Source organism: Neovison vison, chromosome 1, assembly GCF_020171115.1.
Source record: "Neovison vison isolate M4711 chromosome 1, ASM_NN_V1, whole genome shotgun sequence".
Classification (NCBI taxonomy): domain Eukaryota; kingdom Metazoa; phylum Chordata; class Mammalia; order Carnivora; family Mustelidae; genus Neogale; species Neogale vison.
Window position 1 is genome coordinate 122,432,972 of NC_058091.1, and position 67,383 is coordinate 122,500,354.

Sequence of the window (67,383 nt, forward strand, 5' to 3'; positions counted from 1 at the left end):
CCAGTGAGGACTAATCTGGGGACTGCAGGATCACAACCTGAGCAGAAGGCAGTCGCCCAACCAACTGAGCCGCCCAGGTGCCCCTGTTGCGTACCTTTTAAAATATTTATCTATCTCCTCTCAACTGCAGATTCTTTGAAGGTAGGGGCCACCCCCATTTTTGCTAGTCTGAAAATCAAATATTCTGCATTGTTATGCCTATAAACACGCGAATCATTTCTTTTTTCATTTCGGGACTCTCTTTGGGCCCCACTCAATCCCTTTCAAGCTATCACATACCATCTGATTGGGGCTGAAGTGCCACAGAGAGTGAAGAGGCGGCACAAACAGCTTTTCCAGGGTGCATTCACAACTGGTAACAATGCCTGATCTCTAGTACCTCCACATTTTAAGAGAAAACAACCACAGGATGACAGTAAAAGATCACATATGTCTGCAAGCCAGCATTTTGTGGTTTGTATGATTTGGGGAAAGAAAGAGATGAGTGTGGCCAGAAGAGCCATGGTGGGGGCGCAGAGGGAGGAACTGATGTAGCTTGATTCTTTGTAGCATATACTCTTTGCCAGGAACTTTATATTAATATCTCTTTTAATCTTCACAAGGTTCATGCGAAGAGGAACCTCCCATTTTAGAGATCTATAACTGAGAGTCAGGGGTTTAAATAACCATTCTACAAAACCACCAGGAGCAAATCTGGATTGATACCCAGGGCTACTGCCTCCAAACCTGCCTTTTTTCCATTATCCCACCTCAGTACTCCTAAAAAGGGGAAGATTTTGAATGGATCATGAGACTGGGGCTAATACACAAGCTGATCTCCACAAAAACCATAGAGAAGTCCCCTCTTCACACATCCCCAAGCCCTCCTCAAAGAATTGGAATCATGTCCTCTGACCCACCCAGTACCCCTTCCTCTCCCTCTCCTTTCGGAATGGCTGGAGGAATAGGGAAGAAAGGAAGAAGGAATTGCATTTGCCTTTCTTGGGCCCTCCCCCTCCTGGGATCTCAGCCTTTCTACCATCTACCTTTCCCCACACCAGCCCATTCACTCCACAATCAAGCGCTTATTGTGTGCCAAGAATAATTGTGCTTGCCTCTAGCGATAGGAAAATGAATAAGACAGCACCTGTTCTTAAGGAGTTTAGGGTCTGAAACAGGAACAAAGACACTAGACTAGATTGTAATAACCTATATAATCCCCATCACTGGAGGGAGGACGGAGGAAATGCAGGGAAAGGGACCTGAAGAGAGCTGACAAAGTGGGTGTAATAGATCTGGAACTCTTTACTGAAGGGCAAATAATGCCCTTCTGACTAAATTCCTTTCCTCCTCCTCCGGGAGGAAGCAGGCTCCCCGCTGAGCAGAGAGCCCGATTCAGGACTCCATCCCAGGATCCTGAGATCATGACCTGAGCTGAAGGCAGAGGCCTTAACCTATGGAGCCACCCAGGCGCCCCGGGAAAGTGAATTTTTAAAAAACATGATATTTAATTGGTGAGGAGGAGTCCCAACATTAAAACCCTCAAAACCCCACAGTGACAGGGGCGGTTAAATCCAGCAAAGGCGAGCCGGACCAAAGCACCCCTCCCCACCTGCGGAGCACGGAATCCCACCTCTGACTGGATTTTGTTCAATGGGATACAAGGAAAGGGGAAAGTCTTGCCTCTCAGGCAGATACCACCCAATGGAAGCCTTCTGGGTGGTGCCGCTGTAGCCTTGGCAGTGGCTGGGCAGGTCTCAAGTGCCCCCCACCACCACCCCGAGCTCTGAGCTCAACCTCTGAGACCCAGGCCTCAAAGACCAGGAAGAAGTGAGAGCCTGAGGGCCAAGTGCCCTCCCTGCCCCCCAACCCCTTCGGCCTGCAACTGTGCTCATTGTGGAAGCCAGGCCAGTGAGCCTCCTCACCACCAGCCTCCCTAATGCCCAGGCCTGCAGCCAGAGGCTTCACCTCCTGGGAAACTGAGGCCAAGTGGTTCACGCCCGACAGTGCCTCACCTGAGCATTGAGCTGTGAGGAGGCTCATTTGTGTAGGCACCTCCCCTTCACCCCAACCACACCCTCCCCCAAACTGTGGCCTTTATGAGTCTCTTTGTGACCACTTCCTGGAGCACCCCCAGTGAGGGCTGGGGAGATGGAGGTTGCCAAGTCTGAGAGAAGAGAACGCCTGGCATAGGTGGTAGGGTTTCCTCTGAAACTAGTTGCCTCTCATAAAAAGATTACCCCAAATCCTCTCCCCGACTTAACCCCTCACTTGGTCTTACAGCAATGAAATTTGTATCAGATTGATTTTTGCAACCCACACTTACTGGTTACTTCTTGCTGGGCATGAGGGACACAAAGAGAAATAAGGTCTGGTTTTAAACCAGTTTTCATCAGTCTGATGAAAACTGAGCTGATTAGTGTACTATTAGACATAGATGCTATCACAGCAGAATGCATAGGGTCTGGAGGCTTTCCAAAGGAGTGACTTCCACCTGTGGAGGTGCAGAAAGGCTTGAGAGGAGGCGGCTAACCTTCACCGTTGGCGATGAGCAGGGTCTTAAGTGGACAAACAAGGGGGAGGGGGTAGAGCACTGTAGGCAACTGCACTACCAGAGCGGGGTTCTGGCAACCACAGGTAGATGGAAAACCTGACTGCTGGTGGGAGGATAAAGGATGTATCAGAGCAGGGTTGTTAAAATGCTCACTCTTGGGGCACCTGGGTGGCTCAGTGGGTTAAAGCCTCTGCCTTCAGCTTAGGTCATGGTCTCAGGGTCCTGGGATCCAGCCCTGCATAGGGCTCCCTGCTCAGCAGAGAGCCTGCTTCCCCCCGCGCCCCCCGCCCCCTGCCTGCTTCTCTGCCTACTTGTGCTCTCTCTCTGTCAAATAAATAAATAAAATCTTAAAAAAAAAAAAAAGTGCTCGCTCTTGCCATTGCTGTCTGGGCACTTAATAAACTCTTGACTCTCAGCCATACAGCTTTAGGGTCTTATTTTCATAGGTTACAGATGAGAGATGCAAGCTTGGAAGTTAGGTTATTTCCTAAATTCACACTGTGGGTATGTTAGTGAGTAAGGAATGTCAACCCAGGACTTTCTGACTACAAATCCTAGGCAATTCCCAGTTCCCCACAGGAGCCAGGCCAAGAAACTGTTTTCGAAGGCAGTGGGGGAGGGTCTCATTGAAGGATCTGAGGCAAGGCAGTAAAATGAGTAGACTTGTATTGACAAAGCTGCTGCTAGAGGAGAGATGGTAGAAACTGTAAGAGAAGTCCAGAGATGAATGGGTTTCTTCAGGCAATCCTTGCAAAATGCCCGGAGGGTAGAGCTTGAGGAAGTGATTCCGTGTACCTGATGTCACTGCTGAAGCCAGTCAGGGAGGCTGGAGGAGAGGAATCCGAGCAGGAGAGTGACAAGAGAAAGAGAAATCCAAGGGTCACACGCTCAGATTAGGACTGCAGGAGTCGGTGGATTCAGCGATTAGGAAGTGACTGGTGACCTTAGCCATATCACACAGAGGTGGAGGCAAAAGCAAGATTTGATGAGATATGTTGTCACTAAGTGAAAAAGAAGTTTAGACTAGACTCTTATTTTTATTTTTTTAAGATTTTATTTATTCGAAAAAAAAAGATTTTATTTATTTGACAGAGAAAGATCACAAGTAGGCAGAAAGGCAGGCAGAGAGAGGGGAGGAGCAGGCTCCCTGTTGAGCAGAGAGCCTGATGGGGACTCCATCCCAGGACCCTGAGATCATGACCTGAGTCAAAGGCAGAGGCTTAACCCACCCAGGCACCCCTAGAATCTTATTTTTTTTGTTTAGAAAAGCGGGTTACTATGTTCATGAGCAGTAACCTAGAAGAACATTCACCAAGCTGACAACAGTGGTGGTCTTGGGAGGAAAGGTGTTGGAGGGCCTATTACTTCTTTGTGATATTCTGAGATAGTTGGTATTACTTCTTTATCAGAAAAAAAATCAATCAATTAAAATATTTTATGAACTAAAAGCAAGTGGATGCTGGGGGAGCAGAGAAGGACAATTTATTCTGGAAGCTTCTTGGAAAAAGAGAGGGTCAAAAGGCAGATATTTCTGAAAAAGGAGCCAGTGATAGCAGCAGCAGCAACGTTTGATTAAAAATATTTTAAAATACCTTACTAGGTGCTTTTTGAGGGGGCTGGGGGATATTATCAGAAAATGTCTAAGGCATTCTTTCCTCGTTTCTGCACACGAGGAAAACAAGTTTTGGTGAGTTAAAACCTTGTCCAAGGCAGTTCATCTCCTAAAAATTATCAATGGGGTGCTTGTTAAAAATAGATTCTTGGGCTTCCTCCAAATTGTCCTGAGTCAGGTTCTAAAGAGGAAAAGCCTGGAAAACGAATAACCCAGGTGATTCTTGGGCTCTGTCAAGCTTGGGGAGCACTGCGCTGAACCATTCCAGCTCTCTCAAGAGCTGACACTAGGGAGAGGCTTTCCCTGCTGGATAGAAGGGAATAACCAAGGGGTCAAAGAGAGGTCAAGGAGTTAACTTTGAACAAGAAAAGGAATGGCCCGTTGGGGAAGTACAGCCATAGAGGAGTGTGGAGGGGTATATATCATGGATTAGCCCTGACCTCTGAGTCAGAGAGCTCATCTCTGAAATAAAGGGCTGCTGCAGCATAGTAGAGGGTTTGAGGCCAGGGTAAGGTTTAATTTGGCTTGTATGGGGAGCAGAAAGTAGGAATGACTCTTTCCTTGACAGAGGACAGTCTCAGAAAGACTGTGGGACAGGGAACAGCAGCAGGACTCCCGAGATGCCCAAACATTCCTGTTCCAGGATGGTCCAGTGAAGGCAGGGAGTAGTGGATGATGGGGTAGAGACCTCAGCCTTTGAGGGGCCTTGTTTAGCCTGCTAAGGAACTTGGAAGTCATCCTGAGGGCAAAAGGGAATCCTTGAAGGAGCAGCAGAGTGGTATGTAAGATTGTGTTTCCAGATAGATCACTGATTGTATCAGGAGGACATTTTAAATGGTTAAGACTGGAGAGAGTGGGGGGAAAAAAGGACTGGAAAGAGGGAGACCAACTAGAAAGACAATCCCAACCAGGCACGCTATGGGTTGGTTAGATGGAAATAGGGAAGAATGTCCAGATTCAAGAAATAGGAAGTGAAACATGGGCAAGGCTTGGTAATTATTTGAAATTGGGAGGTGCTGAGGGAGGCAAGCAGCAATCTAGAGTAAGTACCCATGGAAAGTACACCTGCTGATTGTTTGGGAACACCCAGTTCTGCTACAGAAGATAGGAAAACAAATGGGATGGATGGAATTTATCAGAAGTGTTGCATGAGGATAAGTAAATATGTAAGACACATTAGAATATATTTGTGTGGGGGCGCCTGGGTGGCTCAGTGGGTTAAGCCTCTGCCTTCAGCTCGGGTCATGATCCCAGGATCCTGGGATCAAGCCCCACATCGGACTCTCTGCTCAGCAGGGAGCCTGCTTCCCCCCCCCCTCTCTCTCTGCCTGTCTCTCCGTCTAGTTATGATTTCTCTCTGTCAAATAAATAAACAAAATCTTAAAAAAAAATAAAAAAGAACCTCAGGAATAGCTTCTTGGTACTGTACCAGCAGGCTACCTGGCATCAGGGGATCACAACCCAGCTCTGACTTGAGTAAATGGGTAGGATTGGATGGTTATGCCAATACCAGGAATATAAAATGAGGGTCAGGTTGTTCTATGATAGGAGCTAAGGATATACTCAGTTTAGATGTGTTGCGTTTAAGGCAATGAGGACTTGAGGTCAGTATGGCCAACAGGTGGTTGGATATACTGATGTAAAGTACGGGACTTTAGATACTGTTAGTCATTACTATTTAAAGCAATGAGCTTGGATGAGATCCCATGGAGAAATGAGAGTTTTCCAGGGCATAACTCCTTGGGGCACCTGCGTGGCTCAGTCGGTTAAGCATCTGTCTGCAGCTCAGGTCATGATCCCAGAGTCCTGGGATTGAGCCCCGCACTGGGCTCCCCACTCATAGGGAAGCCTGTATCTCCCTCTTCCTCTGCCTGCTGCTCTCCCCTGCTTGTGCTCTCTCTCTGTCAGGTAAATAAATAAAATCTTTTTTTTTTTTTTTAAGGATTTTCCTTCCCACTGTTCACTCCCCATTCCCTTTATCCTCTCTTCTGGTGGCCTAAAAATAGTCATACAGCCTCACCTTTTCACAGGAACTTTGTGGGCTATCTCTCATGTTGACCCTTCCCACCATTTCTTTTCAGTGATGTACTCTCTGCAATAGAACTTCATTGCTCTTTCCCAGCTCAGCCCTGGGCAAGGGCCTTAGGAATTCTCAAGCTACTTAAATGACAGACTTTCTTATGGTGCTGCAAGGAGAGCATGTGAACGGAATCCCAGGCTTCTAGGTCCCAGGTCAGGGTCTCAGGGCTTGGGAGAAGTTGATTCTCAGACTGAAGGTCAGAGCCCAGCACTTTGTCATCATCCCAAGGAGGGCAATGAAGCAGAACAGCTAGAACAAAGGTGACTGTGGGCCAGGGCGGGTAGGGAGGGCGGCGGGGGTGGGGGGCGGTTTGGGGAGGGGGTGGTTGTTGTGGAAGATTCAGTACAGTCCTAAAGATGCAGAGCCATGAATTCGTTATCATTTAAGTATTGAGTGATTCAGTTTGGGCACTGAATAAATATACCGGGCACCCGTCAGTGAGATTTGATATTATCTCCTCCTTCTGTCTAAGGGATCATATCCCTGACTCCAAACCCTTTGATGTACCAGAAAGACTGGATATTAGGCATTTAGTATTGGCAAATGTAGGCATAATTGTAAAAGCCCCACCTTACCCCAGCCGAGGAATAGGGCTAGAGAACTTCCCATTGCCTCTGGGCTTGCAACCCTTCTATTCAGATGGGGAAAAAAAAAAGAAAAATCTACCTTTTTCAAATCCAAAGTCTGGAAAATAACTGATCTTCTTAGGGTCACCTCCCTACCCCCAGCAGTAGTTTACAGGAACACTGGAGACCGGTCAGGGTCTGAAGAGAAGTATATTTCTTTCTATTTATTTATTTATTTATTTGACAGAGAGAGAGAGAGAGACCACAAGTAGGCAGAAAAGCAGGCAAAGAGGGAGGGCGAAGCAGCCTCCTTGCAGAGCAGAGAGCCTGATGTGAGGTTTGATCCCAGGACCCTGAGATCGTGACCTGATCTGAAGGCAGACGCTTAAACCACTGAGCCACCCAGGCACCCCGGGTAGTATACTTCTGACTTACATCTTTTCTTCCTTTTTTCATCTAGCGAACATCTGAGGGTCTACTAAGTGCTGTTCATTTTACATCACCAATAAAAAACATTACAGTAGCAGCTGCTAGTTCTTGAATTCTTCTTGGTGGGTTTTACATGAACATACCAGCATGCATTCTCTCGTTGGATCTTTACTTGTAAGGTAAGGACTGTTATTATCTCCAATTCCCGGGTGAGGAAAGTAGGGCTTCGAGAGGCTCATTTACATGGCCGTGAGGGCTGCAGAGCCAGGGGTAGCATTTAGATCTGGGATGTCAGCAGGATGCCGTGCTGGGCCCAGGGCATGGGTTTCTGCCTTCAGCAGGTCTCATTGTGGTGCAGTGCAGAGCTGAGAGACTTAGTGCCATCAGTGTTGTCAGTGACGTCACTGTGGCATGAGCAGTGCCTTCAGGGAACACCAGCACTGGAGGAAGCCACCTGCTGCAGGAGACAGACAGAGGTGGGGGTGGGGGGTGGCGGGTTGTGGGTTGTGGGGGTGTAATGCAGGAGGGAGAAACCCTGTCTTCCAGAATGAGTGAAGGTTAATTAGTTGGAGAAGGGAATTCCAGGCATTCTGGGAAGTGGTGGGAGTGGAGGCAGAGAAAGCCACCGTTTTCTCTCCTGTAACTTTGGAGTTCAGAAGCTTCGGCATTTCAGAGTCACCCATCCTCCAGACAGTGGTTGTTTGTGAGGTGCTAGGGAACCAGGGCAGCCGAGAACACTGGCCAGGACTTCCTTCTCAGCATGCTGGAGTCTTTGCACTTCAGCAAAAGCAAGTCCAGGAAAAAGCAGAACTGCCAAGTGAGGAGAAGAGAAAAGAGCAACCAGCCCTTCCTGACCCAAAGCTGCGTCCACTTTCTCCAGAAATGCCTGGAAGCTGGGGCGGGGCCCTGGCCTCGATGGGAGTGATAGGTGTGGACCGATCTGTGTGGGGGGAGGGGGAGGGGGAGAGGGGGCAAGCCGGCCTCCCAGCCAACCATGACTCCATTACTTCCATCGCATTACCTGTGCCCTTTGTGAGTATAGTTCCATTGCTGAGCTGCCTGACCATTCTGCTTGTCTTCTCTCATCTGTATTTGGTGAACCCTTTCTCCACTTGTTCTGCATGTTCTGACGCAGTGCTTAGCACCCACGAGCACTCAGGGTAGGGCATGACCTGGTGTGGATGCATGACAGTTGGGCAAAACCAGGGGCAGCAAGTTCCCTGGTCCAAAACTGGTCTCCTTTGCCACAGTGTGTGTGACTGTGTGACTCCTGTGCCACTAGTGTTTGTGACTCTCCATAAAGCCCAGGGAAAGGAGCCCATCCCAACACGTGGGGCCCTTGGCTTCCGTCCTCCAGGAGTACGCCAAGCTAACCTAGCAGAGGGACAGGCCACCTCTGAGCCCTGAATCCTGGGGACCTCAAGCCACCTGATCCCCAGGGTATGGGACTGCTTGCAGCCAGTAGGCCACTGAGATGCCCTTTGACAAGAGTAGAGGCCCGGCTGTCTTGGGGAGCACCAGGCCAATGCCGGGGGTCTCTGCAGGACCTCAGATGCGCAGTCAGGGTGGCCCAGGGAAAGGTGGAAGACAGGGGAGTCCAACTGGTCTGTCAGGGGCCCACATGCCCTCACTTTCAGAGCCTGCTTGTCCGAGCACCCCTCCAGCACACGCACATTCTGGATCTTCTGTGGGCTCCTGCCTTCCGCGGTGTTTACTGTGGGTGCTGCAGTGCACCTTTCTCTGGACGAAGGGCAGGACAGCAGGGATGCTCAGAATTTGAGAGCTGGGTGTGACCCTACGTCTCCTAGCATCCCTCTCTCTAGAGTGCTGAGCAAGGATTCAAAGAGAGCAACTGAAAGAATATGAAAAGAGGAGGGAGGAGCTTAGGATGTCGTTTTCTGTCTAGCTTTTGGCCTGGGTGTCTCCCTCCCTGTATACAGCATCCACGTACACACATACTGCCCCCTACCAGCTCTGTTTTCCATGAAAAGTTTTACCTCATGAAGTGTGTTTCTTGTAACCTCCCAAGCCCTCAAAACCAAGTCCAAACTGGCATCCCAAAATCCTTGAACATAACTTGATCAGACTGGGTGGGAACACCTGACAGGTCTCCCAGGAAGGCTGCTTAGAGGAGGGAGGGGGGGTGCAGAAAGGCCTGTGCCAGCATCGCACTGGGTTCCTTCTCCCCCAGCCCTCCAACCCCAGTTTCTCTTCACAAGTGTGCAAACAGAAATCTATATTCCCACGGCGAAGACGTGACACAGGTAGATCGGAGGGTGTATGGGATTGCAACAGCAATTTTATGTTGGGGCTAGAAGGAAATGTAGAGTTATTTTAGTCCAATTCCTCCATATTAGGTGAGGAAAATGAGGCTCAGATGGGGGAGAGGCCACTGGTTGGGGAGTAAGAGAAGGGCTGAGCATCCTGCTCTACAGACATTCCGGTTACGCTTGGCTACTGCTCCCGGGCCTCCCACCCCTCCCGCTTTCCCCGCAGAATGCAGCCCGAGACCGGGCTCTTCTATTCAAGGTTAGAGTGTCTGGACTGGGCCAAAGAAACTTCAGTTTGTGGACCTTGGTCGGGAAGAGATGGGAGGACTGTGAGAAGGAGAGTTGGTTTACAGGGAGCAGAAGAACGTGTGTACATTGAGATTGAGATCATCTTCCAGAGGAGGCAAAGCCTGAACCCTTCCCTCCTCAGCCCTCCTCACTTTCTTCTGCCTCCAGAGCGATAGAACCCAGAAATCAAAATAAGTGGCTTGTTATGCTTGTGTGGAGCATATCCACTGGTCTCCATCTGAACCCTTCCTGCTGGTTTTCCTGACCAAACCGCACCCCGATGCCCTCGCAAGGGGATGGGGGTCTGACACCTCTTTCTGCAGCCATGCTGGCCAGCCATACCTGGGGAGTGCCGGCCCTTACTGCCCTCCCACGGTCTCCCGGTAAGGCCCTGCAACCAGAACCTCCCATTTGTCTCTGTGAAGGGCCTTGACATTGCACTACAGTTAAAGGTGTATGCAGAGAGTTTCTGCGCCCAGTTTTTTTTTTATTTTTTAAAAAGATTTTATTTATTTATTTATTTGACAGAGAGAGATCACAGTAGACAGAGAGGCAGGCAGAGAGAGAGGAAGGGAAGCAGGCCCCCAGCTGAGCAGAGAGCCCGATGCGGGACTCGATCCCAGGACCCTGAGATCACGACCCGAGCCGAAGGCAGCGGCCTAACCCACCGAGCCACCCAGGCGCCCCGTTCTAAATTGTCTTTGGGACTTGAAGTTTTTTGGTGATTCTATATGACGCAGGGAAGTCAAGCCAGGTCTGGTGACTCAACCTCACTTCCAGTCTCCTGGAGGCCAGCAACCTTGGGCTGCCACCCTGCAGACAGCCCCCTACCCTTCGGGCTCAACAGTAGGGTGGGGTTGGGGAGGGGAGCAAATCTCAGCCTGGGTCAGCCCTGAGAATCCCAGAAGGGACTGGCTGGGGCTCCAGACAAACTTCACTTGTGAAGCTTCTGGGTCAGACTCCATGTAAGCATGGGGCTTGCCTGGCTCAGGGGTCCCACTGCAAGCCAACCAGGGATCCTACCACCCGCCTTCTTCTGGTTCTCCCTCTGGAATGGGCCTCTTCCCCAGACCAGAAACAGCACATAGAGCAACTGCAAATTGTAATCTAAAAAATAAGAGGGCGGTGTTGGCAGGGAAAACGGAGGGTATGTGAGGAGTCACTAGCTGGGAAGATGGGCAACAGGGGCCCTGGGGACTGGCATGGGGAGAGAGGTTTCTGGGGACGTAGAGTGTGGTGAGCTGGGAAGCACTGGTGTGGGGGATTTCAGCCAAGTCCTAGGACTGCCCCTCCCCCCCTCCTCCAGGAGGCTGTCTTCTTGGCAGACAGCAGATAGATGCATGACAAAGGTGCCGTGATGGCTCTGTCCTGGGGGTGGGGGAGATGACTGGGGAGGGGCCCCCTCCTGTTCTAAAGCATGTCTCTCCACCCCCACCAGGCCTCTTAATCTATCTGCCTTTTGGGCAGTTAGTGGCTTAGAGGGTGAGTACAGTTTCAGCTTCACTGCCCTGTAGATTTTTCAGCGGACATATGTCAAGTATTGAAATGCATGCGTACACTTAGTTGTCCAAATAGTTCATACAGATGGGTGCTTGAGCAGTACTGTGTTATACAGGCACAGGAGAAAAAAAAAACAGGCTCAAAAAACTCACTGATACTAAGGTAAAGACAGCAGGCCACAGTCAGGAGGGCCCCCGCAGGATCCCCAGGCCCTCAGAATGCAGACACTGAGCCACTGACACCAGCAAACAACTGCAGACAGGGCTGAGCTGAAGAGCTGCCTTAAGGTTGGCGGAGGTCAGTGTCCCTAGCTCAGGATTCTGACCTTCCAAGCTGTGGGGAACTCTGATCTAGCCCCTCAGTTTGCCCTAGGGCCTCCATCTAGGACAATTTTTTTTTTTTTAGATTTTTATTTTTATTTATTTATTTGACAGAGACACAGAGAGAGAGGGAACACAAGCAGGGGAAGCAGGAGAGGGAGAGGCAGGTTTCCCGCTGGGCAGGGAGGCTGATGCGGGCCCAATCCCAGGACCCTGGGACCATGACCTTAGCCTAAGGCAGATGCTTAAGGACTGAGGCACTCAGGCACCCCAAGACAAGTTTTTGGAGCAAACATCATTCTTCATAGACAGGAACTCTGAGGGCTATTCTCTTGCAAACAGAATCAAGCCCTAGGCCAACAGTGTGGGCCCTCAGGACAGTCAGGGAGGCCCAGTAAAATAGACCCTGGTGGGGGAGAGCTTAGGAAAGGCCTCCTGCACCCCCTCTCCAAATGGTTCTCCACCTCTTCTGCATCTTTCTAGCTGCCCCACTAAACAAAGTGCACCCCTTGGCCTAGGGGTCTGGGGGAGGGGTGGCTGACGAGGCTGGACGCCTGAGTCTTCCAGAGGAAGGGGAGCAGGCTACCTAGTTCCCAGTGGGGGGCCCTGTCTGAGGCTCAGGCTTTGAGGGGATTGGGGGGGATGGTGTTGCTGGAGTTCTTTTCGCTGCTCAGAGAGGGATTCTGTGGGTGGGATTGGGGCTGGGGGTTGGGGGGCAGGAAGCTGTCCCCAGGGGAGCCATCCAGGCCCATTCAAGGGTTGAGCACTTGTTTAGGGTTAGAGCTGCCCCCTCTGGGGACTGGGATTGTCCAGCCAAGGCCATTGTCCTGCCCCCTTCCCCCAGTCCCTTCCAAGCTTCTTTGAACCTGAAGTCAGATATTTTTTCCTGCCCAGCTCTCTCCTTTGGCTTTCCCCACCCAGGGCCTAGGAGGGCTGGAGAGGCCTGGGCTGGGGAGGTGGAGGAGGAATGGCCAACGACGGGGCTACAGACTCGGGTCCCTGATGGGGGACAAGGAGCCTGAGGTGGGGGGTCTCCCAGTGGGGGGCCTGTGGGGTAGATGTGTCTGATCCCTCCGTCTGGACAAAGTTAGAGAACGTGGGCCCAGTCAGTCCAGAGTCTGACCCTTAGAAGGGGAAGTGGCGGTCAATTCCTGAGTCTGGTAGGTTAGAAGGGGCTCTGGAGCAGAAGACTCCAGGCGTGGAAGAGAGCCCTTGGAGATGGGGTAGTCAGCCCACTCGGCAGAGGAGTACAGGGTATCTGTGGCTTTGGGGTAACTAAACATGGCCAGTAATTGGGATGGGAATGCCAAAGCCCCGGTGGGGGCGGTGGGGATTGGGAATGAGGGAGGACAGCAGCGGGTGGCTGTTAAGTAATGAGGTAGCTCCAACAGTCCTCTCCACATGCACACTCAGAAATGTTTCAGGGGCTGAGAAAATGCCTAGGCCCAGTCAGGAGATGGGGCCCCGGTCTTTGGAGAGGGGTCAAGCACCAGGGCTCCTGAATATCGGGGAGGAAGTGTCCCAGCGAGCCCAGACAGTTCTAAGGTGTGCAGAGTCCTAGAGAAGACAGGCAGCCTCGCGAGTTGGAAGTGAAGGTCCGAATGGGGGCCTGCGTCAAGAGTCCAGAGCCTGGAGAGTCACTTAGCTGGAGCTCCCTGGCTTCCCGCTCCCGCGACGGACCCCAGCCACCATGAAGCAAACACCCTCCGCCTCAGTTTCTCCCACCCCCACCTCTCTCTCCTCCACCCATCCAGGGGGCGGGGCCAGAGGTCAAGGCTAGTGGGTGGGATTGGGGAGGGAGAAAGGTGTTGAGCAGTTTCTTGGAAAGCCCTTATTTTTCCAGGCCCCCGGCTTGGGGCGCCTCCGTTCCCCATGGCGGGACACCTGGCTTCCGACTTGGCCTTCTCGCCCCCGCCGGGCGGTGGAGGCGATGGGCCGGGAGGGCCGGAGCCCGGCTGGGTTGACCCTCGGACCTGGCTGAGCTTCCCAGGCCCTCCCGGCGGGTCGGGAATCGGGCCGGGAGTCGGGCCGGGCGCTGAGGTGTGGGGGATTCCCTCGTGCCCCCCGCCCTATGAGTTCTGCGGAGGGATGGCGTACTGTGGACCTCAGGTTGGAGTGGGGCTGGTGCCCCAAGGCGGCCTGGAGACCTCCCAGCCGGAGGGCGAGCGGGGAGCCGGGGTGGAGAGCAACTCCGAGGGAGCCTCCCCGGAGCCCTGCGCTGCACCCCCTGGGGCTGTGAAGCCGGACAAGGAGAAGCAGGAGCAAAACCCCGAGGAGGCGAGTGAGCTAAAACGGGGCTGGGAGGAGGTGGCCGGGCTGGCGGGAGGGAGAGGTGGTCGCCTACAGCTGCCTAGGCCTGGAACCCAAGAGGGGAGCAGGCTGGGGCCGCGCTAAAGGCAGAGAGGGGTGTGTGGCCTGAGAGCAAGGGCAAGGTGGGAACCAAAGCTGGAATTCAGAGTGAAGGCAGGTGAGGGCTGGGGCAGACCAGGGAGGAATCGGAAGCTGCCCCAGGCTGGCCTTGCTTCCTGCCTGGCCCTTGTCAAGTAGCCCCTTTCTAGGCCTGTTCTGGCCAGGGTGGCTCACTTAATACCAGCCCAGCGCCATACCCAGCTTGGGGTTTGAGCCCCTTCTCCCACCCTTAACCCTTCTTGAAAATTTGATCTTACAGGCTCAGGATCTGGGCCTTAGGGTTAAGTGTGGCCTGAGGGTAAAAACAGTGCTTATCCCAGGGTTATTGTTCCTGAAAGTCTAGGGTGGGACTGATTTCTGATAGACGCTCCTGTTTGGGCTGTGTGTGTGGACGTGTGGGGTTGGGTTTACCTCCCGTCAAGTTTAGGGCTTGTCTTCCCTTGACCTCTGCCTCGGGGCTAGTGAGTCACCATTATGCAAAGTGCACACCCTGGCACCAATTTCAGCCTTAATTCTGTTAGTTGTGGGCAAGCCAAAAAGCTAAGTGGAAGAAGTCCTTCCCAGGCCATTCCCCAAACGTAGGGTCTGCCGAGGCAGTGAAAGATTTCTGTGTCCAGCACTCGTGAAAGACGACTATAAGGCTGTGACTTCCAGTCATCCAAAGACAAGTGTAAGCAATTAGAGATCAAGTACTAAGCTCTTAGACCTCACAGAAGGAGGTGTGAGCGCTTCAGCTGACCCAGTGGCCCTAGACTTTGTAGGAGGCGACTGAGCCTTGAATGATAATGGCTGCCAATTGTGGTCCATTTCCTAAGTGCCTGGCTGTGTGCTCAGTGCCTACATCATTATCTCATTAACCGGCACAAAATCTCCCAGGGAGGTATTATTAGCCTATTTCACGGGTCCTACCTACCAAATGATGGAGTTAGGATCTGCGCTAGGGTTGCCTTATTTCAGATTCCATAAGTAGGATTTAGACAAGCCAGGACAGGGAGCGGAGGACATTTAGAGCTCTGAAGCATGTACTGAGCATTGGCCTATTTGGATTTGATGTGATCGACCACCCTTGGAACCCTTCCCTCAAAGCTTCCAGGACTGCACATAGGTTTAGCTGCTCTTCTGGTCCCTTTGGCCACCCACCAGGGAGTGCCCCAGGGCTCAGTCCATCACCCTCTGCTCTATCAGTACCTTTCCTTCCTCTTATCTACCCTCGAGCTCAAATGCCTTGTACACGAGACTACCACTGTACACGGGACTACCACATTTTCTGTCTCTTGCCGGGATGGCTCCATGAACTGCTCCACCTGAACCTGACCATCACCCGTCGCTCAAGGCCCCAACCGTTAGTCGTCAGTGCTTTCACATTTTACATCCCATCTTTTGGAAACCCAGCTACCTTTCCCTTGGAAACATACCATGAAGCAATCCCTACCGGCCTGGTCCCAGCTGCCCAGTGAATGGGGGATGGGGTGGGGTGGGCGGACGGTAGTTGCCTCCTTAGTCTGTTGTCAACACGTCATTTTAAAATCAGGTCATTTTACTCCACACCTCCATCCGGTGGCTCCCCACAGCAGGATCCACAAGACTTGCCCTGCGCCCCCTTTGACTTAGTGAGTTCCTCACCCTCCTCCCTTCCCACCCTCGGTCTTCATCCTTCTCCACCCACTGCAGGCCTTTCCACTTGGCTCTTTCCCTTCGCTCAAGCTTCAGTTTTCTTTTCTTCTTTTTTAAAAGAGTTTATTTATTTATTTGACACAGAGGAATCCCAAGTAGGTAGAGAGAGAGGAAGAAGCAGGCTCCCCGCTTAGCAGAGAGCCCGATGCAGGGCTCAATTCCAGGACCCTGGGATCATGACCTGAGCCGAAGGCAGAGGCTTTAACTAAACCACTGAGCCACCCAGGTGCCCCAAGCTTCAGTTTTCTTGATCTTACTTAAAATTGTCTGCATCCCCATCATCTCCTACACTGCTGTACTCTGTAATCCTCTACCCTGCTTCACTTTTTTCCATAGTGCTTATAACCTAGTAATGAACTGGATAATTACTTGTCTCTCCACGTGAGAATGGAAGCCCTCTGAGGCCTGGCTTTCTGTCCAGTTTTCGGAGCTGCTGGTTGATAGAAAGGGCAATACATCTGTTGAATTAATCAAGGAGCATGCCTATGTTTTGCATAAAGATAGAGTAAAAATACAGAATAATCCAATTTGAAAAATGGGCACTAACTATATACCATTCACTTAATTCATACCTTTTTGGGTATCTAGTTTGTAGTGTGTTCGTGTGTATGCATGCCATGTCGTACCCTGGAAGCAAACTGGGGGAGAGTATAGGGAAATGAGAATTAGAGACATGGTGCCCTTTTACTTTCCTGGTTTGGAAACTGCCTCAGATTGGGGTGATGGTTGAGTCAGAAATCTATTAAGAGTATTAAGTGAGCTCTTAGGCAGCAGCTCCCTACATAAGCTGACAGGTGTTCTCATGGAGGAAGGCCTGCCTTTCTGTCTGTGCACACGTGGTGCTGTGTCTGTGGGATGTGTTGCTTTCTGGGGTGAATGACATTTGTAGATAGGTTATTGCTAGATATTTAGTAGGCATTCTGGTGCAGATACTCCCATGGACCATTCCTTGAGGCCCAGATGGGAAGGGGGGTTGACCACTGATGTGTTTGCGTTTTTACATGTCCTCTGCCTTTTTGACTGCAGTCGCAAGACATCAAAGCTCTGCAGAAGGACCTGGAACAGTTTGCCAAGCTCCTGAAGCAGAAGAGGATCACCCTGGGATATACTCAGGCCGATGTGGGGCTCACCCTGGGGGTTCTCTTTGGTGGGTCTCCCTCTGCATGTCCTGCCCCCCGCCAGAACACAGGGACCACATCTCCCCTGGAAGAACATGCTTAAACTTGGAGTATTCTCCCCACCAGGGGGGCAAGAGGAAGGGTGTTTCTGGGGCAGGCTTTACACCTTCCGCCTCATGAAAGAGGGTAGGGAGTGGGGGAGGAGGAAAACATACTTGGACCTTGAGTTCCCTCTGGGAAGAAGTGGGGCCCTGTTTGGAGTCTTGGGGTCGCGAAGGTACTGCCTTCTGCCTCACCTTGCTTGCTTCTCTCTCACTGGCCTCCCCAGGGAAGGTGTTCAGCCAGACCACCATTTGCCGCTTTGAGGCTCTGCAGCTCAGTTTCAAGAACATGTGCAAGCTGCGGCCCCTGCTGCAGAAATGGGTGGAGGAAGCTGACAACAACGAAAACCTACAGGAGGTGAGGGTGGGGAGGGAGGCTCAGGGATCCGCCGAGTCTTGGGCCGGTTGTCCATGCTTCCTTTCCTGGTTTGCCGCTCTCCTTCATGGGGCGTGTGATCCTCAATGGGGTGGAGTAGAATTCCTCCAAATTCTCCAGAACCGCCTGTCTAGATCCACCCCCTCAGGATTCTTCACACCATCTGGTGCTGGCGATCCATCCAGGCAGTGCCCCATAGCAGTCTGCGCTTTTTTTTTTTTTTTCCCAAGATTTGTATTTCATTCTTTAACAGAGAAAGAGATCACAAGTAGGCAGAGAGGCAGGCAGAGGGAGGAGGGGAAACAGGCTCCCTGCTGAGCATAAAGCCCGATGTGGGACTCGATCCCAGGACCCTGAGATCATGACCTAGGACCCTGAGATCATGACCTGAGCCGAAGGCAGAGGCTTAACCCGCTGAGCCACCCAGGCGCTCCAGCAGTCTGCTCTGAGTCGGTACCCTCATGGTGCTCAGCACGCTCCAAGCTTGCCAATCCATGTCCTCCCTTGGCCACTTCTTCCCCTCCCTCCCTCACCAGATATGCAAAGCAGAGACCCTCGTGCAGGCCCGAAAGAGAAAGCGAACAAGTATCGAGAACCGCGTGAGAGGCAACCTGGAGAACATGTTCCTGCAGTGCCCGAAGCCCACCCTGCAGCAGATCAGCCACATTGCCCAGCAGCTCGGCCTTGAGAAGGACGTGAGTGCCTGGTCCCTGGGTGTCCTCCTCCTTCCCGGTCGTCACTTCCATTTCCCTGGCTCTGCCTCTTGCCCCCCAGCCACTGCTCTAGATCTGGCTTTGGGCCAAATGACTAAGCAGAACCAGCCCCACTTCCCAGAGCTTAGGATCCGGTGTCACTCTACCTTGTCTTCCATCCCAGGTGGTCCGAGTGTGGTTCTGCAATCGTCGGCAGAAGGGCAAACGGTCAAGCAGTGACTATTCGCAACGAGAGGATTTTGAGGCTGCTGGGTCCCCTTTCTCAGGGGCACCAGTATCCTTTCCTCTGGCACCAGGGCCCCATTTTGGTACCCCAGGCTATGGGGGCCCTCACTTCACTACGCTGTACTCCTCAGTCCCTTTCCCTGAGGGTGAAGGCTTTCCCTCTGTGTCTGTCACCACTCTGGGCTCTCCCATGCATTCAAACTGAGGTGCTGGACCTTCCCAGGATTGGGGGCCCAAGGAAGGGGGAGAGTGCGGGGAAAGAGAACCTGGGGTTTGTACCAGGGCTTTGGGATTAAGTTCTTCATTCACTAAGAAAGGATTTGGGAACACAAAGGGTGTGGGGGCAGGGAGTTTGGGGGGACTGGTTGGAGGGAAGATAAAGTTCAAGGATGCTCTTGTTTTTAATCCCCACATCACTTTCTTAAATAAAGAAGCCTGGGACACAGTAGGTAGATACTCTTGTCTTCGGTTTGTCCTCCTTTGGTTACTGAAGAAGGGATGGGGATACCCAATAGTTAATAGCTTAGACCCCAGTGACCCTGACACCGAGGTGCCATTTAAACTGCTAAATCGTACGATGTCAGAGGGAGAGCTGGTATTGGAACCCACTGATGTGTAGAGGGCCCTTACAGGTGTGAGCTAGTTCCTCAGAGCCTGTGACTTAACAGTCCTGGGGAAATTTAAGTGGAAGCCTTGTTTTATTCATTTATTTGAAAAGATTTTATTTAATTATTTGACAGTGAGCATAAGTAGAGAGGAAGGCAGGGGAGGTGGGGAAGCAAGCTCCCGGCTGAGCAGAAAGCCTGATGCAGGGCTTGATCCCAGGACCCTGAAATCATGACCTGAGCCACCCAGGCACCCCTTACTTACTTTTTAAAGATTTTATTTAAGGGGGAATATGAGCAGGGGGAGGGGCAAAGAGAAGCAGACACCAAGGTGAGCTCCAGCCCAAGACCCTAAGATCACAGCCTGAACTGAAATCAAGTGTCACTCAGTTGAGTGAGCCACCCAGGCACTCCTGGATTGTCTTATTTTTGTAACCCACTCACTGTTAGGAGCCGATTTTGCTTTCCCTACTTTAGTCTGGAAGTGTCCTTTAGTAGCTTTATACTAAGGAATCACCTTGAGATCCTTTTCTTCTGCATATTGTCCCAACTAGAAACTGTGTTGTGCTTTGTTGATACCAAAGTCCTTTTGGTTTCACCTTAAGGGATTTGGCCTACCCTGTCCATGAGTGATGCACCAGACCCCCAAGTTTTTGTCCTGGTTCTGCTGTTACTTGGGCCCTTGCTTAGAGCTGTGTCCTTGATGTTGTGGTAGGGGGACTTGGGTTGGTAAGTCTAAGTAGGGATAGAAGACAATGGACTTAAAAATTGTAATAGGTCAAGATGAGGCTTTCCTAGTGAGAGGTACAAAACCCACTTGGACCCTATGTTGCTTTGGTGTAGCTTGGTGTAGGCTCAGAGAAGAGAACCTGTGAGCTGTACTTGGGTTCCGCTGTTCCACAACTAGACGAGGTGAGCATCCCCTCTAGCTGGTATATCAGGTTTTCTCTTTTCAAAGGTTCTGCCATCCTCCTGAACTTGACCAAATTCGATCTGTTTTTCCTTTAAACTAGAAACCTTAATTAACTTTTCTCCAGTCCCCCATCTCCAGCCCATTCTAAACCAAGTAAGCAGGTCCAGACTTCCCTGTGCTGTGCTCCTCTCTTCCCCTAAGAGTCAAGTTTTCCAGACCATACCCTTCAGAACTCTCAAGGAGTATCAGACCTGGAAAAAGAATAAATATCTAGGAGTGAATGAAGTTGCTTATTCTTTATTTGGAAATAGAAGCAAAGCTCTGAAAAGCCAAGTCATGATCGTGGTCAGTGCCAGTGGTTGACTCAAAATGTAAAAGTTTTGAGGCCGTGCCTTAGGTTTCCCCAGAAGGCCTTAGTGATGCCATCCAAGAACATGTTCGTTCCAAGACCCGAGGCTTGTATCTACCCAGGGATTCTATAATTGAGGCCATCCAAGAACATGTTCGTTCCAAGACCCGAGGCTTGTATCTACCCAGGGATTCTATAATTAATGGGTGCTCCGACCACAGACATTCTAGTACCCATGACATGGACCTGTAGCTTGTAACAGAATATTCAGCTTGCTGGCAGCTTCCTGGAGGCAGCAGTTTCTTTGGCAGGAAACAATCTCTTCTGTCACCTTGGCCGTCAGGGCCTGCTTCAGGCCTTGAGTCAATATCCATAGCAATGGACACTTCCCTGTAGTCATCCCCCACTGGAGAGGCAAAGGAAGAAGGGGGCATTTCTTAGGATCCATCGGTGCCCCACCGTGTCCACCTATGGCATGGAGGTGGCAGCTTTCTGTCCTCTGGTGCCTTGGTGGTGGGCCTTAGGTCTGGATGCCTATACGACACCCTGGGCACCGGAAGTCAGCCTCCCTGGCAGCCTGGATGCTGTAGCCAACACAGGCCACATGGAACCACAGGTCACAACCGTCACACTGAACCCAGGCAACTGTTTCTTCTTCTGGTAGGTAGCAACAAGGGGCTGCACAGGGCTCCCCACTCCCATCTGCTGGGGGAGCCCTGGGAGAGCTCACTGGGTGCTTCCGAGGTCGTCCACGCCTATTTCTGAAGAAAGGGACACAAAAACCAAGTCACTGGAAACCTGCAGAAGAAGCCTAGAACTTTCCCTAGATAATCCTAGAGTGAGCCTAGATAGATTTAATAGTCTAATGGACCAGAATAGTAGAGCTGACCCCGGTCTTGCCAGTTCAGTGTCCCAGCTCCGTCCACTTACCATTCCCATCCCTGTTTCCATCCCTTTTCCTATCCCCAGAGCAGATGGTCACCTCTCAGCCTGGGGCTCTATAAAGGGATCAAAGAGGAGTTAAAAATTGAGAAAGATCTCTCCACTTACCCACCAGGTGTCTGTGGGGTTGTCTCTACACGGAGTTTCTTCCTGGGCTCCATAAAGACTGGTGGGGGGCTCTCAGGAGTCTTTCCCTCATCATCCAGCTCTGCCAACACTCGGTGAGCGGATTTCCTCCGATTTCTTGGGGGTGGGGCAGAAGGAGTGGGAATAGGCAGGCTCTGTGGCTCACCCCCGCTCCGGGAGAAGGTCAGGGGCAGAGGTCTGAGCTTGCTGAGACTACCGATGGAATTGAGGATCAGTGTGGCTTTGGGGGCAGGGGAAAGAGTGCTGAGGGGGCGCTGTGGGGCCCCCTGTGGGGGGAGCATAGGCCAGAAGCCAGCCTTGGTTCCCTCTTCACTAGACCGCGGGATGGTAATGGCTGCGAAGTCTTGAGGTTTGACTCGGACTTGCTGAAACATGAAGTAGAACTCCGAAGGGCTGGTTCCTGGGGGCCCTTCAGGACCAAAAGTCACAAGGTCCCCATCACTCAACTCCAGCCTGTGACCTCTTGGGAGTCGGACATCATTGACCAGAGTCCCTGTTGATGGCAGGGCACCAGACAGATCCAGAGGATGACAAAAACAAACGACAAGAGTTACGAGTGGAGAAATCTGGCCACCTCTGATTTTCTAGGGAACATGAGAACAGGACACCTGTCATCAAATTCTCACATTTGAAATCCCCCTCAGCAGGTGATATCAGATATTAAACTCTTTGTGAATTGGGAACAAGTTTATTTTTTATGCCATTCCAACAGGGCACATGGAAAGAATGGACTCCTTCCCTCACTGCTGAGGTCCCTTTCTCCGACACCCAATGCAAAAAGTTAGTGAGTACCCTAGACTGACTGGGTTGAGATCTTGGCTCCACCCTTACCAGTTCTGTTACCTGGGCAAGTTAACCTCCCTGTGCCTCATTTTCCTAGTCTGTAAAAAGGGAATGATACTAGTGCTCTCTTACATTCGATGCACTTAAAAACAGTGCCTGGCTCATATAGTAAGCACTGAACGAATGTTGGCTAATATAGTTATCTAATCTCCACAACACTCCAGACAGACTTTACAAAGCCTTACATTTTACCTATGAGGAAACTGAGACCCAGAAAGGTGAAGGGCCCAGGCATTTCTCAGGCTGGCTGCAAATGCCTGCAAGTCGGGGAGTAAGACATGCCCAGATCATTAAGCTACAATCCAAGGTGCACCTCAAGTCAGTTAAGTGTCTCCATTGGGTTTAGATCAGGATCTCAAGAATTCCAGGATCTGTCCTGTATCCAGGTTTTCTGCTCAGCAGGGGAGTCTGCTTCTCCCACTCCCTTTGCCCCTCCCCTGCTCCTCTTTCGCTCGCTCTTACTCAAAAATCTTTTTAAAAAAACCATAATCCAACACATAACTGCCTTCAGATAAGAACAAGGTGCCTCAGCAAATTTGGAAACTGAGTATCTGAGCTTGGCCCTCAGTGGCTCCAGAACATCCCCACTGTGATGCTTCCCTAATGACCCAGTCCCCGGATCTACCAACTCCTGTTCAGATGGTTCCGACTAGGCAGGGATCATCAGGGACCAGCCCCACAGAGAGCTTCTGACACGCACACCTTGAGTGGGAAGATGCAGGTCTGGACTAAAAAACGGTCCAACCCAATGGAGTTTGGGAGGCAGGCAAGGTCCCTGCGGAGCCCCTTAATTCATTCCAGCCTAAGAACTGCAACTGCCCAGGCACAAGAGCGTCCTGCTTACTGCTCACCTTGGCTGCTATGGTCCTCCAGGCTGACCCTCCAGTCATCACCCCTGCGCTCAGCGTGCAGCTCTGCGTGGACTCCAGAGATGAGGCTGGGCTCCTGCTGCGGCTGCAGGGCCACATCACACAGGTCAGCCTGCCGGCCCAAGCGGTAGGTGCAGCCAGCCCCGCTAGGGTGGAAGGTGTAGAGATCACCACCTCTGCCTCCCCCTATGCGCAGCAGCTGGAAGCAGGGCAGCATGGGCGGTGCCCCCTCTGCACCACCTCTTCCACTTCAGGAGTCCATACACCTTTCTGACACCTGAGCCATGCACGCTCGCTTGAGTTCACTTTACTTCTGCTGCAGATTTGAGCTGTGCTTTGTGCAATTTCAACTTCGAGCACAGGCCTGAGTTTTCACCAGGGGTCAGTGGCAAATTTCAGATGAGAACCCAGGCCCGAGTAGTCCAAATTCAGAGTGCAAGGAACTTAAGGCATGAGATGCCAACAAAACTGTCAAGCAGCTTTACAAAGGAAAAATTCAGGATAGGTCCCAGCGCAGTGCAAAAACAAACATGTCCTGTGGCATGTGAGTTGAACTAGATCCTCAGGCCGCGAAGTATTCAGGGAGATTCGATCTGTGCGGGGCAACAATATATTAGGGGGCTTCCAGGGAAATGCAAACTGTAGATGTGTGGATAGGGTTTCCTGCTTCTGTACAATATTAACTTGTCACCTCAGTGTAATTTGGAGAAAAGCTTCCTGTCAGACTCGCTTACCCAAATAGTGTACCCCTCCTGCTCGCTCGTGCCTCGCCCTTCGGGCCAATCTTTCCTAACTATCTTTAACCCCAGTGGGAAGGGAATCCAGGGTCATCCCCGAAAAAGCAGTGGAAATAGTTCCTACGTTCTCTGACAAAGCAGATCTAAACCTGATTTCCCGGGGCGCCTGGGTGGCTCAGTGGGTTAAACCTGATTTCCCAGCTTCTCCGGGTGGGATATAAACAGGGAAAGAGCGCCCCGAGATCCTGCACAGCAAACCCAGCCTTTTCCTCCCCTGCCCAGCCCCGTTTCCGATCTACCGCGGTGCGGTCTCCAAGTAGCCTCCTCTCCAGGCAGTGCCAGCGTGTGCGGTGGCCGCGGGACCCCTCCGGCTCTGGCCGGAGCTGGCGCTACCGTGGCTGTTTGACAGCGAGGAAGCCGGGGTCCAGAGGGGCGCGGTCTCCGCGCGCGGGCAGCGCCAGCCCCGCCTTCGGAATTCCCGGGTCCGAGGAGCGCGCAAAGCGAACCCGCCCCGTACCATTCCTGATTGGCCAGCTCATTTATGCCCCCTCCGCTCCATTGGGCTACGCTCGGGGAGTGTCCCCGACCTCCCGCCTTTCGCTTTCTCTGATTAGTTCACAGGTTTTCCCGGGTTCCGGGAGTTGGGAGGAGCCGCCAGGGCGCGGAGACGTCCCCCAACGCCTTAATTAGGCCGGGCTTTAGATACGACTGCGCCTGCGTGCATCTTTTTTCCCTCCTCCCTGGATGGAACGGCGTTTTAGAGCGGCCCGCCAAGCTGCCCGCTTTGCGCAGGCGCGGTCAAGGGCGGAGGCCGCGCCCAAGGAGCCAGGTGTAGGGGTGGTGGTTTAAGGGCAGAGGGCGTTCTCGCGCTGGGTAAGGGGCGTTCGGGAAGAGTCGGTTGGGGGCGGGAAGGGGCTGAGAGGGTACGGGGGTGGGTTCAGGGGTCCATAGGGGGAGAGGGGTATAGGGACCAGGTAAAGGAACAGATGAGGTGGCCCTAACAGCCTTAGAGCCCAGGGTCCAACAGGTTGAAGACTCGGGTTTCTGGGGGAGAGGTGGGGTGGAAAGAAGTGAGAGCCTGCTAGAGTGCAGGGAAGCTTGAGCAGGCAATCGGGAGATGAGGGGGGAGTGAGGGACCAGAATAATTCCTTCAGGAAAAAAGCAGACGAGGCCGTACCCAGATAGGGGGAGGAAACACGTGAATTCTGGTGGGAGAGTAGGGAGAACTTGAAGAGATCTCTCTTGTGCTCTGGGACTCTGGAGAGTGGAGGGGAGGCGACAGGAATGTCAGCTGAGGGCACAGTAGAGAGAAACTGAGGAAAGTTGCTGGAAGGGTTTAGATGAGATGTCAGGAAGCTGGCTTTTCTGCCAAGGGGTCTAGGCTCCCTGGATTCCTGGGGTACCTGGGAAGATGTCTTGCCCTTCATGTGGCCATATTCATCTGGGGCCAGGCCTTGGGCCAATGCTTTAACAGGGAAGGACCCAGGAGTCATGGCTTGGTGGTGTCTGGATGGGCTTCCGGAAGGCCTTGCTGAGCCATGGAGAGAACTCTGGAGATTGGGCTCACAGCCCCTGCACTGCACACCTCCGTTCTCACCTACAACAAGGAACAGCAGAGACTATAGAAACTTAAGGAGGAGGGTAAAGGCTCTGCCTGGAATTCTAAAAGTATGAGTAAAACCTAAGAGCTCCCTCTCAGCCTGTCTCAAGTTAATTCCCTCCATCTCACGACATAGTTCTGTCAGAACCGCGTTGGGTAAACAAGTGAACTTCGGGTATTTCCTGCTTCTCTTGGGAAGTTACTAAAGGATTATGACTTTATTATTGTAGGAGCTTTCTAAGGTATCCTGAAAATTGAACCGGGGTGTCCTTGTTTCTCCTACTGTCCAGGGAAGCATAGATGGCTGTACACAGAATCTAGAGACTTCAGATAATGTGGAGATGTTTCGACCTTCAGGTCAGTGGAACCAGGAAAGGGGACTGGTGATTGTCTCTCCTTAGGAAACTGACCATCTTTGTCTTTGTGATTCCTTAGGTTCCACTGGGCTGATTCCCCCATCCCATTTCCAAGCTCGTCCCCTTCCAACTGTACCAAGAATGGCTCCCACCTGGGTTTCAGACATTCCCCTGGTCCAACCCCCAACCCATCATGATATCTCAGAGAGGCGGCCAGACAACAAGAGACCTCCAGTGATCATGTGGGAACAGGATGTTTCTGGCAATGGGAAGGAGCCAGGGCGGAGAGGCAGGTAGGGATTCATTGTTGCTCTTTTCACGGGCTTGCTTGCCAGTGACCTTTCTTCCCTGAAATAGATTCCTTACCCTGTTTCAGCCTTTAGTTCCCTAATATGTGCAGTAACCTAAGCAATTACTGAAAGTTATAATGTACAAGTAATAAGGCAGTGTGCTAGATGCTAGGAATGGGGGTAACAAAAATGAGTGAGATCCTGATATCAATGAATTAGAAATCCTAAGGGAAGAGGTAGATTGACCAACAGTTGACAGTAATAAGCATAATACAAGGCAAGATAAAGAAGTGCAAACTAGTAGGAGTACAGTTTGTACTGTGGTAGGGTTGGATTCATTCTGATGGAGTGCTTACCATTAGAGCTGGCCATGCTGTTGGTTGATGTTTTGTCTGTAAAGTTCTGATTCTTACTCTTGATGTTTCATTGTATGTCTTCCCCCGATGTACTAGAATGTCATTCTGCCATTTCGCTCTAGATTGGGATTGCACATGGGTCTACCTTGGACCCTATCCAAGAGGAAGGAGCATGATGAAAAAAAGGGGAGCCCTGGAGTGGGTGTCAGGAGACAGAGACTCTGATGCTACCAACTAGGGTCCTTTGGCCAGTCAACTAATATCTCTAGGCTGTAGATCTCCACCATTTTAAAAGAAAAATCTTGTGGTTCTGGGCCTCAGTGAGGGAGTATGTCAAGAGCCATGTTATCATAAGCTGCTTTAAACTTTACAAAACACCAGTAGACTATGTAATTTATTGATGTGCTGTTGACTCCTCATACAGGATACATAACACTCAATAAATACTTTTAACTAGCACCTGGTCTCACTGTATTGATACTGGAAGCCATGACCTCTCTTCCTTGAAACTTCCTCCAACTTTTCTTTGCCCTTAAATCAGAATTCAAAGTCTCTGGCTGTCTTCCAATCCCTCCATTTCAGAATGTGTGGCCTAATGATGTGCACATTTGGTGTTTAACACGTCTCCCTGTGTATAGCTCAGCAGAGATCATGTTTCATGATCTCAGCTAGCCTTTAAGTCCTTTGAGCCCAGACAGTGAACCTAATATGCTTAGTAGGGCCATGATAAAAAACAACGGTGATGCAAAGGCGGAGATCCCCATAGACCCACTTCATCCCCACCATCTCCACACACAATAGCAGAGGGATCTTCTTCTTCTTCCCGTGTCCCTTTGTGCCCTCTGCCACCCTCCCAGCACCAGAGATAGGTCTCACGTGTGCTAACCTGTCTTTGAAGGTCTGTGGAGCTAGCGGGGTCACATGCTCTGAGCCAGCAGGCTGAGCTGATCTCTCGGCAGCTGCAAGAGTTGCGGCGGCTTGAGGAGGAGGTCCGAATCCTACGGGAGACCTCACTGCAGCAGAAGATGAGACTGGAGGCCCAGGCCATGGAGCTGGAGGCTCTGGCACGGGCGGAGAAGGCCGGCCGAGCTGAGGCCGAGGGCCTGCGTGCTGCCTTGGCCGGGGCTGAGGTTGTCCGAAAGAACCTGGAAGAAGGGAGCCAGCGGGAACTGGAGGAGGTCAAGAGGCTGCACCAGGAACAGGTGAATCTGGTGGGGGAGAAGGATTTAGCTTCACAGTGGATGAACTGGGCAGAAGCTTCCCAGCAAAGAGTGGGTTCCACAGAAGAGGTCCCATGAGCAGAGGAGTGATGAGATGTTTGGTGAAGGTGAGAGATCAGAGGACCTGGAAAGATGAATTTGGGTGTTTTGGTCTTTATTCAGGTTGTACTTTTCTCCCAGGACTCACTTGAAGCCCTCCTTCCACTTCCAGTAGGAAGTATTTTGTCTTCCTACCTCACTCTGGGTACTCACTTCATGTGAGAGCATTGTGGGGGTGGTGAGGAAGGTGGGAGAGGGTGGACTGGGAAGGGAGCTGACTCATTCAGGAAGCATTTATCGTGCTTACTCTTTGCATCTTTGAGATAGGAACCAGGACCTTGAGGTGGGCAAATCAGCCTGAGTCCTGGTGGGTGGAGCTGACAGCCTAGTGGGGGACATGCACATTCAGCACCTAATTTAATCCTAATTAATTAATTGCAATTGGGAGAAATGCCATGCAGCAGAAGGACAGGGAGCTCTAATGCGCACAGTGCGGCGTAGGAACACCACCCTAGTCAATTGGCGTGTTAGGAAATGAAACCATAAAGATACCAAAAGAAATCATTGGTGAATTTTCCTTTTTTTTTTTTTTTTAAGATTTTATTTTATTTATTGTTATTGTTGTTGTTTTAAAATATTTTACTTATTTATTATTATTTTTTTAAAAAAGATTTTATTCATTTGTTTGACAGACAAAGATCACAAGTAGGCAGAGAGGCAGGCATAGAGATAGGGGAAGCAGCCTCCCTGCTGAGCAGAGAGCCCGATGTGGGGCTCAATCCCAGGACCCTGAGACCTGAGCCGAAGGTAGATGCTTAACCCGCTGAGCCACCCAGGTGCCCCTAAAGATTTTATTTATTTATTTGACAGAGACACAGAAAGGGAACTCAAGCAGGGGGAGTGGGAGAGGGGAAAGCAGGCTTCCCGTGGAGCAGGGGTGAAGCCTAGTGCGGGGTTCCATCCCAGGACCCTGGGATCATGACCTGAGCAGAAGGCAGATGCTTAACAACTGAACCACCCAGGCGCCCCAATATTTATTTTTTAAAGTAATCGCTACACTCAGCATGAGGCTTGAACTCATGACACCGAGATCAAGTTGCACACTCTACCAGCCAAATCAGCCAGGTGCCCCTGGGTGAGTTCCTTTATAACCTCTGATTGGTGAAAGCTTTTCTCCCTATGAATCAAAATCCTTCATTAAAGGAAAGATTGATACATTGGCTTTATAATGTTAAATTTAGAAATGACAGAAGTAAAATTAAAGAACATAAAAAACATTTGCAGTTCATATCCTGGGAAAAGTTTGATGTCCCTAACGTACTGTGTGCCTAGAAGTTGATAAGGAAGGATAGTAATCTAGCCAGGTAATGGACACAGGAGATAGTTCAAAGAAAAATATAAATGGCCTTTAGATTTATGAAAGATGCTTCATAAGAAGTTGTCATTTGAGCTGAATAGGAGTTGGCTGGTGAGCTGGCGTATGGGGAGGTGATGGGAGCTGGCAACACCTGGCAGCATGTGGGTCGTGAGGAGGCCAGAGGGGCTTGAGTATAGATGAGAGGGGCCCTAGATGGTGTGCGCATGGGGAGGCCTCGGGGCCTTGTACTTTACCTTGAGAGCAATGAGCAGCTGTTGAAAAGTATGTTATAGGGAAATGACATGATCAGATTTGTATTTTATGTCTAAAAAGGCCAGTTTTGTGGAGTGCTTGGCTGGCTCAGTCAGTGAGTTTAAGCCCCAGTTTGGGTGTGGAGCTTAGTTTAGAGAGATGATAGATAGTAGATAGATAGATAGTTCGATCGATCCATTGATCGATCGACCAACCAGTTTTGTGATTTCCTTCTAAAATGATCACTTCGTGGTAGAAGATAGGGCTAGAGGGCAGACTCTCTCCTTCCTCTACCACCTGTCCCCCAACTCCTGCAGTGTCTCCCACATACTCACCACTGTTGGAGGTACAGTGAGAAAAGGATAGGATTCCTACCTTCTTAGAGCTTCCTTTGGAATAGAGGGTAGCAGACACTAAGCTGTGGAGAGGATCATTCCAGATGATGATTGGAGCTGAAAATGACTTGGAACAGGTGATAGGATGGAGCAGGTGGTGGGGGGCCCAGTGAGGCCTTCTGAGGAGGTGACGTCGAGGAATTGGGAGAAGACAAGTGATAGGAGCTAAACTGAGAGAAGTGGCAGAGGCAAAGGCATGTCTGGCTTTGCAGGCAGAGGGAAGAAGCTGGGCTTTGTTGTCAGTGCTGTGATAAGCCACTGAAGTCTTTATTTATTTATTCAAACTTTTTTCATCTATTTATTTGAGAGAGAGAGCATGAAAAGGGAGGAGGGGCAGAGGGAGAGGGACAAGCAGACTCCTGGCTAGGCCTTGGGGCTAAGATCATAACCTGAGCCAAAGTCAGATGCTTAACAGACTGAGCCACCCATATGCTCCCCACCTTGAAGGCTATTAAAGACTGGTCAGGAGTTTGTTGCATTTGTGCAGGCCCGAGATGAGGGTTCGTGCTGGTGGAGACAGAAGAAGATCTGTTTAGTAGGGACCTGGCAGGAACTGCTGATGAACTGGCAGGTGAATGGAGAACAGTGAGGCAATGCACTGTCTGCATTTTGCCGTGTGTGCAGCTGGGCCATTTGCTGGGTTGTTGTCTAAGGTGACAGAAGATGGGAGTGCAGGGACAGGGCCCGAGCGGAAGCATATTTGGACAGTCTGGATGTAGGAATGAGCTGGCCTCTGCTGTGCCCCTTCTTCTCTCCACAGCTCTCCTCCCTGACACAGGCTCACCAGGAGGCTCTTTCCAGTTTGACCAACAAAGCTGAGGGCTTGGAGAAATCTCTGAGTAGTCTGGAAACCAGGAGGGCAGGGGAAGCCAAGGAGCTGGCTGTGGCCCAGAGGGAGGCTGAGGTGCTGCAGAAGCAGCTGAGGTAAAGTGGGGGTGGGCAGCCAGGGGAGACCTGGCACGTGGTGGACACGGTGACTCTCTCAGCTGCCTCACTGATGGCTGCCCTGTTCTCCTCCCAACCCTAGCAAGGCCCAAGAAGACTTAGAGGCACAGGTGACTTTGGTTGAGAATTTAAGGAGATATGTGGGGGAGCAAGTCCCTCCGGAGGTCCACAGGCAGACCTGGGAATTGGAGCGCCAGGACCTTCTGGAAACCGTTCAAGTGAGAGAGTATAGGGTGCATCTGGGTAGGGGCTGGAGGTTGGGGGGTGGTGGTGCTCAGGGACCCGATCCCGGGAGAGGGGTGGCCAGGATAGAAGGCAGTGCTGACAAGGGGAAGCATCTGGATGCCGCTTGTGGGCCTGCATGGACGTCCCACAGAGGTCACTGCTCTCCCTTCCTGTCCGGTCCGCAGCACTTGCAGGAGGACCGGGACGGCCTGCACACCACAGCGGAGCTGCTGCAGGTGCGCGTGCAGAGCCTCATGCACATCCTGACCATCCAGGAGGAGGAGCTGAGCAGGAAGGTGGGCCCCTTGTCCCCAGGGGCTCCCTGTGGGTACCAGCAGCTGCCAGACCTGCTGGCATCTTCTTTTTGGTGAACACCTCTTCTTGCTGTGGCTCTTTGTTGCTTGGGCAGGACAGAGGAAAAAACCCCAAATATGCCTCCTTCCTCTTCTCCCCCAGGAGCTCATCTTCCACCCCTCTTCCACCCTGCAGGTTCAGCCTTCGGATTCGCTGGAGCCTGAGTTCACCAGGAAGTGCCAGTCCCTGCTGAAGCGCTGGCGGGAGAAGGTGTTTGCCCTCATGGTGCAGCTAAAGGCCCAGGAGCTGGAGCACAGAGGATGCGTGGAGCAGCTGAAGGGACAGGTCACTTGACTCTCTCTCCCCCCGAATTCTCCCCCAGCTCCTGGCTCCTTATGTCAGGGATGGTACTAACCCGACAAAGATGTAGTGAGTGGTTTCCGTGTGCTGGGAGCACAGCCCCGAACAGAGGCAAGCTGTCGTGGAGCTCACATTCTGGAGCAAGCAATTAGACGCTGTCAAGAAATTATGTGTGCTTTAAGGAGAAGTGTGAAAGTGTGACAGAAAGAGATCGTGGGGTGGGCCGGCTTTAGACAGGATGCTCAGGAACGGCTTCTCCGAGGAGGTGACAATGGTCAAGCATGGGTGGCACGGGTGGAGGTGGTGTGTCTTAGTGGGTATGTCACAGTGAGCTTCCTCAACATGCTTCTGGAAGGAAACCCGGACTCAGACTCCATTCTCAGGAACCCAGGCTTGTCTCCCTGCATGTTGTGCTATCAGAGACTTGGGCACCAGCCCCTCCGTACCCAGTGCCTCCCTCCAGCTGTGCCCTGTCCCGCCAGGTGGCAGAGCTCCAGGACCAAGCTGTGGCCCAGAGCCAGGAGCAGGCCATCCTGCAGCGCTCCCTACAGGACAAAGCTGCCGAGGTGGAGGTGGAACGGATGGGCGCCAAGGTCTGTGTGCCAGGCAGGGGTGAAGAGGCGTCAGGGATTCCTCCCAACTCTTCCCACACAACCTTATAGAGGGGACCCCTCTCCTCCTGGCATCTTTGCAGGCCCTGCAGCTCGAGCTGAACCGCGCTCAGGAGGCCCAGCGCCGGAGGCAGCAGCACGCAGCCACAGCCGAGGAGCAGCTGAAGCTGGTGGCCAACTCTGTCAGCAGGTATCTGAGACAGAGGGTGCGTGGAGTAGCTGCTTCCCCAGCTTCCCGACACCTTGGAGTTTAAGAGCCCAGGCAAGCGGCACTGGAAAGCTGGCAGTTGGAGGATGCAGGGCGAGAAGTTTCTAGTCCCAAGAGTCCCTGGGCTTGTTCTTCCCTGGGACAACCTGCTCCACAGTCCCTTGAGGATCGCTCAGGACTCCCACGAGTATTTGGTTGGAGGTGAGGCCATGCTTCCTCCTGTAGTTCAGTTCACCTGGGAGGATCACTACCTTCAGAGTTGTTCGAGGATGGAGAGTGTGGCTACACTTTCTTTCTTTAAAATTTTACAGGCACACCCTATTTCGTTGGAACCAGATTTAACCCGTATTTTAAAGCTGTACACCTGTGGCTTACTAGATACTCTATCTAAAATGTATGCCAGTTTCCTTCTTAATCACTTGCCAGCCTGTGTCTCTCATACCAACTTCCTGGGTGTTTCCTTCTCACCACCTGTTTTATAACCTTTAGAAAGACCTCTCTAAGGAGGAACACACAATTCTTTAGGCTGGTAACAGCCCGTCCTCAGCTTTGGACTTGGGATGCTGATGTGGTCCTCGTAGACCTCCTGGCATGGTGCCTGGCGTGTCATCTGACTCTATAAATGTTTACTGTTACCAGGAGGCTGTTCAGGATGGATCGCGGAAGAATTATTGGTATAGCAAAACTGTGGTGCCAGATAGGTCCTTGGTGGGGTGGCTGATGGTCCCCACCATCACTTTGTTTTTTCTTTTCTTTCTTTCTTTCTTTTTTTTTTTTTTTAAAGATTTTATTTATTTATTTGAGAGAAAGAGGGAGAGAGCACAAGCAGGAGTGGGGGGCAGAGGGAGAGGGAGAAGCAGGGAGCCCAACACGGGGCTCAGTCCCAGGACCCTGGGATCATAACCTCAGCTGAAGGCAGACGCTTAACCGACTGAGCTGCCCAGGTGCCCCTCCACCATCACTTTCTGTTGGGTTAGTACCTTGAGGACTAATTTTACTTAAAAATTATGAAAATTTTAAAAAATCATGAAAATGTTCCACTTTGCACGGAATTAGACTAGTTATAATGAACCACCCATATTTGATTCATTGTGCGTGCCTCCTACTTCCACAAGAATGGGAAGGTACACTGTACACGGAGTTTTAGTTTGGCACCAGGACATCACTGAAATGGTTCTTGCTAATGACTGATGGCCCACGAGGCTTAAAACAACCCACACTCAGATTGTTGTCAGGTTTGTTAGATAGTCTCTTGATGGCCTGGAGACTTTATCCGAAAATGGCTTTCTTTTTTTTTTTTTTTAATGTTTTTATTTATTTGACAGAGACACAGTGAGAGAGGGAACACAAGCAGGGGGAGTGGGAGAGGGAGAAGCAGGCTTCCTGCTGAGCAGGGAGCCCAATGCAGGGCTTGATTCCAGGTCCCTGAGATCATGGGCTGAGCTGAAGGCAGCTGCTTAACCAACTGAGCCCCCCAGGCGCCCCAGAAAATGGCTTTAGAAGAGTCATGGGGTGTCGGAAGCACCTGCTCAAACACTTTGGGTAACAGATCTCTGCGTGCTGCTAGGAGTACAGCTGTCAGCCTTTGTCGTCTGCTTGTTTTTCAGTTGATACAGACTTGGACCCTCCTGGAGAGCTCCACCCTTGCCCTGAGATGCTGCCTCACCCTCCTCCCAGGGCACCTGTGTAGGCTTCTCAGCTTTCATGAGCCGTGCTGGTCCCGGTTGGGGCACAGCCAGCTGATAAGGCACATGGATCTGGCCTTCACTGGCATCTGGGAATGGTTAGAGAGGATAGCTTTGATCTCTAGTGCATATTAGTGATAAAAAAAATAGGTTATGAGAAATAAACGTGTCAAGTTGCTTGAAAAGGTCTCCTGCCACGTAACGCCTTCCTGGGGTAAGGGCTCCTTAGAAAACTGATGGAAGCTATGTGCTTTGTTCTTGAGGAAAATGCACACAAGTTCATACACCCAAACGTGGCATACGGCACCAGGAGATTTCCAGAACCAGGAGACATGTCCAGCGGCTTGCTGGCTAAAAAGTCCAAGTCAGCTGGAGATGAGCTAGCTTTATGACACTCGATTTATTTAGCCTCCGGAGAATTATTTGTGCTGAACTCTGCTGTATTATGGGCTTGGGTCCAGATCAGATGTGACCCCGTGAAGCTCGTTCTTGTTTTTATTGCTCTTATTAAAGATAGTGATTGCTAGGACCCAAATGAGAAGCTTACCCTGGGTTTTGGGACTAAGCATAGCTGTGCTGTCCTTACGAGTAACGGGATCATTTTTGTTCTAACAAACACTAAAGGGCTTAAGCTCTCAGGTTTTCTTCATCGGCTGAGAGAGCTCAGACATGACTGGCCCTGACCCTTGGTTTCAGCTTCTCTTTTCCCTGCTATGCTTTTCCTTTCTGTGCTCCCCACATACTTCAGAATATAGGATAGGGGCTATAGCTCAGGGGTAGAGCATTTGACTGCAGAATATAGGATAGAAGGAGTTGTCCTGACAGGTCACATCAACTCCTTTAGGGAATGAGGTGGGGTTGAAGGGTCAGTGACCTTGTGCCTTCTCCAGCTTTCAGACCTGGCTCCAGAGCACCATGGCTGAGGTGGAACGCGCCACCACCCAGCTGCCCTGCCTCAGCAGCCGAGTCAGCTACGCAGTCCGCAGGGTCCACACCATTCAGGGTGGGTAGGACGACTGCCAGCCACGCTGTGCTCCTGCCCGTCCAGCTCTCTCCTCCAACATCCATCTTCATGTCTACTTGTCACCAGCCTGGGCATCCTTCCCCTTCCTCCCTTCCTCCCTTTTGTCCTCCTCAAACTCCTCTTCATTGCTTTGTGCCTTTTCTCCCCCAGGCCTGATGGCTCGAAAACTGGCCCTTGCTCAACTGCGCCAGGAGAGGTGAAGTTTGGGGCACTGTGAGGTGGACAGGAGGGGGTTAAGTGTTATTTGCTGGGACCCCAAACAGGAAGGACTGAAAAGGGGTGGGGGCTTATGGATCAGGCTGGGTGATCTCCCTGGACTCTGTTTCTCTTCCCTGTCCCAGCTGTCCCCCACTCCTGCCAGTCACAGATGTGAGCCTTGAGTTGGAGCAGCTGCGGGAGGAACGGAACCGCCTGGATGCGGAATTGCAGCTGAGCGCCCACATTATCCAGAAGGAGGTGGGCCGGGCCCGGGAGCAAGGTATCTTTGGTCCTGGAGTCCCGGAGCTGGAGCAGGCACCAGAGCTGGGTGTGTTGGGGACAGAGAGAGGAGAAGAGCTGGGGTCTGGGGCACAGAGAGACCCTGGGAGTGCCACCTCTTTCCAGGGGAGGCTGAACGGCAGCAATTGAGTGAGGTGGCCCAGCAGCTGGAGCAGGAGCTGCAGCGGACCCAGGAGTCCCTGGCTAGTCTGGGGCTGCAGCTGGAAGCAGCCCGCCAGGGCCAGAAGGAGAGTACGGAGGAGGCTGCCAGTCTCCGGCAGGAGCTGACCCAGCAGCAGGAGATCTATGGGCAAGGTGTGCAGGAGGGGCAGTGGGTTTACCATGGAGGGCTGGGGGAGACAGAGGAGTGACACTCCCTGCGACACACCCCATCTGCCCCTTCCCCCCAGCTCTGCAAGAGAAGGTGGCTGAAGTGGAAACTAGGCTGCGGGAACAGCTCTTAGAAACAGAGAGGAGATTGAACGAGGCTCGGAGGGAGCATGGCAAGGCAGGTGAGATTTGTTGGGATGGATATGGGCATCCGGGAAGAAGGAAGCGTTAGACGTGACTTTTTTTGTTTGTTTGTTTTGTTTTAAAATTTTATTTATTTGAGAGAGCACGAGAAGAAAGGGTCAGAGGGAGAAACAGACTCCCTTCTGAGCTGGGAATCCGATGTGGGAATCGATTCCGGGACTCCAGGATCATGACCTGAGCTGAAGGCAGTCTCTTTTTTTTTTTTTTTTTAAAGATTTTATTTATTTATTTGACAGAGATCACAAGTAGGCAGAGAGGCAGGCAGAGAGGGAGAAGGGGAAGCAGGCTCAACTCTGAGCAGGGAGCCTGATGCAGGGCTCGATCCTGGGACCCTGGGATCATGACCTGAGCCGAAGGCAGAGGCTTAACCCACTGAGCCACCCAGGCGCCCCCTACATGAAGTTTTTAAAACTGTTTTGAATCCTGCAAATAATGAAGTTACAAGAAATGGTACAGATTAATTCTTATGGTGTGAACACACTCCTGTAGCCAGCCCCCGTATCCAGCACCAGCATGAGCCCCACCCAGCCACTCCCCTCCATAAAGGCAATGGCCATCCTGACCTCACACCAACCGGTACCCCCAACTTTTTTTTGCCTTGGAACAATAGAAATTTATTCTCTCACAGTGCTGGAAGCTGGAAGCTAGAAGTCTGAACTCAAGATGCTGCCAGGGTTGGTGCCTGCTAGAGGTTCTGAGAGACACTTTGATGACTCCCCCCCCCCGCCCCCCCGCCCCTGGTGGGTGGTTGCCTGCAGTCTGTGGCATCCTTTCATTTGCAGGCACATCATTCCCTTCTGTCTTCATCTTTACATGGTGTGCTCTGCTGTGTGTGTCTGCCCCCAACTTTCTTTTTTTTTTAAGATTTTATTTTTAAGTAATCTTTACACCGAGCATGGGGCTCAAACCCACAAACCTAAGATCAAGAATCTTACTCTCTACCACTCTACGGACTGAGCCAGTCAGGTGCTTCCCCCTCTTTTATTAGGACAGAGTTCAAATACCTGGACAGATTACAAGAGTCACATAATGCCCACTTGTTTACCTCCTCTGACTAGATGCAACAGTTAGTAACCAATTTTTTTTTAAGATTTTCTATTTATTTGACAGATAGAGATCACAAGTGGGCAGAGAGGCAGGCAGAGAGAGGAGGAAGCAGGCTCCCTGCTGAGCAGAGAGTCTGATGCGAGGCTCCATCCCAGGACCCTGAGATCATGACCTGAGCCGAAGGCAGAGGCTTTAACTCACTGAGCCACACAGGCGCCCCTAGTAACCAATTTTTAAAAATATTTTACTTCTTGAAATAACCTCTACACCCTGTGTGGGGCTCCAGGCCGCAACCCCGAGATCAAGAGTCTCATGTTCCACCGACTGAGCCGGCCAAGCACCCAGCAGATGTTAATCTCTTGCCATATTTGCTCTATCCACATATATATACACCCTGGTACGTGCATTTTTTTGGAAATACTTTAAGTTACAAACATCATGACCACCCAGCTGCATCTCCTATGAAGAGGATAATTTCTTACATAACCTCAGTGTCATTGTCATATGTTAAGAAAACATTAGTGGCACAAAATGGAATATCTGGTTCATATTCAGATTTCCCCTACACGACTCCAGGAAGTCTCCGGGATGAGGAAGGTACTTTGGGTTCACAGAGTCAGAAGGTCGTGGAGCATCAGCCACTACTCCCACCACACAGAGGAGACGGCCCTGGAGCATAAGTGGCTTCGCTGAGCCATAGAGCTGAGGGCCCAGTGTTCCCACGATCGCAGTCCTGTTCTCATGGTGCCTCTCTGCTTCTGGCTGCCCCACACCTGTGCCCTCTGTGCCCTGGCTTCCACGTAGTGGTCTCCCTGCGCCAGATGCAGCGCAAAGCCACCCGGGAGAAGGAGCGGAACCAGGAGCTCAGGCGCCTGCAAGATGAGGCCCGGAAGGAGGAGGGGCTGCGGCTGACCCAGCGCCTGCAGGAGCTAGAGAGGGACAAGAACTTTATGCTGGTAGGGAAGAGAGGGAAGAGCAGAGACCAGGGAGGGGGATGGGTGAGGAGGGGCGGCTCTGCCTGGGCTAGGTGGCGTTTAACCCTCTCCTTCCCAGGCCACCTTGCAGCAGGAGGGTCTCCTCTCCCGTTACAAGCAGCAGCGACTGTTGGCAGTTTTTCCTTCCCTGCTGGATAAGGGGAAGTCTGCAGAGTCCAGCCCCTGGGCCCCAGGGTCTTCACTGCCTGTACCTCCAGGAGCAGCACCCATCCCCAAGGAGTCCATAAGAGGTATGGGCCATGTAGGAAGGGACAAATGCGGGGGACTTTAGGAATCTCTCCTTTAGGCACTCTGAATGCATGAGCATCATTCTCTGTGACCCTTGGAGGCCCACAGCCTCTCATCTGTGCCCACATTGGGCCAGGGAACCTCCAAACTGATGGCAGCCCTGTTTGCTGCACTGGAGCTGAGCTGCCTTCTCTGCTCAGCTGCTATCCCTTGGGGTCTTCTTTCCCAGGATCCCTCTCTGTCCTGCTCGATGATCTGCAGGGACTGAGTGAGGCCATTTCCAAAGAGGAAGCTATCTCTGAAGGAGACAACCAGAACTGTCCTGCTCCAGTCTGCCTCTGAACAGTTCCCTCTGAACAGCTCTGGGCACTCTGTGCAGCAGGGGGCTCAAGGTGGGCGGGGCGACCCCCAGAGAAGTGGGGTGGGGGTGGGGAGGTCAGCCAGCTGCCCTTGTGGACACCGTGGACACCGGCCACCAAGATGCCTGTGAATCCTGTGGCTTAATAAAGACAACTGCAGCAGGTGCCGTGTTCTCTTGGGGAATGGGAGGGAATTCCTGTTGCAGCTATCTCTGTCTGGAAAATGCAGGGAGTGGTCCCACACAGCTACTTCTCTAGGTGGTACCTTTTTCAAAACCCCTTTCTCTGGCTGCTTGGGAAGTTTTTTGAGGTGCTCCAGAAGTTTATTCTCAACTTTTGTTTGAAAACGCTTCACCTCTGGAAAATGATCACTGCCAGGAGTCAGGATATAAAACATCACTCATTTGCTGGGAATCTCCGTGCCAAGCAGTTTCCTTGCTCAGGGACCACAGTGGTGGATTTGATGGGTGGGTCCCTGTTCCCTTGGTCCCAACATCCCGGCCGGCCGGGGGTGGGGGGACGGGAGATAGATGATGGCCAAGTACCTAAGTGAACAGAGCAAGCGTTGCCATGAAGAGAAAAGAAATACAGTGACGTGACAGAACCTGACTTGGGAGGGACAGCTAGACCAGAAGACAGGAAAGGGCTCCCTGGGGAGGGGATGTGTGAAGACCTGCCTGCCAGCAGGAGCCAAGAGGGCCAGCAGAAGAGTCCTGCAGAGGGCAGGCAAGCACTGAGGCCCAGAGCGGGAGGGAGGTACTGGTAGCATGGGGCGGGTTTATTTTAAGTCCATAGAAAGCCCTGGGAGTGCTTTTCAACCAGTGCAGGCACACAGTTAAGCTGATATGTTTATGATTTAGGTTGGCTGGCTGTAGAGGATGGGGCTTGGGTGCGGGAAGGGTGTTGGCGAGGGACCATTTAGGAGGGTGCTGGGGAGGCTAGGGAGAGATGAGCTCCCGAATGGGGACCTGGGCTGAGCTTGCCTTGGGGTGTATTGGGGTTGGGGAAAGGAGCAGAATAAAGGCTTCGAAGTGAGCCACAGGGGAGCAGACCAGATGGAGAACAGCCTGGGGAGGAAAGGAGTTCTGTTTGGGAGGCATTACTTCTGAGAGGCGCACTAGAGCTCTAGACCAGTGGCGGCCTCCCTGAGGTGGAGGTTCCAGGGTGTCTGAGACACTTAGGCAAGCCTCGCACTGAGCTCTGAAAGATGGGAGTGGGAAGGGCACAGAGAGCCGGCACCCGGGACCAGGGCAGCAGCCGCCTTGAGCAGGATTCCAGAGGGAGGAGGAAGAGGCGGGGATTGACAGGAAGCGGAGGCAGCTTCCTCCTGAGCCTCTGGGCTGTGACTGTTGGAAGCTGCTCTGGGGTGGGGGTTAGGAATCAGGATGTCCTCATACTTCCTCACCCGCCATCACCCCAGGTGGCTCCTGGATGAAATTCTTCGGATGTCACTGCTTGGGAGGCCCCCTAGGTGCCTGTGGAGGCACCTGCGGGAAAGCAGCATGTGGTTCCCAGTCCTGAGAGGAGTGAAAGGTCCAAGGACAAAACTGAGTCCCAAGGGGGAGGCTCGGGGTATTGGCTGAGACCACTCTAGTTGTTTATAACAAGCCCCTGTCCCTGCTCTTGCCCGGGCGTCCTGCCTCCTGACCTCTGTAATTACACTGCTTCCCCACGCATGGTTGGCTCCCATTCCTCAGCTTCCCATGGCTTCAAGGGATGAAAGGTGGACGTCCTTATGATTACAGAGATGACAGGTGGGTATCGATCGCTGCAGGGTGTGTGTGGAGGAGGATGTGAACATAAGGGTGGGATGACCAAGGTCTAGGTCATTGATAGAGCTTGGGTGGCTAGATCCCAAAATGAGGGGGGGGGGCTAAAATGAGGGACGCTGCTGTCAGAGGTTAAACATTAGTCCTGGCCTTCCAAACGGGTTTGACCAGTTAGGTTCTGATGGGATTCCTTGTGTCACTGGGCTGGCCACTCCCCAGAGGTCGGACACTGCCTCTCACTCCTCCCTTATAAAGCCTCTTGGGGTTCCCAGGCACCTAGACTCAGTTTACCCCCAACTTCGGGGGCCAGGAGACAGCCATGATGCTCAACTGGAAGCTGCTGGGGATCCTGGTCCTTTACCTGTGTGCCGGAGGTAAGCTGGGAACAGGCCAGGGTGCAGTTGGAGGTGATGGAGGATGGTCAAGAGAGGCAAGTGTGAATTGGATGCATAGGAATAGAGGAGATTCTAGAAGATTCTGGGTATTCCCATGAGGGGAGGAGTTAAGAGCTTGAAGGTGATGCCGGAAAGTGCATTTTAGCTCAATGTTTTTACTGGTTCAAGTGTAGGTTCATGTGGCAATCTAGATCAGAATCCAAGTGTGGGTGAGTATTCATCACAGCTGAGGACTATGTGTTTGCAGAGGGTGGGGTCTGGCTGCCACATGGGCACAAGGTGTGGATGGCTTTGGAGGTGTAGACCAGCACAGAGGCTATGCCAGTGGGAGTCCCAGCCAGGGCTGGATGGAGCTTAGGTCAGTTCCTGTCGGTTTAAAGTTGTTCAAGTCAATGATTCCGGTCAAGGTTTTTACGTCATTTTAAGATCCCTTTGGGTATTTTGTAAATGTGTGGAAAGCTCTTTGAGAGTTACCTTTTAAGTTTGTGGTGTCAGCTCAGGCTGTGGTCTATCCCAGAGAGGCTATGCCCCCTGAGTCTGCAGCTAGGGGAGGAGGGATCCGGCCCTCACCACCTTTTACCTTTCTCCTTCCTCCACAGGCATCTCAGGCAGTGGAGAGCACCCCCCTCCCCCACCCACAGAGGCTGGAGAGGAGGAGGGCTCCCCAACATTGCCTCAGGGGCCCCCAATCCCTGGTGATCCCTGGCCAGGAGCACCCCCTCTCTTTGAGGACCCTCCACCTCCAGGCCCCAGTCGTCCCTCGAGAGACCTGCCAGAATCTGGAGTCTGGCCTCCTGAACCCCCGAGAACCGATCCTCCTCAACCTCCCCGGCCTGATGACCCCTGGCCAGCAGGACCCCAGCCTCCAGAAAACCCCTGGCCTCCTGCCCCTGAAGTGGACCATGGATCTCAAGAGGAGCCAGACCTTGACCCACCGCAGGAAGAGTACAGATAAAGGGATTCCCCCACAGATATCTTGGGCCTCCAGGCAGAGTGCCCCTCAAGCCCATTTGTACCATTCTGATTCCTCTTCACTTTTTCCATCAGCCTCAATTTCCTTCCTCATTCCTTCAATTATATGCTGAACTCTGAAAGTGTCATTCTCAATATTTTCCGTCCATTCTTGAGATCCACTCCACATTTTTCCTTCCTTTTTCTCTGACAGCGAAAGCATACACCCCTACCTCATGTCCTGTCCTCTCCCCTCTACCTGCTTCCCACCTCCTCCCTTTTCCCCACCCCTGGGGCTTCTGGGGCCAGGCTTGCGACGCCTTTTTCTCTGCTGCCATCTGGTGGCCAACAGCCGGGAACTATCAGGAGACCATGACAGGACTTCCATGAAATGGAAAAATAAAATCCATGTTTTCTTAATTTTGATTCTTGGCTCCTTCTTTGCCAGTGATTAGATCTTTGAATATTGAGATGCCTTTCTCAGGGCACAAACCTACAGAGATTTGGAAGTAGTCTGAGTTCCTGTCTTGTCCATATGCATGTAGAGCCCAGCAGGAGGAAGTTGGAAATGTAACTATCAGAGTAACAAGGACATTCAGACCCACATTTCTCCTGTTCTGGAACCCCTATTTTGAAGAATGAGAAACCAAATTAGGTCTCTCTTTTTTTAAAAGATTTTATTTATTTATTTGACAGATCACAAGTAGGCAGAGAGGCAGGCAGAGACAGAGAAGGGGGAAGCGGGCTCCCTACCGAGCAAAGAGCCCAATGTGGGGTGCTATCCCAGGACCCTAGGATCATGACCTAAGATGAAGGCAGAGGCTTTAACCCACTCAGCCACCCAGGCGCCCGTAAATCTCTTTTTAATAGCTTATGGTTTGCACACTCCTGGCTGAATGTGAAAACTTTCCTAAGGGTGTGTGTGCAGGACTAGGATCTAAGGAGATCAATTTCCAGAAGTATATGTATCCTTTCCTAAAACGAATCTGTCTGAGGGCTGAACTGTATTTATTCCCCATTTCCACCTGCCTCCATTAACAAACCATACTTCTCCCTCTAGAAGGAGAAAGCCCCAGCTCTCTTGTTCACCCTGAACATGACTCGGGTGCTCTTCCTGGAGTTGCTAAACGAAAGTCAGTGGGGAACAGAAATCAGCCTTTTCCATCTCATTTAAGAGATGCATCTTAAATAAGAAGCTAGTTTTCTGTTTAATCAATATTTGTAGTTTTGACAAATTGTGCCTTGTAATAGTTGTGGTAATAAACCCACTGCAGAATAACTGTTTTTAACACATAGGGTCTTATAGTCACAGGAAATAAATTTCAATTTTTATACATATTTTTGTTATGGAGATATACAAAAGGACTTCCCCAAAATACAATAAGATACCAAAAAAAAAAAAAAAGATGATACAATGGAAATATATTTCATTAGGATAAAACTGTAGGGAGAGTGGGATGGAGAAAAACTAAACAGAAATATAAGTTAACTTTGCTGACTGGTTAAAGGGCTTGCTCACTTATTAAAAGGGCATTTGGATATGAAAATGTTACGGTATTAAATTCCACCTGCTACATTCGAGTGATGTAACTTTTAATAGGTTAGTGGGTACAATTCCCTGGAAAGTATACTCTTTGTAATATTTAAACTTATGATTAAAAATGTTAGCTGTTGACTTAAAAATGTGTAAGGCATACCTAATTTTAAAAAATTCTTGGGCACCTGGGTGGCTCAGTGGGTTAAGTCTCTGCCTTTGGCTCAGGTCATGGTCCCAGGGTCCTGGGATTGAGGCCAGCATTGGGCTCTCTGCTTAGCGGGGGGCCTGCTTCCCTCTCTCTCTCTGCCTGACTCTTTGCCTACTTGTTCTCTCTCTTTCTCTGTCAAATAAATAAATAAATAAATGAACTCTTTTTAAAAAAATTCTTTAAGGGCATATTTGAACAGTAAATTTCAAAAGTCAGGAGCCAAGCGATGTCGATGGCCTAAGGTCAATTAAGTGGCTTACCAGGATGGGGGCTGAAGAGGGGTTGAAGGAAACTGAATGTTCACCACTTAGGACCCGATTTGTTTATGTGGCAACTTTAATCAAAACCTGTGTGTGACTAGTTTGAAAAACTAAAACAAAACTTATATTTTTTAAAAAGATTTTATTTATTTGAGAGAGAGACAGTGAGAGAAAGTATGAGAGAGTAGAAGGTCAGACGGAGAAGCAGACTCCCTGTGGAGCTGGGAGCCAGAAGTAAGACTCCATCCTGGTACTCCAGGATCATGACCTGAGCCAAAGGCAACTGATTAACCAACTGAGCCACCTAGGCACCCCAAAACCTAATTTTTGAGTTTAGAAATGATCCTAGAACATATAAGAATTGTAGGGGAGGGCCTAGTAGAATTTAATAAGTCCCAAAGTGGACTAAATTCACGAAATTCATTCCTTTAATATGCCCATCAATGCCCGGTGCCCTGAGGGAATACAGAAAATAAAAAATATACAGTTCCCACTCTCAGGAAGCTTAAAATTGAGCTGGGGAAGAAAGGATTTGCATGAAAAGTTAAGTAACAATATCACACACCTAAGGATGCATGTAACTAATTATATGAGTAAGTACCAAACAGCCTTGTCAATAAACGCTGTGAGCTCAGAAGGGAGTCACCGCGAGGTGCGCTAGTCAGGGGAGGCTTCCAGAAGGAAGCATCCCCATCTCGCACCAAGCCCTGCGGCTGGGGGTCCGGCCAGGAGGCGGTGGCCAGGGATGGGGAGGCGGGGCGGCTGTGGGCTCCAGCCAAGGAGCGGGCCGAAGCTGCCCGCCGCCCACTTTGGGCAGGACCTGCCCCTGCGCCTGCGGGCTCGGGGGTCGCGGGCTCCTGCCTTTGTGCGTGTTGCTCGAGCTGTCTGGAAAGGCCTTCCTCTCCCGGGCCGGTGGTCATTCTCTTCAGTGACTCCGCTCCCGACTTGCCTGCAAGCCCTGCCCTGCGCCACCGCTCTGCGGTGCCTGAAACAAAGCTCAGAAGGGAGAGGCTTGCGCGCATTCTAGTTTCCATCCCTTTGTTCATGTGTGTAACCCTGATACTGCATAAGTGCCTTAATAGGTAATATTAGGGTTCTCCAGAGACACAGAACGAATAGAAATATATGGAGGTTTATTATAGGAATTGGTCCTTGAGATTGTGGAGGCTGAGAATTCCCAGAAATTGCCGTCTAGAAGCTAGAAATCCAGGACAGCCAGTGGAGTAATTTCAAAGGCCTGAGAACCAGGGGAGCAGATGGTGTGGGTCCCATGCCTTGTCTCAAGGACTGAGAACCAGGAGTGCCGATGATGGCTGAGGCCAGGAAAAGATGATGTCCCAGCTCAAACAGAGCACATTCACCCTCTTCCTGTTTGTTCAAGTCAGCCCTCACAGATTGGGTGATGCCCACCCACACTGGTGACAGCAAGCTTCTTCCCTCAGTTCACCATTCAAATGCTAATCTCTTCCAAGAAACAACTTCACAGATGCACCCAGAAATAATGCTTTACAGCTATCTGGGCATCCCTTAGTCCAGTCGAATTGACACATAAAATTAACCATTGCTTACATGTTTTATAAATGGCTGAATTCATTAATAAATGGCAAGTTTGTGGGGGCACTGGAGTGGCTTAGTTGGTTAAGGGTTTTGCCTTTGGCTCAAGTCATGATCCTGGGGTCCTGGCATCTAGCCCTGTATCGGGCTCTGTGCTCAGCGGGGAGTCTGCTTCTCCCTCTCCCTCATCCCCTGCTTCAGCTCATGCATGCTCTCTTTTTCTCTCCCTCCCTTCCTCTCAAATAAATAAATAAAATCTTAAAAAAATAAATGGCAAGTTTGGGCAACAGAGAGTAGACTGCAATGGTTAGAATGAAGGGCTTATAACCTAGAAAAGAGGGGGATATTGTTAGACACTGAGCTGGGGGGAAACGAGGGAAGCCAGGCTTGAGAGCTTAGATCAAAAGTCTTTCTCCTCTGATAGAATAGTGCCCAATGGTGGGGAGGCTCAGACACAGGCTTGGGTGTGCTGTGGCCGTGAGGTATGGGAGGGAAGGGAAGAAGTCTGGACCTCAGACTGACCTCAAACTGGCCTGAGATGAAGCTCAATGGGAAAAGAGAAAAGAATATTTAAAGGAGAGAGGAAGTGAGGGAAAGGAACTGCGTTCTTGGTGTGGCCCAGGCAAGGATCTAGGGCTCTTTACATCATGCTGTCTTACTTTATTCCATAACATTATTGTGGTTTTCATGTGTTCCTCCTCTTGTAAAGTATGAGCTTCTTGAGGATAGAGACTGTGCCTTGTCTGTGTTTAATGCCTTAATTCTCCTCCTAGTCCTTGGCCCAGAAGGTGTTGAATAAAGAAAATTAAGAGCCCCATTTCACAGATGAGGGAACTACTCTGACAGAGGTAACTCATCTGTCCAAGACATCACCCAAGTGCCAAAGTCAAGGCGATGCAAGACGTCTTGGCTCCAGACTAGTTCTTCCCAGTTTGACACAACAAGTGGGTGAGTGGGAGAGAGAAGGGGGAGGCATGAGGTAATTGGAGGTTTTAATAGCTATTAATAGGCTGCAGGTATTGACACCCAAACACGGTATGTTTATTAGCAGGGAAGAGACTGAGTGGGACTGAAGGGTATGGAGTATTAACACAGGGGAGCCCACTGTGCCAGCTTATCCGTTCAGGTTAGACAATGCTGTTTTGTTCCCCGTCTACTTTGGCTGACCTCACCTAGGAGTGAATGCGGTGTTGCCTCTTATGTCAACATGGAGCCAGAGAATTAAATAATAGTATAGGATCACAGATTTAGAGAACAATAGCTCAGTACCTTGGACATGGGAAGTAGTCAAATAAATGCTTAGCCAATGAAACAAAAGAACCTCGAACTTGTATCATGGTATAGTCTAATTATAGAAGCTGAATTAATTTGAGAAGGCATCAGGCACAGCCTTTGGCCTTTGGGCAGGCCAATCATGGCTTTGGACTAGACAGAAGAGATGGTTGTCTGCTCTTCTTTGAAGATCTCTTGTCAGGGAAACGCCAAACCACTCATTTGTTCATCCGTTTGCCCATACAACAATCATTTATTGAGCATCTACTTACTGTGTGGAGTACTAGGCTGTGGTGACCATCCCAGGAAGTAGTTTCAGTCCTCCCTGCCCTCAAGGAGCTCTGTGTCTGGGGAGGAAACAAACATGTAAATCATGGCAATAAAATGTGATATTAGTTAAATTACAGAGGGGCACACCCTGAGCTAGGAGCTCCTCTGCCAATTTCACGTTTCAAATTCATTTGAAAACTTGCTTTGGTATAGATTTAAGCTCTCTTGGGTACCTGGGCGGCTCAGGCATTAAGTGTCTGCCTTTAGCTCAGGTCATGATCCCAGGGTCCTGGGATTGAGCCCCACATTGGGCTCTCTGCTCAGCAGGAAGCCTGCTGCTACCTCTCTCATTCCTCCCGCTTTTTTCCTTTTCTTGCTATGTCTCTCTCTGTCAAATACATAAATAAAATCTTTTAAGGATTTTTATTTATGTATTTGACAGAGACAGACACAGCAAGAGAGTGAACACAAGCAGGGAAAGTGGGAGAAGCAGGCCTCCTGCTGTGCAGAGAGCAGGGCTTGATCCCAGAACCCCCAGGATCATGACCTGAGCTGCAGGCAGACTCTTTATGCCTGAGCCACCCAGGCGCCCCTAAATAAATAAAATCTTAAAAAAAAACTTAAGCTCTCTTGCTGTACATTTTCTTCCTCTAATCTTCAATTAAGTGCCCAGTGGGTGCCTGGCACTGGCTCAAAAATCTTGTTGAATTAAGCCAAATCCACCTTCCAAGCTTTCCTCCCCTAACCTCCATATCCTCAAATAGCCTTCCTTTTGGCAGCTTAGACTCAACTCCTATGATGGGGAAGACAGAATGGCATAGTGGTGAGAGCATCAGACTGTGACCCAAGTCTTTGTCCCTACTCTGCTATCTATCTCTGTGTGATCTTGGGATGTGACTTTAGGGGATTTCTTTAATAATGTCTAAATTTTCACCCAATGCTGAGAGCCCAATTCCTTGTGTTGGGTATTCTACACTCTTCCATCAGAGGGCGGCCTTGAGGCTCTTGCAAGGTGTTTCATTCCAGAGTCTTCCCTTCCTTGCCTCTAACATCATCTACTCCCCAGGCCTAAGTCAGGCCCCACTGGCACCCTCTTGGTCGCCAAGATGACCCCTCTGAGGTGAGTCAGGCACATGAGGTGAGATGAGGCAGGCTCTGGGGCCCTCAGGAAAATTTGGGCACAGGCTGCTTGGTCAAGTGGCTCACATACTCATTATTTCTTCTTTCTCTCATTATGAACCAAGTTCTTTTCATAAGCCAAGCAGTGCTCTAGGGCGGTGGGTACAGTGGTGAGTCAAAGAGAGGAGGACCCTCCCTTCATGGGGCTCACCTTGTAGTGGAGAAAGGGAACAATACAAAGATGTATCTAGGACATACATAATAGGGTGTCAGGCTGTGTAAGTGCTCTGAAGAAAATTCAGGCAGATTCAGCTCAGGTCATGATCCCAGGGTCCTGGGATTGAGTCCCGCATCAGGCTCTCTGCTCAGCAGGGAGCCTGCTTCCCCCTCAGCCTGCCGCCCCCCCGCCTTGTGTTTTCTTTCTCCCTGACAAATAAATAAAATCTTAAAAAAAAAAAAAAAAAGAAAAGAAAAAGATGGGGCGCCTGGGTAGCTGAGTGGGTTAAAGCTTCTGCCTTCAGCTCAGGTCATGATCCCAGGGTCCTGGGATCGAGCCCCGCATCGGGCTCTCTGCTCAGCAGGGAGCCTGCTTCCCCCTCTCTCTGCCTGCCTCTCTGCCTACTTGTGATCTCTGTCTGTCAAATAAATAATAAAATAAAATCTTTAAAAAAAAAAAAAGAATTAGCTTCCTTTAAAAAAAAAAAGAAGGGAAAATTCAGGCAAAGGAAGAAAATGGAGCATGGTAGCCCATATATGAGGCTGGGGTGCAATTTTATTTTATTACACTTAAAAGATTTTGTTTATTTATTTGAGAGAGACAGAGAGAGAAGGAGAGAGAACATGAGCAGAGAGAGGGGCAGAGGGAGAGGAGAAGCAGATTCCCCATTCAGCAAGGAGCTGGACACGGGGCTCAATTCCAGGACCCTGAAACCATGACCTGAGCCAAAGGTAGATGCTTAATTGACTGAGCCCCCAGTGCATCCCTGGGGAGTGATTTTAAATAGAAAAGACAGAGTGGGGGCCTCTGGAGGAAATTGCAGGTGACAAGAGGTAATGAAATGCTAGAGGGAGTCAGGCATGGTAATACCCAGGAAGAGGAGAAAGCAGCTTGGCACGGCACGCGGAATACAGTATCTGGAGTGCAGGAGAAGCCCCAAGCCATTGGGGGTGGGTTAGACATCACCTTAACTCCCTGAACTTGGGTTTGCAGCTCCAAAGAGCGAGTACTAATTTCTATCTTTTAGGGTCATTGAGAGCGTCCAGATCAATCCCGCATATGTGGATGACTGGGTTGATCTGACTGTTACACAGCGTTGAGGAGTCAGTGTTGTTTTCTGGCCCTAGTCCTGGCATCCAGGAGAACAGAGGTGGACTGGGGATACCAGCCTCTCCGACAGGACTCTGTCCTTTCTGGTCACCTATGTATGTGGGTGACATATCAGGTGCCAGGGGCAGACACAGGAGAAGCTTCCTGCCAACAGAGCTCCCAGCCAGAGGGATTTAGGCCAGAAGAAGGAGAGAACATGGGCTGACACAACCCAACCCAGCGGCTCCGACAGCCACACCTGGCCTGGGAGTCCCTCTTGGTACAAGTCCTTCCACCTGCTCCCTCAGACTGCGCTCTGGCTTCCCTTTCACCCTCCCCCGCTCCATCCTCTGTGCTGGATGGGAGCTGGGTGACTGATAACAATAAAAAGCATTAATAGCTATGGTGGAAAGAATGACTATTTTAAAGGTGAACATAATGAGCAGACAATGAGTGCCGGTTTCTCTAGCACTCACTCCACAGAACAGAGAAGAAGAAAAATATTATTGTTGCTCTGAGAGCTAATCACAACCTCTGCAGTCACCTCCTCACAAGACAAGAGAGGTGGTGGCGAAATCAGATGTAACTTAACCCAATGGTCTTGGGAGCATGACCGGCACTCAGCTGACTCCCTGCTACTCATGGGAAGTGGGGAAGGGAAGAAAGGGGGAGCAGAGAGTCTGATGGGCAGAGCCCCACATACTGAATTCTTTCTCTTCAGGACCCAATCCCTCGGGCTCCAGTCTTCACTCCCATGTCCCAGCTGGGACATGGGAGTGGTGTCCCTGGGGACAGGGACGTTGTGTACCCTGAGTCGTGTGGAGGGTGCCAGCGGGCTGCTGAGAGGGTGAGGACGGGGCACGGGAAGAGCAGAAGTGGAGGCTGGCCAGGTCACATTCTGGGAGGTCAGTCCTAGAGGAGGGATGGATGGACTAGGGAACTGATGGAGAAGGAGGAAAAGGTAGAGCTGAGTATAGCTCTGAAGGTTTTGAGGGAGCAGAATATAATTTGATGAGGTGTCGACTGCTCCCCAGAATAGAGATTCTTAGCTCAGGGCAACATGTTATCCTGGGTGGGATTCCCAACAAGAATCACCTTAGGGATTTTTCAAATACCCAGCCCTGTCCCGCTCTACCCGTGGTTTCAGAGGAATGCTGGGTGCGGGGGTAAGTCCCCAGACTTCCTCAGGATGCCGCGTGAGCTCTGCTCTTTTTTCATGAGGCTACATCCCTCAGAGAAAAGAGAGCATCCAGTGGAGAGAAGAGTGGCTCGGGGGGACAGTCACCTGTGAGGAATGAGGGTGGGACAGATGGGCCTGCGAGAGAGCGCAGGTGAGTCCTTTTGTGACAGAGCCAAGCTCATGTGCCTGCTGCTCCCTGCCTGGACAGACCACGTGCTCCTGGAGGCAAGGCCTTGGCCACTGTGGCATCCCACCTGGCCCCTAGGGCGGACTGTGTGTGATGTGGATGGAACGGGCGGAGGGCACTGAGAGCAGAGATCCAGGGTAAGGAAGGTAGGAGGGAAAGAACTACCAAGAGCCTATGATGGGAACGTGCTTGGAATTCAGTAAGCAGACACATGCTTTGCCCACCATCCTGGAGCCCAGTCCGGGGCCAGGGGCTGTGTGGGGGCTGCACCCATGACATGTCGCAAAACCTGTCAGCACAGAGGGCAAAGGAGTCAGGCCACGTGGAATGTAGGTTCTGTGCTTGATCATCTCCCACAGGGAAGAAACTCTAGGGGCAGTCAGAGAAGAGAGACTACGTTTGAGGCAAGGTTAGCCAGTCCCATGGGCACAGCTGAGCTAAAGATGGCACAGGCCAGGTAGGAACTCCCATGTCCAAATCTGTCCTCTCCTTCCTGGACCCATGTCCTCAGTCACAAGAGGGACTGGGTGGAGATTGTGGGCGACTCAGGGGCACCCACCACAGGGAAACAGGGAGACCTTCCTGGGCGTGGGCCAGGGGTGTCAGCCTGCCCCATGTGGGGGGAACCCTGACTGCTGGAGAGAGCACCCCACCACATGCTGAGCAAGTGAGATGGAGGAAGAGAGGGCAGGAGCAGAGAGGCTCAGGGGAAGGACGAGACCTCAGGTCCTGGGGTGCAGAGCAGCTTCTTATCCTCTGCCCCCACAAAACAAGCACCTCTCTTGGGCTTCTTCTCTTCCTGTGTTTTCACTCCCCTGTTCCTTCTCTCAAGTGGAAGCCCTAGTTCTACCAAACACCCCTGCACAGAATGCTTGTTCTAGAATTTCTGTCCTGGGTAAAACACAGAAGAGACAAGATGAGGGAGAGGGACAGCATGTGCTATTGACCTTCTCACTTAGGACCTCTCAACTTTGAGGCTCTGATGACACACAAGGGGTTTTGCACACACCCTTCCAGGGTCTAATGAACCTGTGAAGTCTGTCCGTGGGCCACTGCCATTAACGTGTGGCCTGGTGCCTGCTGAAAAATGGGACTTATGTGGGCTCTGGAGTCCAGCAGGCTTGGGTGTGTGTCCTTCCCAGACCCTTTACCACTTACCAGCTGGTTTGAGCAAACAATTTTTTTTTTAAAGATTTTATTTATTTGACAGAGAGAGAGAGAAATCACAAGTAGACAGAGAGGCAGGCAGAGAGAGAGAGGGGAGGAAGCAGGCTCCCTGCAGAGCAGAGAGCCCGACGTGGGGCTCGATCCCAGGACCCTGGGATCATGACCTGAGCTGAAGGCAGAGGCTTTAACCCACTGAGCCACCCAGGAGCCCTGAGCAAACAATTTAAACTCAGTTTCTTCATCTGTGAAATGGGCGAGAAAAAACTCTTCTGTAGGGCTGTTGTGAGGCCTAAGCACCAGAGCACGTGGGGCTACCCGGGACAGTATTTGGCCCACATATGGCCATCAGGACACTGTGGTCCTCTACACCATGCCTTTTCTCTGACCATGCTGTCCCTCATTCAGAACCCTCCATTCCCTATGTCCTCCTGCAGGAACCTTAGTCCTCCCTCAGCCTGCCACTACACATCACCTATGATGCTGGTCCAAGTTGCTTTTCTGTTCCTCCGGCCTGCTGTTCCTCTGTTTTTACTTCCCAAGCCAAACGCTTGTTCTAGAGATACCTTTGGCACACCAGGGCCCTGAGTCTGAGCTGCCTGCTCCTTGTCCTGCTCATCATTCCCCAAACCCCAGGGAACGTCCTAATGCCTCTTTTTTCCATGCTAGGCTTATCTCCAGGCTGTCTGTTCTCAGCTGGACTTCAGTTCCTCAAGGGCGAGGGCCATTCATCTTCCTCCTTGTCAAAACTTCCAAAGCACAGTGTCGGCCCAGCAGAATGCAGCAGCCCAGAGCAGCGCAGGGCAGCTGGAAGTGGACACAACCCACCTTCTTGTGAACGTGGGGCAAAGGTACCCAAGCTCTTGCCCTTTAAAGGCATGTGCTTTAAGTCTGGTTTTCTCTGGTGTGTGAGAGCCAGCCCCGCTCTCTCACCCAGTCCATGCGTTGGGCAGGGCACTTGCAGCTGGGAACACAGGAGACCCACCTGCACTTCCGTGGGCATTGTCTCATTGGCGACTGTCCTGCAAGATGGCCCTGGCCTGGCAGGCACCCAGCCGGTGTCCCTCCCCTGCCCTCCTCAGCCCCATCCGCTTCAGAGTTTCACTGCTTGAGCTGAGAGAACCGTGAATGATGAGTCGAAGGGACATAGTAGGGGAAAGCATAGCAGAGCAGAGAGGATTCCAGTAAGAAACAGGGAAAGTGGAGGGGAGCTGGGAGGGCCCATATGTGGGCAGATGTGTGCGGTGGATGGAGAGGACAGGAGGAGGACTGTGCTGTAGGGCAGCCTGTGGGTGGCTGGAGATCTAGAGAGAGGCCCAGAGAGATTGTGCCTCCTCCAGCCCTGGCTGTCCCTGCCAACAGCTGACAGCATCTGGGAGGAATGAGAGGAAGAAAACAGGACAGATGTTGCCTCCTCTGTTTGTGCTGGAAAAGAATATCCCACAGGCCTTGCAGGTCCTCCCCTTTTCCCCACCCACAAGGCTTCCTGTGCCTCTTCTTTCTGGCATTCCTTTCCCTGCTCCCAGCCTACCCCCCAACCTCCTCCTCCTGGAGACCAGCGCCAGCCAACTGGGCCCAGGAGTCTAGGAGGGAAGAGATGTGGCCAGGACAGGCACTGGGGAATGGACATCACTTTCAGTTACACCCCTGTGTGCATGCTGGTCGCTGCTCCTAGGTCTCCTGGGCTGGAGACTCTAAAGAGAGAGCCTGGGGCTGTGGAGTGAGCCCTTCATGCTTGCTGTCCCCCAGGGGAGGAACCAGATAGGACCCTGTGGGGACTTCATCTGCTAAGCTCCTGAGCCAGGGGGGCTATGCCTGTAGTCCCACTGAATCTTTCTGATAACCTCCCATTTGATCCTTACAACTCCTCTGTAAGGCAGGCATGATTTAAAAGATCTCCATTTTACAGAGGAGGGCACTGAAGTTCAGAAAAGTTTGGAGACTTGCCTGAAGCCAGGAAGTTAGCTGGGACTTGAGCCCAGGGCATCCTGATTCTAAAGCCAGTGTTTGTGTTTTTGTTTTTCTCCCACTGCGTCAACCCTCTTTGGGGGACATCATCCCATGACCTCCTCTCGCCATAGCTCCCAGCCCCTCTTCCTTCCCGATCCCAATTTGAGTGTGGCAAAGTCAAGGACTAGACTAAATGGTAGCCACTAGCTGCACATGGCTATTTACATTTAAATCAAAATTAAGTAAAATTAAAAATTCAGTTCTTCTGGTTGGTCACATTAGCCCCATTTCAAGTGCTTAGTAGCCACATGTGGCCAGTGGCTACTGTATTTGGCAGCACAGATACAGAACATTCCTATCATCAAAGGAAGTCCCAAGGGCAGCATTGGGAGGGAGGGAAAGACGGGATGGGAGAGAGAGAATGGGGGAGGGCAGCCAAGGGCTGGGGCAGAGGCTGCCTTTGTGGGAACATGTATGGAGCTGAGTGTCTGGATGAGGGGAGCAGGGTGGGGGAGGAGAAGAGGCAGCTTGACCTGACTCCCAGGCCTCTCCCTCCGATACTGATACTCTGGGCAATACTAGTGAGCAATTAATTGGCTGGGGTGGGGCCAGGACCAAAGCAGGAGGGAGGGGAATGGGATGTAGGAGGACCTGCCTCCCTCCTGGCTGAAGTCAGGACTCTGATCTGCCAGTCCTGCCTTTCATCCTTCTGGGGTGCTGAAGTCTGCCTGGCCCTCCTTTACCCCATTCAGCGAGGAGCTGGCTGCTTCCTGTCCCCTCATCTAGGTCGGGGAGCTAGCTAATGGGCTGCAGGGCTGTCACATTCCCAATTAGCCTCATTAGCTTCTGGCTCTGACTCCCACTGGAGTCAGGGTCACCAGCTGTTGGGGAGAGGCCATGAGTGGCCTGTGAGTAACCTCAGACCCAGCTACGGCAGGGGTTCCCAGCCCAGGTCTCTCCCCCAGCTGAGGCCCAGCACCCTTCAGACTACTCCAGAAGCCCCCAGAAGGGAGAGGTCAGGCAGCTGGTATTTGGAGTGCAGACTCCTAGCTGGCAAGAGGGGAAAGTCTCATTCATGGATGAAATATGTAAGAGGCATGTGGCAGGCATGAACGTGGGCAGTGACAACAGGGGGGCTCTGGGGAGTGGAGTGCAGACCCTTTGATCTGCAGGAGAAATGTGGGGACTGAGTGATGGATCCCAAGGAAAGGGGCAGATCCAGGGGCTGTGGGTGAGAAGCCAGGTGGCAGGGGTGGGGGGTCTGAGCAGGCACCTTGCTGTGGATGGGAAAGTTGAAGTGTCTGTGTCTGTGCATGGAAGGAGGGTGGGGAGTGGGACAGGCCAGCACAGGGGGAGGCGGGAGAGTGAGGAAGCCCGTGATGGGTTTGTGGTGAGAGCGGCTGCCTGAGTGGGCAGAGGGCCTGGTTCCAGGTTAAGCAATGCAGAGCCATGGGTAGGCCAGTCAGGTGGCAGGAAGGTGGGAATCATTAAGGGCCCTGTGGCCAGGGGTTCCCCCAGCTGAAGCCTCCCCTGCCGCTGAGTAGGCAGATGCCCTGACTGATTACTTCAGCTCCTCCTGGCCACACCAAGTTGCCCCGGGCACCTGCCCCTCCACCTCCCCACCCCTCCCCACAGTGACTCTTGCCCAGAGAATGTCCAGCCCTGGCATAAAGGCCCTGGGTGTCCACAAGCTGCTGTCAGTCAGAAGGCTGCACAGTCCGAGATGGGCTCCTCGCAGGCACCCCAGATGGGGCGTGTGGGAGGGCGAGGAATGATGGCACTGCTGCTGGCTGCCCTCCTCCTGCCAGGTAGGAGGCTGCGGGCCCCAGGAGCGGCGGCAAGCAGGGAGAGTTGGGGTGGAAGGATGCAGAGAGCAGATCAGAGGAGACTGGCGGGATCTGGAGCTGCGGGTGCGGGCAGGTGGGAGGGATCGCTGTCCAGGGAGAAGCCAGGAGAGGATGCAGCAAGGGGAAAGGGCAGGAGCTCTGGAGTCTGAGGGCTACTCCTCACTGCCCTGTCACCCCAGGCAAGTTACTTGAGCTTCCTGAGCCACAGTTTCTGGAACTTTAAAACCAGGTTAATGGTAACAGCTAGCTCTAATCAGATCTCAGAGTCTCAAATTAAATAATGTATGTGACAAGTGCTTTGGAAATTAGAGGGTTATGAAAATGTTCGGGGTTGTCCATGATTAGAGCAGTAGAAGACGAAGACTCGATATTTAACAGGAATAATCGTTACCATCTATAGAGTGTTTTTATGTGCCAGACATGATTCTAGCACTTTCCATTAGCACTTTCGATCTTTAGAAGAACCGTATGAGAGAGATTCATTATTCCCACTGTACGGGGAGGACACAGAGGCTTGGACAGGTCAAGAAACTGGCGGAAATCACAGCTTAGAAAGCAGTAAAGCCAGGATCCAAACTGGGGCTGTGCTGTGGACCAGTGGGTATTTGCGGAGAACCTGCCCCCCGCCCCCGGGGGCCGAAAGCAGGCTGTGTGCCTTGGGGCAAGGAGAAGGAGAGCAGGAACTCTTCATGATGAGTGCCGCCAGGTGAGGGGGTGCTGCAGGCAGAGCTGGGTTTGGTATGGAAGTGGCCACAGAGAACTTCTCTTGGAGGAGAGAATGGGGACGTCACAAACTGAGGAGAAACTGCTCGTTGGGGGACAGATTGGACCTCTCCTAATGTATAAACTGATGCTCAGAGAGGTTTAGTAACTTGCTGGCATGAAGCTCAGCGCACACTGCTTGGGACCTGAAGGCGGTGAGGTGGGGAGCAGAGGAAGAACGGGGGTATGTTGAGCCCGGGGTTAGAAGCAAAGTCTTGGTTAAGGAAAGAAGTGATTCCACATCTGCCAGGGATGAAAAGGTGGGAGTGTGGAGGGCAGGTGGGTGGGCATGGCTGATGGCTGGGTGGAGAGTGAGGGAAGCTGATAATGGTGGTGAGCCTCGGAGGCGGGTTTCATCCTCGTGCCCCTGGGCTGGGCCAGGACAGCACGGCTGGCTCAGGGTGCGGTGTCCTGTCACACTGTACCAGCAGGTTCTGAGGCGACAGTGGTGCCCCCACATCCTGGCCCCCACCCAGCTTTCCTGGCAGGGCCAGGACTGAGATGTGAACAGAACTCCCACCCTCTGCCCAAGCCTGGACTCTCCCCAGGAGGCTAGTGACAGAATCTCAGTCCTCAGACACCCTTGCCTTTACCTCAGTCGCTCTGCCACCGGCTTCCTCTTTTCTCAGTCTCTTTTGCTACTTTTCCTTTCCTTCCCAGCCAGCTATTGTTTTGTCTTGTCTCCTCCTTCCATTTGATCCCTTAATCTCATCTGGGATGTCCCCCGCTTAGGATGTATGCCCCATCTCGAGAAATCTCAGTCTCCCCCACGCTCTGTTTCTTTGGGGTCCTTTCTTTTGGAGCCATAAGCCCCTGCTACTCCTCCTTGCCCTCTTCTTCTAACACCCCTTTGCAGTCTCATTTTCTCTGTCCCTGCCCCCTTCCAGAACATTGAAATGGCCCTTCTACTGCCACCACATTTTCCTTTACAGACAACAGTCAGTTCTCACTTCCTCTTCCATCCACCCCAGACTCTCCCTGGGCTCCTCTCGGGAGAAGTCAGAAGCAGATGACTGAGATGGGCTTGGAAGCTGAGGGAGGAAGCCAAGCCACTCTGGCCCTTACTAACCACTCCTTCCTCCGCAGGGGCCTTGGCTAAGAGCATCGGGACCTTCTCAGACCCCTGCAAGGGTGCACGTATCACCTCCCCCGGCGACCCCTGTTTCACTGGGAAGAGTGGTTCCAGTAGCTTCAGTGGCCACAGTAGCTCTAGCAGTTCCAGCAGCTCCATTTCCAGTTCCAGTGGCTCCAGCAGTGGCTCTTCTGGTGGCCCCAGTGGTTCTGGTGGCTCCAGTGGTGGCGCCAGTGTCTCCAGTGTCGCCCAGGGTGGTTCTTCAGGATCTGCGTTATTTAAGCCAGGAACAGGGTATTCCCAGATCAGCTACTCCTCCGGATCCAGCAGCTCCCAGTCAGGAAGCAGCAGCTCCCAATATGGAAGCAGCAGTTCCCAACCAGGATCTGGCTCGGCTCTACCAGTCAGTGATGGTTCTTCCCGCTTAGGATCTTCCCAGTCTGGAGGCGGCTCAAGCTCATCTGTTTCCCAAAGCTCTTGGATATCCAGCAGCAATGGCCAAAGGGTCAACTCTAATTTACACCCCTGTAATTCAGATGTCTCTGACTCTCCCTGCAGTGGGGGGCCTATTGTCTCCCACTCTGGCTCCTACATCTCCAGCTCCCACTCTGTGTCAGGAGGTCAAAGGCCAGTGGTGGTGGTGGTGGAACAGCACGGCTCTGGTGGCCCTGGAGGGGTCCAGGGTGCCCCCTGCAACAGTGGTGGCCTTCCAGGAAAGCCCTGCCCCCCAATCACCTCTGTAGACAAGTCTTACGGTAGCTATGAAGTGGTGGGTGGCTCTTCTGACAGTTATTTGGTCCCAGGCATGACCTACAGTGGGGGCAAAATCTACCCTGTGGGCTACTTCACCAAAGATAACCCCGTCAAAGGCTCTCCAGGTGTCCCTTCCTTTGCAGCTGGGCCCCCCATCTCTGAGGGCAAATACTTCTCCAGCAATCCCATCATCCCCAGCCACAGCTCTTCTAGTTCCAATGTCTACCAGTCGGGATCTTCCTCAGCCATTGTGTTCCAGCCAGTGGGCTCTGGTGGGGTCCAGCCCTGTGCAGTTGGCTCTAAGGGGCCCTGCTCCCTCTCGAGCTCTGGAGCCCACAGCAGTTCTAGCATTTCCAGTAGTTCATCCTTCCATCCCTGTGGTGGTGTTTCACAGGGGCCCTGCTCCCCACCTGGCCCTGGCTCCTTCAGCAGCACCTCCAGCTCCCAAGGCAGTGGTAAAATCATCCTTCAGCCCTGTGGCAGCAAATCCAGCTCTTCTGGTCACCCTTGCATTTCTGTTTCCTCCTCTACATTGAGTGGGGGTCCCGATGGCTCTCCCCAACCTGATCCTTCAGCTGGTGCCAAGCCCTGTGGTCCCAGCAGCTCTGGAAAGCTCCCCTGCCGCTCCATCCGGGACATCTTGGCCCAAGTGAAGCCTCTGGGGCCCCAGCTAGCTGACCCTGAAGTTTTCCTACCCCAGGGAGAGTCACTTGACAGTCCATAAGTTAGCTTTTGCCTACAGGCATGTGTGGGCATACACATGCATACACACACACACCATCTCTCAGTTGGGAGAAGACCAGTGGCCCAGGCATGGGGTTAGCTCTGTTTGCCTCCTTCCCAAGAGAGTTGCTCTATTTCCTCCATTGCTCCAATATGGCAGACTCCCCTTATCGTCTCTTTTTTTCTTCAACTCTCCAAATTCCTTTCCCCATTCTCTCCTACTGCTTAGATTCCCCTTATACTGCAGTGCCCTCTCTGCCAGATAACCATTCCCTAAAATTTCCTCTGTCATTTATTTGAGATGGTACAATACATTAGCTAATCCTACCCATTCAGATTCCTGACTGGGAACCCCCTGAAATGTTCCATAGTAACTCTGGTTCCTGGAGAAGTCATCTCCCTTTTTACCTGTTTGCCAAATAAAGCAAAGTCTAAACTGTTGCTTGAAAGCAATGACCACTTTTCACTGACCACTCTTTGCCATCTGGTCAACCAACATGGCACACCATGGGGTTCTCACACTCCCAATTCCATTCCCACCCTCCACTACAGAGCTCACCACACCCTGTGTGAGTTCCCAACACTCCTTTTTGCCTCTCAAGGTCTCCGTCTCAGTCCCCTGTCCTGGCTGCCACTTCCCTCAATGCTTAGACGCTTCCCTGTGTGAGGGAGACACCAGGATACCCTCGGACACTGGAGTAGGTTCCCTGCTCTCTGGACCCTGGACAGATGGTTCAATAAACTGTGTGAGCTAGATGCAGACTTTTGCCATCTTGGTGTCTTGGGTCTCATCTTAGGACCTACGTGATGCTCTTCTGTACCTCTAGAAATACCCATGTCCCCCCCATTTTCACTCATAAGTTGGAACAGTATTTCTCTTATACTTTATGGCTCCTCCCACAAAGGAGGAAAACAATAAATATTTGTTAAACTGAAAGCAGAGGTTGGTCTCTAAGATTCTTCCTCACATTTCTCTACTTTCTCATTGCTCCAGGAAACCCATTCTCTCTCCACTCCCCATTCATCTAGGGTCTTCCCCTCTCCCTGTATGGGGCCCTAATTATTCCCCTCCCCACCCCATGCAGGCTCCTTCTTCTCTAATTTGCCTCATTTACTAGATGCCATCCTCTCTAGGAATCTGGGCATTGATTTCCTGGGTTTCTGGGACCCTTGGAACCTTGGGAAAGCTGGAATACAACAACCAGATCAGATTCCTGGTGACTGAGTGGGAGGGATCCCAGGTTGGTGTTGTTCTGGGAACTAGGGGTGGAGAGAGTAAAAGACAGAGAGGTTGGGAGCACGACAGGGAGTGCCGCCAAGCATAGTGACTCAATAGCCTACATAAAAATGTACCAGCCCATAGCAGAACAGAGCCAAGTGTTCTCTCCACCTCCACACTCTAGCTGCCTCTGCTGCAGTTCTAAAGAGATCTGTGGGAGGTGAGAGCGCAGAGCACTATAGTGGAGAAAGGGAGTTGTCTCCATGGGAGAAGAGAGAGAAAGCAGAGGGTGGGAAGGCCCAGACAGCTGTGTTCTGGGGAGGCTGAGGCCAAGGAAGTTCTCTTACCCGAGGAAGGGGAGAATGGGCTATGTTTGTCCCTTTAGGAAGGACCTCACCCAAAGCACAGGCCACCTCTCAGAACCTCTGCTTACAAAGAAATTTATTCCTACCCTAGGATCTAATCCATTCCCTGCTATTGAATGTGTTAGCTGGACCCAAATTTAGGGCTATTGTTGATCAGAAATGACCTGGCAGCTGAGCCAACCTGCAGGATTGACTGAAGACAGAGAAGGGCTGCAGAATAGTTCTGTCTTTATTATCATTGGTGAGTCACACTTGGCCCAGCATCTGGCCCTGGACTGCTGCCAATGACACACATCAAGGCTCTTAGAGGTTCCATGCACCACAATTGTAGGAGGGATACAGACTCTGATGTGGGGATTCCTCTAGGCTCTGGTGTGGTCAAGGTCAAAAGCTTTTACAAATCTGGTGGATGTCACTCAAAAAGGACTTTGCTCTCCACTGGCCAGTTCCAAAGAGGAACTCCCCACTCATCCAGTAGCTAGCAATCAGGGGCTGAGGATGAGGATGGAAAAGGAAAATCTAACAGCTTATTTTAGACTTCATGTAACCAGGGATGCCTTGCCTGGGTATCTCCTGGAAGCAACAGAAAAAACAAAGGCATTTATACACTTTTTATTGTAAAAAATTCAAACATATTTACGAGTAAACAAAAGAATTAATGAACCCCTGTTCTCTCACAACTCAGCTTCAAAAATTATCAATTCATGGCCATTTGACTATAGCATTTAAACACTTTCCTCTACTGTGAGTTGGGAACATCTACTCCCTCTCAGTATTTCTTATATTCTGTCTATCCATTTGACCATCTGTAGTAGACTGAATGCTGTCCTCCTCAGCACTTCCAAAGATGTCCACATCATCCCTGGAACCTGTGAATATGTTAGGTTACATAGCAAAGGGAAATTACGGTTGCAGATGGAATTAATGCTGTTAGCTGACCTTAGAGAGATTATCCTGAATTATTTTGGTGGGTCAACGTATAATCATAAGGGTCTTTAAATGTGGAAGAGGGAAAAAGAAGAAAAAGTCAGAGTGGTGTAATGTAAGAAGATCCTCGGTTTCTGGCTTTGAATATGGAGGAAGGGGACCATGAGCCAAGGAAGGCAGGCCTCTAGAAGCTGGAAAATGCAAGGAAATGGATTCTCCCCTAGAGCCTCTAGAAAGAAACACAACCCTGGTGACTCCTTGATTTTAACCCAGTGAGAACTATGACAGACTTCTGATCTTCAAAATTGTAAGATAATAAACTTGTATTGTTGTAAGCTACTAAGTTTGTGACTATTTGTGACAGCAGTGGAAGGAAATTAGTACACCGTCATCTCTTAAGGATGGGAACCAGGTCTATTTCCTTACAGACAGGTCTCATTTAGGAGCAGCCTCTCCAATGGGGGAGGTACTTCTGCACTCCAGAACCCCTATAGGTTGCATCAAGGTAAAGGAGCTATAGGGATGCATGAGAAAGGGGTGCTGGAAGAGAATGATCTGGATCCCAAAGAGAAAATGAAGAGAAGTAAGTGTTTCTACTGCTGAGAAGGAAATGAAGAGATTGGGACCCCAAAGGTGAAGGCCCTCCTATGTTTGTTGTAGGGAGCCAGGGCAGGGCGGGACTGGCAATCAGTGATGAGCTATGACCCAGGACACCAGGTCAGGAACGGGTGGGGAACTTTAAGAAAGGAACCAGGGACGGAAACACTCAGCCTTCCTGGGACATTCAAGTGGCACCTGTTGCCACAGATTGAATTAGGAATGAGAGTGGCATGTACAGACTTATTATCTGCACAACCACTGGCTCATCTTGTTTCTGTTGCCCACCCCCACACCAAGAGGATAAAGGGCTGGCTGCCTTGGGGCAGAGAGAGATGTTAGAGATGAGCAAGATGCAGGGCTGCACGGTCGGGAGCAGGGTTCCTCTGAGCCTGATTCTTCTGATCTGTCTTCATATTCCAGGTATGGAGGCTGTGCCCAACCCTTGCACAGGTAGAGACTGGGGGCCCCAGGGGAACTGGAATTGAGGGAAGGGGTAGAGGCAGGAGGGTCTCTTGGGTCCCTGGGGAAAATGAAGGGACTGGAAGCAAAGAGAATCCAGGAATCAGGAAAGGTGGGCATTGGAACCAAATATCCAGTCCATTTGCTGTCTCCTCTTTCCTTTTCCTCAGGCTTTTTTGCCCGAAGTATTGCTGCAGTGGAGGAGAAAGTTCTCCAACACTTGGGAACCAACTTGCATCTGCTTGAACAACCTTCCTTGCCCAGCCACTCCAACTCTGAACTTCCTCAGCCCAAACCAGACCCTGGGCCAAATGATTTAACAAGGGTTCCTTTGAAGTACAATGCTTCTCCATTAGCTGGCTTCCAAGCTGCAGGTGGTTCTGGGGTTCAGAGATGGCCCCCAACTGGGGGGCTACCCTCCATGGATTCCTGGTCCTCTGAAGATCCTTGGCAGATAATGGCTGCTGCCACTGAGGACCACGTGAGGGAAGCGCTGCCTGAAAAATGGTCTTACCTTTCTGGTGCTGTTGCCCTCCCTCTAGGCAGCATTCCTTTGCCCGCAGCACCCTCTGCACGCTCCACAGGCCCCATACCCAAGGCTTCACACCTCTACCAGGATTCCAAGTCTAGACGGTGGCTTCATTCTAATGTGCTAGGAGCCCAGAGAGAAATCCTTGTTCAACATCCTCTTAACAGGATTCGACAGCCATTTCTCCCTGGGCACCCCTGGGGAACCTTGAATCCAGGAGTGTCCTGGGGAGGTGGAGGTCCTGGAACTGGATGGGGAACAAGGCCCATACCACAGCCTGTGGGAATCTGGGGTATCAATAATCAATACCCAAGTACTAGCTGGGGAGATATTAACCGGTTTCCCGGAGGCAGCTGGGGGAATATTAACCGGTATCCAGGTACCAGCTGGGGGGATATTAACCTATATCCAGGAGGCAACTGGGGGAATATCCACCTACACCCAGGTATTAATAATCAGTTTCCTCCCAGAGTTCTCCGTCCTACTGGCTCTTCTTGGAACATTCCAGCTGGCTTTCCCAGTCCCCCAAACCCTGGGTTACAGTGGGGTTAGGAGAATGACAGAGGGGAAAACCCTAAGCTGGAAATTGAAAGAATGCACTGTGAGCTAAATGAAGATTCAGTGAGTGTGTTTTCTAGCATTCTCTCTACTTTTCACTGCCTCTCCTGCTTCCCCCCCATGCCAATCTCTAATAAAAAACAAGCAGTTATTAAATTTTTTCCTTTGCAGTGTTTTTGCTTCTGGGTGCAAAGTGAAGTGAGTTTTGTCCATCCCCATTCTCTAGCCACCCCTGTGGCTAGAGCCATCTCTGTAGGGTCTCTAGGAACTCTGTCCCCTATACTTTGCAAAAGATCAAAGCCCAGATGTGGTGGAACATCTGGGTGGAACACTGAGAGTGGAACTTTATGGTCTTACCCTAGCCAGGTGGGAGAGCTGGTTCCAGAACTGTCAGCAAGACCTGTTGAGATGGCACCTGTTACAGAATGAAAGGATGAGATACAAAAAGGTGGCCCTTCCCACCAGGGCCAAATGGGAAATTAATACCCTTTGATTCACAGAGGAACAGAGTCAGAGAAAGTCATTGTTTCTGCTTATCTCTTCGTCTCCAAAATGCAAGCTTCTTGAAAACAGGGGATGCACTGATCTCCTCCCTTACACGCATCACTTGGTACATTGTGCCCTAGAGAACCAAGACTTTGAACATTTGTCGAATGAATAGTAGACCTCGATGAATGAAGAAAGTACAGGGAGAAAGTAAAGGGAAAGAAAAACAATCCTACTGCAGCTGTGTTTTACACTTTATTCCCAAGTGATGGCACAGTCTCTTCTTTTGGTCACATAGTCGTCTCTCTGCCACCCTTTTGTTTCCCTGGAGTTCAGCATCCTGCACAAAGTTGGAGTGAAGTGGGGAGGGTCACTGTAGGAAGTGGGATGGAAGTTAGCAGGACCCAGCTGGGGGTGATGGGGTTTCCAGAAGGACACACTCCCGGTTGCCATGCCACGTCTTTCGCTGCGCCATGTGTGTACTTAACCAGAGTGATCCAGGTGTGTGCCCACAGATAGCATGGGAATCACCCCAAGTCCCAGGAATTGGCTAGGTTGTGGGAAGGAAGCAAAGAATAAACAATAGAATTGGAGGGATGGGGAACTGCCTGCAGGTGAGGTGGGTGTTCTCAGAGAAACTTCTGTCCCAGTGTCTGCCATAATACTCCATCCTACGCCAAGAATTCCCTCTTAGGACAGTTTCCCATCCCGACCCAACCACACTCCTTTCTATATTACCTCAACCTCACTCTTGCAGTTCTTTCCCACCTTGGACTCTTGGTTTCTCCCTGTCCTGGTTCTGTTTTCAGCACCTCTCTCTCCCACAAGCCCAAGTTCATTCTCTCAGGCTTGGGGTCTCAGTTCTCTCTGTCCCTCTTTCTGGTTGACAATTTGCACTTCTAACTTCCAAGTTAGTACCTCCTCTTTTCTTCCTCATACTCCATTGAGAGTAAGCACCATGTATCTATTTTTTCACTGCTGTACCGGATAGCAGCAAGTCTGGACCAAGGCTGGATCAAGGAACCCTCTCTCTGACTCCCTGTTCTCTCTTCTACCTTATTCCTGAGCCACATGCCTGCACACCGAGTCTAATCTGTACTCCTCTCTGGGCTTCCCAGAGCCTCACTGACATTTCCTTACAAACCCTATGCAGCCCTTCTCAGCTCATAAAATGTTCTGAATACTCCATCATTTTATCCTCATTACTATCTGTGAGTTAGGTATTACAAGATGAAGAAACTGAGGCCCAGAGACCTTAAGCAATTTACTTAAGGTTACACAGCTAACAAGTGAGAGTCAGTGACTCAAACCGAATTATTCTCATTATCTGTGGGGGGGGTGCTCAGGTACGATATGCAATTAACAAAAACCCACCTAACTGTTACTGAGTAACTGCTATGTGTCAGACTCTGGATAGGGTGCTCTAACACACACCCTTCCAGCGAATCCCCACAATTCTTTCAGGCAAACATGATTCTGTGTACATACTACTTACACAACTACTGTACAAAAACTTATGGACTTAATAAACCAAGTTTATGCAAACATTAAATACGGGTTCACATTTAGACTAACTTATACATTTAATGAAAATCACAAGTCTGATATGTAAGATGCTCTTAAGTATCTTAAACCCCCAACGAAGCAAACAAATGCACAAGTTGTAATGATTATAAAACTGATCCCTTCATTTCCAGTAAAAATCAGAAAGCAAGTTCCATGGATTTAAACTTACTTCTTCATTCTTCTTCTCTTTCCTCTTCCATTGTTTGGTTCACTTTCCAGGATGTCAATATGTTTTATTTTTAATTTTTTTTTAAAGATTTTATTTATGTGACAGACAGAGATCACAAGTAGACAGAGAGGCAGGCAGAGAGAGAGGAGGAAGCAGGCTCCCTGCTGAGCAGAGAGCCCGATGCGGGGTATGATTCCAGGACCCTGAGACCATGACCCAAGCCGAAGGCAGAGGCTTTAACCTACTGAGCCACCCAGGCGCCCCGTCAATGTTTTATTTTTATACCATCCTGATGTTTCAGTAATCTTGGGATCTGCATCTTGGCCTGCTGAGTGTGGGCAGGGAGTGAGGCTGGCTGCACAGTTTACAGTTCAAATCTGGGCTGCAGGTAACCTGCATGAGCTGCCACTCCTTCTGCTTCTGCGTTTTCCCTCCTGAGGAACTGTCTGATGTCCTGCAAACTGGCAACACCCCGTTTCCCATCTCCCCAGCTGTGTATGAAGCCTCCAAGTTTTCCATGTTCTCATCAGCACTTGGTATTACTTTATAGCCAGGGCTGTGATATGAAACTGAATCTCACCGGAGAATAAAACTTCTAAAGGGCATACATTTTAGAATGTTGCAACCCATTTTGTCCCCTTAACATAGCATACTTTAAAAAATCCCTCTTGCCCGGTGTCGCATAATACATTTCTCTCATTATGACATACTGCTAGATCTATTAGCATTATTAAATCTGATGCAATCCTTATATTTTATAGTAGTTAGTAGTGCAATCTAGAATCTTCTAGGAGATGAGAATTGGGTTGACTTTATTAGCTCTCTCCTTCAGTGATGTTTTGGTTAATTTATTGTCTTGGTATCTCCTATTGAAACCACCTTCTCTTTCATTGTTGTGTCTGACCTCGCCCCTTTTCAGATTTCCTCATTTCTGCTAACGCCCATATTTACAGTGGGGCTTCTTGGCTTTCTGAGCATTCTTTTCTACTTACATAGATGAAAGCACATCTCTTCATAAGCAGACACATAATTGATAGAAGAAACAAAACGAACAATTCCCTTTTTATTAAAATCAATTTTTAAGAACTCCATTCTTTTCTATTACAAGCCATCTTTTGTGCACTTCATATTAGCTTTTATCTTTTGAGTATTGTAATGATCTCACAGCCTTCTACAGCCTCATTTACTTCAATGAACCCTAATTATCATTTTTCCCCTCACCCTCTTTCTTCTCATGTTCAACTCTCTTCAGGTGAACAATGGGAGCTCCTTTAAGTTGGTGCCTTTGTCCTTTTTATTTTATTTATTTATTTAATCTCTTTTAAAAACTCAAGTATAATTAACATAGTGTTATACTAGCTTTATATTAGTTTCAGGTGTAAAATATAGTGATTCAACAGTTTTATATATTACTCCTTGCTCACCATGACAAGTGTATTTTTTTTTTTTTTTGACAAGTGTATTCTTAATCCCCTTCACCTGTTTCACCCATCCCCCCCACCTCTGGTAACCATTAGTTTGTTCTTGTATTTAAGAGTCTGTCTCTTGGTTTGTCCCTCTTTTTTTTCCCCCCTTTACTCATTTGTTTTGGTTCTTAAATTCCACATAGGAGTGAAATCATACAGTATTTGTCTCTCTCTGACTTATTTCACTTAGCATTATACTTTCTAGATCCATCCATGTTATTACAAATGCAAGACTTCAGTGTTTTTTATGGCTAACATTCCACTGCATGTGTATGTTGGGGGCT

General features: G+C 50.9%; 6 protein-coding genes across 15 annotated transcripts; 5 read left to right on the plus strand and 1 right to left on the minus strand.

Annotated features, from left to right (window-relative positions):
• The first annotated feature begins 13,400 nt into the window (after positions 1–13,400).
• POU5F1 (POU class 5 homeobox 1) lies at positions 13,401–18,662 on the plus strand. Its single transcript, XM_044257021.1, has 5 exons — positions 13,401–13,875; positions 16,708–16,828; positions 17,128–17,258; positions 17,813–17,971; positions 18,153–18,662. Exons 1-5 carry the CDS (start codon positions 13,471–13,473, stop codon positions 18,417–18,419), a joined length of 1,083 nt encoding a protein of 360 aa, XP_044112956.1. The 5' UTR covers positions 13,401–13,470; the 3' UTR covers positions 18,420–18,662.
• Positions 18,663–20,013: 1,351 nt separating this feature from the next.
• Positions 20,014–23,416, minus strand: TCF19 (transcription factor 19). Its single transcript, XM_044257036.1, has 3 exons — positions 22,865–23,416; positions 21,132–21,663; positions 20,014–20,842 (listed from the first exon to the last, which is right to left on the minus strand). Exons 1-3 carry the CDS (start codon positions 23,097–23,099, stop codon positions 20,602–20,604), a joined length of 1,008 nt encoding a protein of 335 aa, XP_044112971.1. The 5' UTR covers positions 23,100–23,416; the 3' UTR covers positions 20,014–20,601.
• A 963-nt stretch (positions 23,417–24,379) lies between these two features.
• On the plus strand, positions 24,380–38,638 carry CCHCR1 (coiled-coil alpha-helical rod protein 1). Of its 9 annotated transcripts, none has more exons than XM_044257058.1 (18): positions 24,380–24,492; positions 25,071–25,260; positions 25,510–25,576; positions 25,655–25,868; positions 27,120–27,423; positions 30,245–30,408; positions 30,512–30,950; positions 31,144–31,293; positions 31,791–31,901; positions 32,003–32,109; positions 34,703–34,815; positions 34,987–35,032; positions 35,178–35,314; positions 35,440–35,628; positions 35,724–35,825; positions 37,699–37,850; positions 37,948–38,119; positions 38,347–38,638. In XM_044257058.1, exons 2-18 carry the CDS (start codon positions 25,111–25,113, stop codon positions 38,457–38,459), a joined length of 2,730 nt encoding a protein of 909 aa, XP_044112993.1. In that variant the 5' UTR covers positions 24,380–24,492; positions 25,071–25,110; the 3' UTR covers positions 38,460–38,638. The 9 variants fall into 9 exon arrangements, 8 of the variants coding, with proteins under 8 accessions (XP_044112993.1, XP_044113028.1, XP_044113020.1 ...); XM_044257093.1 differs by lacking the exon at positions 25,071–25,260 and having other exon boundaries at positions 25,450–25,576; positions 30,512–30,647; positions 30,840–30,950; XM_044257085.1 differs by lacking the exon at positions 25,071–25,260 and having other exon boundaries at positions 30,512–30,647; positions 30,840–30,950.
• A 901-nt stretch (positions 38,639–39,539) lies between these two features.
• Positions 39,540–41,982, plus strand: PSORS1C2 (psoriasis susceptibility 1 candidate 2). 2 transcript variants are annotated; one of them, XM_044238278.1, is made up of 3 exons: positions 39,540–40,230; positions 40,518–40,619; positions 41,240–41,982. In XM_044238278.1, exons 2-3 carry the CDS (start codon positions 40,565–40,567, stop codon positions 41,593–41,595), a joined length of 411 nt encoding a protein of 136 aa, XP_044094213.1. In that variant the 5' UTR covers positions 39,540–40,230; positions 40,518–40,564; the 3' UTR covers positions 41,596–41,982. The 2 variants fall into 2 exon arrangements, with proteins under 2 accessions (XP_044094213.1, XP_044094204.1); XM_044238269.1 differs by lacking the exon at positions 39,540–40,230 and having other exon boundaries at positions 40,269–40,619.
• Positions 41,983–55,278: 13,296 nt separating this feature from the next.
• Positions 55,279–61,605, plus strand: CDSN (corneodesmosin). The gene is made up of 2 exons (XM_044257129.1): positions 55,279–55,406; positions 57,294–61,605. The coding sequence occupies exons 1-2, from the start codon at positions 55,322–55,324 to the stop codon at positions 58,754–58,756; spliced, it is 1,548 nt and encodes a 515-aa protein (XP_044113064.1). The 5' UTR covers positions 55,279–55,321; the 3' UTR covers positions 58,757–61,605.
• Positions 61,606–62,105: 500 nt separating this feature from the next.
• C1H6orf15 (chromosome 1 C6orf15 homolog) lies at positions 62,106–63,524 on the plus strand. The gene is made up of 2 exons (XM_044238292.1): positions 62,106–62,286; positions 62,496–63,524. Exons 1-2 carry the CDS (start codon positions 62,199–62,201, stop codon positions 63,404–63,406), a joined length of 999 nt encoding a protein of 332 aa, XP_044094227.1. The 5' UTR covers positions 62,106–62,198; the 3' UTR covers positions 63,407–63,524.
• The last annotated feature ends 3,859 nt before the right edge of the window (positions 63,525–67,383 follow it).

Bases quoted from the DNA above. Each gene is read 5' to 3' on its own strand.
- TCF19 (XM_044257036.1), bottom strand. From the start codon at position 23,099: ATGCTGCCCTGCTTCCAGCTGCTGCGCATAGGGGGAGGCAGAGGTGGT. The intron at 21,664-22,864 runs GTGAGCAGTAAG...TGCCATCAACAG, and splicing joins GGAGGACCATAGCAGCCAAG to GGACTCTGGTCAATGATGTC. The intron at 20,843-21,131 runs GTAAGTGGAGAG...CCCTTTCTTCAG, and splicing joins ACCCCACAGACACCTGGTGG to AAATAGGCGTGGACGACCTC.
- POU5F1 (XM_044257021.1), top strand. From the start codon at position 13,471: ATGGCGGGACACCTGGCTTCCGACTTGGCCTTCTCGCCCCCGCCGGGC. The intron at 13,876-16,707 runs GCGAGTGAGCTA...TTTTGACTGCAG, and splicing joins AGGAGCAAAACCCCGAGGAG to TCGCAAGACATCAAAGCTCT. The intron at 16,829-17,127 runs GTGGGTCTCCCT...TGGCCTCCCCAG, and splicing joins CACCCTGGGGGTTCTCTTTG to GGAAGGTGTTCAGCCAGACC.
- PSORS1C2 (XM_044238278.1), top strand. From the start codon at position 40,565: ATGATGCTCAACTGGAAGCTGCTGGGGATCCTGGTCCTTTACCTGTGT. The intron at 40,620-41,239 runs GTAAGCTGGGAA...CTTCCTCCACAG, and splicing joins CCTTTACCTGTGTGCCGGAG to GCATCTCAGGCAGTGGAGAG.
- CDSN (XM_044257129.1), top strand. From the start codon at position 55,322: ATGGGCTCCTCGCAGGCACCCCAGATGGGGCGTGTGGGAGGGCGAGGA. The intron at 55,407-57,293 runs GTAGGAGGCTGC...CTTCCTCCGCAG, and splicing joins GGCTGCCCTCCTCCTGCCAG to GGGCCTTGGCTAAGAGCATC.
- CCHCR1 (XM_044257048.1), top strand. From the start codon at position 25,045: ATGTGGCCATATTCATCTGGGGCCAGGCCTTGGGCCAATGCTTTAACA. The intron at 34,816-34,986 runs GTGGGTAGGACG...TTTCTCCCCCAG, and splicing joins CAGGGTCCACACCATTCAGG to GCCTGATGGCTCGAAAACTG. The intron at 37,851-37,947 runs GTAGGGAAGAGA...TCTCCTTCCCAG, and splicing joins GGGACAAGAACTTTATGCTG to GCCACCTTGCAGCAGGAGGG.
- C1H6orf15 (XM_044238292.1), top strand. From the start codon at position 62,199: ATGTTAGAGATGAGCAAGATGCAGGGCTGCACGGTCGGGAGCAGGGTT. The intron at 62,287-62,495 runs GTATGGAGGCTG...CCTTTTCCTCAG, and splicing joins GATCTGTCTTCATATTCCAG to GCTTTTTTGCCCGAAGTATT.